Source organism: Bidens hawaiensis, unplaced genomic scaffold (assembly GCF_021521415.1).
Source record: "Bidens hawaiensis isolate Kalapana, Puna unplaced genomic scaffold, B.hawaiensis_p1.1 tig00030361_1, whole genome shotgun sequence".
Taxonomy (NCBI): Eukaryota; Viridiplantae; Streptophyta; class Magnoliopsida; order Asterales; family Asteraceae; genus Bidens; species Bidens hawaiensis.
The window spans coordinates 1-65,177 of NW_027495062.1; the positions used below are offsets into that span (position 1 = coordinate 1).

The following is a 65,177-nucleotide window of genomic DNA, read 5'->3' on the forward strand; positions in this document are numbered from 1 at the left end:
CTTTTCCGCCGCGCGAAGGGAGGAGGTAGTAGCACCATACCTCGTGTGGACAGGAGGTCTGCCCACTTTTTGAGGCAGGGAAGACAAGGAAAACTTGGGGGGAAATTCCTGGGTTTTCTCAAATCCCCCCGCCTGAGTAGGAGGATCCTGAGCAACAGGGGCAACATCTTTCTTCTGTTTCTTACTGGCCCTTGCGCCAGTTTTCCCCTTAGCTTTACGCTTCAGTTGGGGCGCCTCCTCCTCCTCCTCCTCCTCTTCCGCGAGCTCCAGCTCGTAGTTTTCAAGCGCATCTACAATACGTGCAACAGAAATGTTAGCCAAATTTGGTATTATAAAGAAAAATGCATAAGTACAAAGGCTTACCAGGCGCATCGCTGTCAAAGACAAATCCCAGATCAACAGGGATGAACATGTCATCAAAGCGATCGGGGAAGCCAACCTCCCCAGCGCCCAGCGCGACGGAGCCACCCTCCATATGCTCATCATAGGCGGCGTGGACATACTCCTTGCTGACTGCACAAAACAAATCAAATGATATCAGCAAAAAGATAAGTATTCGCGCAGAAGTAATGCAATGAGATCAACTTACACAAGCCGTCAACTTGGATCACGGGCTCAGTCGCGCTGTCAGCCCACCTCCTGCTCATACCAACCCCCACCAGCGCCTCCTCGCAAAATTTCTTGGCGGGGGATGGTTCGGCGGTCAACTTTTTAACCCAGGCGCCAATTGGGTTCTTGAAGACACCCACATCCGCAGGCGCAGAAGAGATCGCGCGCATGGTCATGCGGATGGGGATCACACCAGCCCTGATGTAAAAAAACCTCTCAGACCAGTCATGAAGGCTCTTGAATGAAACAGTGGAGCACTTCACCTTCTGACTGCGAGGAATAAAAGAGAACCAAGAGTCTTGGATCTTGGGCTTGTAAAAAAACTGAAAGCGCCGAGGGGTGGGCTCCTCGCGCTGAGATTTGCACATGAACTCAAAGTGAGTCATGCGCACAAGTCCAAACGGATGGACTTGGGATATATGAATCCCATAGAACCTAAGCAGCGCACCCACAAACCTTGTCATCGGGAGACGAAGGTTGCAGTGGGTGAAAAAATGGCAATACAAGGATATATAGCCGGTAGGCGGGTCCGCCGCCGTTTGCCCGGCCCCAGGCAACATGCAGCCAAACAAAGGGAGAAAACCCTGAGAGGCGATAAGGCTGTCAAGATCGGCCTGCCTCAGTTTGCAGGGGATTTCATTCCACCTCTTCACGGCCTTGGTCCTCCCTACCTCCACCGATGAGGCCTCAGCAGCCCTCTTCCCCTTGCCGGTCTTCTTCAATGTAGACATCACTAACGATTTCACACGGCGATGGATAGGGGAGGTTGTGTTGTCTGAGCTATCAGACATACAACTGTAAAACAGACAAAGGATGATCTGAAGAACAGAGACCTGGAAGCAGAAGACAGCTAATCGGAATAGAATGAAAGAAAGAAAAGAGCTCTGAATATTAAACAAGAAGATGAAGGATAAAAAAACTCTAAGGGCTGGCTTTTATAGGCCCAGGAGAGAGAAATATTGGTGCTGATCGGACTTCACGCGCCACCACTCGCAGGTTTAAGCCAACGCGAGCGCGACACGTGTCCCTGACACTGTGTGAGGGGACACGAAAAGAAACTTTACAGCTGCTGCCAGAGTTCACGCGCCACCACTCGCAGGAACGGACCAACGCGAGCGCGACACGTGTCCCTGACAGCATGTGAGGGGACACGAAAGGCAACTGTAGCACCTCGAGCACACGAAAGGTCTGACACGTCTCCATCACTGACGCATGTCAGCAACAACCAACCACGTGCAGGGACGATTCGTTTGCAACAAAAAGGATAGAATTTCGCGCAACGATGAGTAATAAGAAGAAAAAGACAAACCACTACTAAAAGAGCAAACTGTTAAGTCTAATATCTATCCTGCCTCGCTCGCGCGAGACAAGACACACATTAGACTGGGGGGGCTTGAAGAGGTATGTACCCGCCTCAACACCGAGCGAGGCGGGTCAACCCACAAGATATAGACAAGACGCTTGAAATCAAGACTTTATGAAGGCACAAAGCCAAAACCTACGCGCATGGCGCATATCACATATGCTCACGCATATCACATATGCTCATGCATCACATGCTCAGGCATCACATGCTCAGGCACCACAGATGCTCACGCATCACATATGCTCACGCATATCACATATGCTCATGCATCACATGCTCAGGCATCACATGCTCAGGCACCACAGATGCTCAGGCATCACATATGCTCACGCATCACATATGCTCACGCATATCACATATGCGCGTGGCGCATCCGCGCGTGGCGCATATCACATGCTCGTGCATATCACATTTGCGCATGAAACATCTGCGCGTGAGAATAAAGAGAAGACCTCGCGCATCCTCAGGATAGGCGCGTATCACACATGCACATAATCAACCTCGTCCTTATCCAAATCAGGATTAGGGCAACCTTGATTGTGCACGTCAGACAACCTTCCAGAAGGTATCTTTTTAAGGAATAATAATATGCTGATGTTGACAGCTGCCAATGAAAGGTGGACAACTCAGCAAAACCCATGTGCTACCACGTGATTATAACCAATGAAAAAGCACCAGGTGTCCAAAAGGACACGTGGCGCAAAGCAACTGGAAGAGGCCAACGAAGCCCTAATTGGGTCTGAGCCCAATCATGGGAAACCCTAGCACTATAAATATCACATCAACTCCACAAGGAGAGGACATCCAATATCATCTGATAACATACCATAACAGAGTATTCAGCTATTAAGCAATACACTCCAAATTCCTTACTCTCACATATTATTATCTTCTCCCACAAATACTTATTCTCACACCGGAGGGTTACCCCAAAGAGGACCCCTCTGTCCCTTTCTGAGGGGTAAGTTTACGGTGCTGTTCATTTTGTAGGTGGAAGAACCCAGATCCATCAGATCCAAGAGAAACCATCGGTGAAATAGCATAATCACACCCGAGGAAAGTAGATCGTCTACCAGTGAGTCGATCCACGGTTCTTCAACTACCATGACGACTTATCTAACTGCAACTTATCAATCATCATTCCTCCGTGACAATACAATCACAAAAAGTTAACATTTCAAACCACTCATACATTAACTTTAACCGCCATACTGCTTTCAATAAATGCATATTTCGCGCCTTACATAATATAATACTCACCGACTTTTAAAAAAAAAATAAAAATCGTTACCATTTTAAAAAAATAAATAATATAATAACCATATTCACTAATCACTAGACAGTCTAAATAATATCCATGCTATAAACTTGTCATTAGATTTTTTAATAATTTATGGTAACAATAGAAACTTAATACTAGCCATTAATACATACGTAACAGAGACCCATGTGCGATCCCCACATACAACATTTTGGGAAGTGCACATGTGATTTAACAAAGAAAGAATGAGATATTTGTGATCTCTAATTCGATCATGAGGGCGGTGTTTTACCACCGGTGGGTCTTCGGATGTGTGAGTATTTCCATAACTGAAGATAACTTTGAGGTGCTTAAGAACTTCGTACGACTGACAATGACCTTTTGCCATTGGGTCACCCTGTACAGAGGTGAGCAAACAAACCGGGTAACCGAAGCGACCCGAAAATCAAACCGAAACGATTTGAAACCGATTATGTAGAAACCAACTTGTAATTTTATCCACAAAAACCGTTAAACAAGCCGAAACATCCAAAACCAGACAAAAACCCGGACATAAGCTGATCAATAACCGAACCGAAACCGGTCATAAATCGGTTTTAACCTTTAATAACCAAACCAAACCAGTTTCAACCCAAACCAACTTTAGTTTTAAACCGGTTTACAAACCTCTAGCACGGACACCCTACTAGTTACAATAACAATATTAATTCAACACTTGCCATTAATACATACATAACACAATAATAATAATAATAATAATAATAATATTATTATTAATAATGATAATAATAATAATAATAATAATAATAATAATCTATATTATATATAAAGGAAGAGTGATGGGTATTCATGGTAATTTCATAACTAGAGTTCATGGACAAAAATGTCATTTCATAATAGGGCAAGAAAAGTAATTTGTCAATGTATCCATAAACTCTTAAGCTCTTAGTACAACATCATGAAGCTTCAATTTTTTAGACATTACTCTTCAATACTTTAGAAAACAAAAAGTTATGGTTTACATGTGTTATTATTATAGATTATTATTATCATTATTATGGTGACTATACACATATTATCATTATTATGGTGACTATTCACATTCTTAACTCCCATATGTCATTATGTTTCTATTAACTTTGTTAGCCTATATATAGTGCATTCTTGTGCTTCTATTACATAAACATACATACATACATACATACCAATGAATAACAACCTCATACCCTCTATACACTATTTCTCAAGGTTAGAAGGATGTAATAAGGAAAAGTTGAGGCGATTTGGGCTAAGGAAAAAGATGATAGTGTAAAGTTCGGACTAAACTAAGCACACTTTTGGTAGTGTATGAAATTTGTAAAAAGACTTTTGGTAGTGTTGGAAATTTGTAGATTTCGTTGGTGCTCCTTTTACTCTAGCATCATATTGCGTCGAAGGCGTATCATCAAAGCACTTTTCCAAAATTAAGAGGCTTGGTTTCTCACAGCCTAAGGTGATTAATTTATTACATTATATTATTATAATTCAAAATTTCATATTTCATAAGTTAAATGTTAGTGACTCAGTCGGTTCACTATTGCAGGTCCTACACGCACTGCTTGAAAAATTCACAACCTCAATGGCTACATACATTCAATACCAAGCCGACAATGGTGCACAAGCAGTTCAAATCTTTGACTCATGGGCCATCGAGCTGAGCGGACTGACTTTGAAGAATTCAGTTTGCCTTACTTGAAACGAATCGTGGACACGGTTAAACAAACTCACCCGGATCTTCCTTTAATTCTTTATGCAAGTGGGTCAGGTGGGTTGTTGGAATGGCTACCTTTGACCGGGGTGGATGTGGTTAGTTTGGACTGGACCGTGGATATGGCTGAAAGCAGGAAGCGGTTAGGTTCTGATATAGCGGTTCAAGGGAACATAGACCCGGGTGTGTTGTTCGGGTCAAAAGATTTCATCGCCAATAGGATACATGATACTGTGAAGAAAGCAGGGAAGGTAAACATATATTGAATCTTAGTCATGGGATTGTTGTAGGCACACCAGAAGAAAATGTTGCTCATTTTTTTTAGGTTGCTAAAAGTCTTAGGTACTAAAAAGAGTGCTTTTTGTAGAGACTTTAAATTATTTGTTACATGTTAGTATTGTTGCATTGCACTTTAGTTTAATATGTCACATGTTGTTCATTCTTTCCATCTTATATTAACTATTTATGACTTGGGCCAATATATTTAAGTAACTTTGGGAATTGGCTTAATGGTTTTTCATTATAAAGTTGAAAATAAAAGCTAATCGTATCCATAACTCAATAATGAGACAACTTTCACCTTGCTCTACAAGTAACTCAACAACCAAAGAAGAGTTGCCTATAATGGTGTTTCCTGATGAAACGAGCTATAGTAGGGCTGGGTCGTACACAAGTTGAAAATCTATATCTATATTCTATATTATATATAAAGGAAGAGTGGTGGACAGTTGAGTAATTTCATAATTACATGACAAGGACAAAAATGGCAATTCAGGTAGGAAAAGTAATTTGACAATCACTCGATTCGTATTCAAAGCGTTTGGTACAAGTTGATTAAGCTTCACATTTTGTAAAATTACTCTTGCATCCTTAGAAGATACAAAAGGTTTATGGTCTTTTAACTAATGATAATTATAATTTAATAACTACATTAAGTGCATATAATAATTATTAATTACATTATCATATTAAGTTCATATAAGATAAAAATACTCAAATATATCTATATAGTCTATATTATCTATATCTATAGTTACTATATATATACTACATTATAAAACATATAGCATGGGCATGTTAAGAAGTTTTTTAAGAGCTTTTACATGTCTTCATTCCTATAGTACAACAAATACACAGGGCGTGAATCAAATAGATGGATATTATATAATTGTCTTGTGAGTTAAATTAACAACTTTAAAAAGGTGGTATTAGCTAGAATAGAAGTTAGGGTTTAGGGTAATATAATTATCTTCATGATTAGAAAATATAATTTGATAGGTTTATTTGATAATTACACAAATACACAGCGTATGTTGTAATAGATTGAATGGACAATTATATTCATGATCTAGAATATACCATGTGCATTGAATTCGATGCATTCCTTGTGAACCATATAATAATAATAATAATAATAATAATAATAATAATAATAATAATAATAATAATAAATGGAAGTCGATTTTTTGGTGCGACTGTCGGGGAATTGAGACAGATTCATTAGCTCCTTAGGTATTATAAGATGAGACCATGAATCGAACCAGATCGAAACATTCAGATGTCGACGGACATACTTTGTCGGAACGTCGACTGCAAACGAAGGATAGCCTACACAAAACAATTAGTATCCCTGCCACGTAACACGACCAGTTTAAGAAAGTCATTTTAAAAGTGTGTCAATTTGAATACCATAAAACGGGTCATTTTATAAGGGTGTCAAGTTAAATTTCGTTTGAAAGGCGTCATTTTAAAAGCATGTCGATTTGGTTGGCTCAAAACAAATCAATATAAAAACGTATCGATTTGGTTCGGGTCTTTACGGGTCTTTTTGAAATCGTAACGATTTGGTTTGGCTCAAAATTGGTTATTTTAAAAAGGTATCGATTTGGTTCAAGTCAAAGCGGGCCATTTTAAAAAGTTGTCAACCGGGTTCGGGTCAAAACGAGTTATTTTATAAGTGTGTTAATTTGTTTCGTTGATTTGAAATTTCCTTAATTTTGCACACATTAATCTTTTAATCCATGAGAAACTGCTGAGATAATAGTAAAATAACATATAAAAATGAATACAAGTCGATAAATAGATTGGTTATTTTAAAAATGTATCGATTTGGTTCAAGTCAAAGCGGGCCATTTTAAAAAGTTGTCAACCTGGTTCGGGTCAAAACGAGTTATTTTATAAGTGTGTTAATTTGTTTCGTTGATTTGAATTTTCCTTAATTTTGCACACATTAATCTTTTAATAGATAATAGTAAAATAACATATAAAAATGAATACAGGTCGACAAATAGATTGAAGTTTAGGGTGTTGATATTTGAAACATAATTGGCGGACCCAATGTGACATGTATTAGCATAAACCCATCAGGTGTACGACGCCTTTCACATGCCGGTTGAAAATAATCTCTACAACAATATGTCACATAAGGCAGGTTGCATTACGTAAAGAATTGTTTTTGAGTTTGATACAATTGTCGCTTTGTTGCTCAATTATTTTTAAGGTTTTGTTAAATTTTATAATAATATGAGTTGAGATAATTTAATAGGTAATATTGGACAACAATGAAAATAGTATAGGGTCTTTCGTTGTTGCATTTAACTCCTTAAATAGCTTCTCAAACTCTAAGGGCGCATCCATTTCACGGAATGGAATGAAATGAAATTGGAATTTGCATAGGATTTGGAATTTAAAGGAATTGAATTTGGAATATGAACATTCCAATAGGATTTGGAATTGGGGGGAATTGAAATCCAAATACATTATAGTGTGTTCGTTTGACAAATGAATAGAAATCAATAAGGTTTTTTTTAACAATGATAACAACGCAAATATTTTAGTTTTTTTAGATTTTTTGTTTTTTATTTATATTTTGCGTTATGATTTTTTTTTAATTTTATTTGAATTTTTTATGGGTTTTATATTAAGATCAAAAATCCCTTAAAAATATTCAAAAATAATAATAAAAAATTCATAACTCAAAATATAAATTAAAAACAAAAAAAGTAAAAAGGCTAAAATGTTTTATTCATTGTCCTCGTTAAAAAAACTCGAGATAAGATTCCAATTAATTTCCTTGAATTCCTCCACATATTGGAAGGATTTGAAATCCATGTATTTAAAGGAATTTGAAGGAATTAAATTCCAATTCCAATTCTTTGAACCGAACACACCAAAATGAAATTAAGATTCCAATTCCAATGAAAGAAACACGCCATGTCATGGGATTTTAATTCCAATTCCTTTGAATTCCCACGAATTCTTTGAAACGAACACAAGCTAAGTGGCATTTTAAACTAAAATGTGTGATGTTAATATACATTTTAATCGTGCAAAGTAATTAATATAATTTGACTATACATTAGACTTAATATATAATTTACGGGTATGGATAGGAAAATAGTTGTTATCAAACCAAATAACATTGAAATTCATAATGGAAATAAACCGTTTTATGTCACGCTTGCTCAAAATAAAGAAGAGAGAATGACAAAAGTCCAGGTATATGTTGGTTTTTAAGTGTATGAAAACCATTTTATTGGGTTTATCATTTGGTTGAAAATATTGAACCAAAATATTAAATGTAGCTCAATCATTCTGTTAAGGTATATTTAATTGATTATTGATTCATGTAACTAAAAATATTTGGATATGACGTTCATGCGTCCAACAATGGTAGATAATGTTATCAAGTTAGTTAATGATCAAGAAAGTCAACGATAATACTTGTTTTACTCTAAACAAAGTTTATGGTATTATTCAATTTAACGGTTCATCAATATTAATTTATATACTAAATTATATAAAAAATATATATACTTATCTGGTTCTTGACTCTGGTTCAACTGATCCAACTGGTCCTACGGATATACCAACAAACACGTCATTGACAACATCTTGATATGATCCCGCCACAACGCGCGGACACTTATGTTGGTAATAATAATAACAATCATATCATATCCATTAATATTTACCCCCAATTATTTCACTCATTGGCGGGAACCACCAATCTTCACACACACACACACACACACTACACACACATCGATTCCAATCCAATCCAATCCATGGAAGACGAACACGAAGCTCCTGATCAACTCATTCGCCGTTCGGTAACTCTCAATTATTATTATTATTATTATTGACCTAGGGTTTCAGTTTTCAATTTACGGCTAAAATGACGTGTAATTGATCTAATTGATGTGTTTATGTTCAATAGAAACGAGCTAGGGTTCCGTCGAAGGCATACGATGGACAGCCGAGTGGTTTCGAGTCCGAAGACGAGTCCGGTGACGAGTTTGATGTACGGAGACGGAAGCCTAGTAAGCATCGGGCGGCTGAAGCTGCGGCTGCTGCTCCGGTGGTGATAGGTTTCGAGAATTTGATTGGTGAGTGGCTTGTAGGTTTAGGTTTAGTTTATGTGATCGTGAAATTGAAGTTAGGTTTGGTATGTTATGCCTTGCTTGCGGTGTGCGCGTATAATGTATGTGTGTGTGGATTAATAAGTAGTTAATGTGGAAACATATCGGTGGGGTATCGGTAATTTTAATGTCATGCAAAATATATATATTGGGGAAAGTTAATGTACAGATGAAATTAACATGCTAACTGTGAGAATCAAGTAGAGTAATTACATATACAAGTAAGGTAATTATGTAATTACATTGTATGTAATTACTCTATGATGTAATTACATAATTACTCTACTTGATTCTCACAATTAGCATGTTAATTTCATTTGTATTTGATCCAAACCCTATATATATATATATATAGCAAATGAACATTTTGAGACTAACAATTGTAGCACTAGGAACTGATTAAGGTGGTGTTTGGAATTGCTTATTTTAAGCGACTTCTGACTTATTAACTTTTGAAAAAAGTTAAAAAGGTGTTTGGTATTGCGCGTGGGGATAAGTTACAAAGTTGTAACTTATTAACTTATGGAAAAAGTTATAAGGAGGTAAAATAAGAATCCCAAACACCCCGTTAGACTCAAAACACTAACATTAAACACTAAAAGTTGAAAATTAAGACTTAAAAGTTAAAACACTATTATCGGGAATATCGGTGAAATATCGATCAATATAGATGTTATTATCGGTACTGATATTTTGACCGATATTTCACATGAGAACCGATATCCCCACGATATTGACTGCATAGGTGGGCCAAATATTGTGGTTATTTTACTAATTTCGTGAAAATAACGCTAAAATTGACGGAAGGTTAATCATGCGTCATGTGGTGGCGTTGATGGTCGAAAGACAAGGGTACATGCACCAATCGGGCGTGTCCAGATGGTTGAGTGCTATGTGCCTTATGTCTAAGGCTTGATGTAAATCTACGGGGTAGAGGTAAGGCTATCTACATCTTAGTATCTTACCCCCCTCTGACCCTACTATAACTTTGTTATTGGTGGGATTTACTGAGTACGATGACGATGGTGTTATTTGTTGTGATTCTTTAAAATGTTATTCAGTTTAGATGAAGGTGATGAGTTGATGATACTTTAGCTTTATACTTTGGAGCCTTTAATTGAAATTAGGGTTAATATATTTATTGCCTTATATAATTTTCAATTTTTCAATACATCATGAACTAGGTTGATTAATTGATGATACTTTAGTTTCATACCTTTGAGCCTTTAGTTGAAGTTAGGTTTTATAATATTATCTATTGTAGTTTTCAATACATCATTCAGTTTAGATGAAGAACATAAGAGGTGAACTAGGTTGATGAATTGATGATGCTTTAGTTTCATACTTTTGAGCCTTCAGTTGAAATTAGGTTTAATATAATATACTATATGTTTATATATTTTAATTTGTATTTATCAGTACATCATCAAATTTGGATGAATTATATGAAAGGTGAACTTGGTTGATAACTCGATGATACTCTAGTTTTCTACATTGAGTCTTTAAATTACAGTGATCACATTAATTTGGTGCTGAGTTTATAAGCTTTGTTAGTGACTTTTTGGGAGATGCAGTCCAGTGATGCATCAGTCTATACTGCATGAACTATCTCTTTTTGTTGTATAAGAGGTGAACAAGGTTGATGAATTGATGATACTTTAGGTTCTTACCTTTCAGCCTGCAAATTACAGTCATCACATAGAATCGTGCTGAGTTTATATGATTTGTTATTGAATTATTGATGGCTGTAGTCCAGTGATGCATCAGTCTATACTGCACAAACTATTTTCGTCTGCTGTTTAGTGTTACACAATTTCATGTTAAGATTGTTTCTTTTTGTACACTTAGGCTGCAGAGTTTATTATCTTATTTGGTAGCATAAATGTCAAGTTTTGTATTGCCAAGAGTGTTTTATACTGATTTGATCAATTGATCTACAAGGGCAATTAACCAGCATCAAAAGGTTATATTCTGTTTTCGTATGTAATGACTGATATTGAATCTTTGTATCTTTCATTTTTCTTAGAGGTGGTTAAAAGTAACGGGAAGCATATTCCACAAGTGGTGAAAGCGTGGGTTGAGCAATACGAGAAGGATCCAAAACCGGCAATGGTTGAACTTTTAGCAATGCTGTTTGAGGTAACTATACTTTTTACCCCTTTCCAATCTCATACGGACAGTCTTATATAGCTTTCATACATTTGTAGTCAGAAGACACATTTATTAACTTGAGCATGCAACTTATTAGCTTTGATATTATACAGATATGTGGAGCTAAATACCGCATCCAAGGAGAATTTTTGGATGAAACTAATGTTGATGATGTCGTAGTTGCTCTTGTAAATTTAGCTGCACAAGTATCCTTTGTTGCTGTTTTTAATTTTGTGTTTATTTCATGTAAATGCCTTGAAATGGTTTATGCAACATCCATTCCTGCGTTTTTCGCTTAACGTGACGTGAATTAGGGTAACGTTGAAGACCATCAAAGTTCAAAAAAGAAAGAATTCAGAAGTTTTAAGGAGAATCTTGTGTCTTTTTGGGATAATTTGGTGTCAGAGTGTCAGAATGTACCTTTGTTTGACCAAGTCCTGTTTGACAAGTGCATGGACTATGTTATTGCTTTGTCATGGTTGGTACTTTTATCTGTTCTCTCACATGGTTTTTATAATACACATAGTTCTCCGGATAGAATAATTTGGCTAATTAACCGAGCACATATACGTTTTTTCTCTTTCGATTTTGCAGTACACCACCTAGAGTTTTTAGACAGGTAGCTTCTTTGGTGGGCCTCCAGCTGGTCACTTCCTTCATAGGAGTTGCCAAGATTCTCGGTGCCCAAAGGCAGACTACCCAAAGACAGTTAACCGCTGAAAAGAAGAAAAACTCTGAGGGGCCTCATGTTGATCAACTTAATAAGAGGTTATCAGAGACTCATGAAAAGATCACAATGATAGAAGAGATGATGCGGAAAATATTTACAGGGTATTATTTTTATGTTTGAGCATAGTAACACCCTACGGGCTTCCACTTTATGTGTGGATAAATTCCTAAACTTTGTTTTCGCATTACTAAATTTAAACAAAAGTCCCCTGTTAAGAAGTTACAGGATCTAATGATCTAGTCTTGCAAAATTGATCTTAACAAGTTAAAAGATTCAATCATGACAGACTTGTTGTAAAGGAACTTACCTTAAAATTCTTGAAATTCAAGGATATAATTATGCAAAAGAAATGTCTGTTGATTTGTTTTATACAAAAAGTGAAAGTTTATACTTTATTCATACTACCTTTAATGTTTGTCATATGCTTTATAGTTTCTCTGATCTTTTTCAAGGTTGTTTATGCATCGTTACCGAGACATAGATCCTGATATCCGCATGTCGTGCATACAATCACTTGGAGCATGGATTGTTTCATATCCATCCCTGTTCTTGCAGGACCTGTATTTGAAATATCTTGGATGGACATTGAATGACAAAGTAAGTTGGATCCAATCTGTGAGTATTGCTAGTGACAGGCTTTTCTTGTGTAATATATATATATCTTTTATATCTATAGAATGCTGGTGTAAGAAAAGCTTCAGTACTTGCATTGCAAAATCTATATGACGTGGATGACAATGTGCCATCTCTTGGATTATTTACTGAAAGATTTTATAAAAGGATGCTAGACCTTGCTGATGATATTGACATCTCTGTTGCAGTATGTGCCATCAGCCTTGTAAAACAACTACTGAGGTATATGTCAGCATACGTTTTCTGATTACTTTTAATTAGTTAAATGTGAGTAATATGTCCTATTTAATGGCTCCTTGCAGACACCAGTTGGTCCCTGATGATGATTTAGGCTCGTTATATGATCTACTAATTGATGATCCACCTGAAATCAGGCGTGCCATTGGGGCACTTGTGTATGATCATGTGATTGCTCAGAAGTTTAATAGCTCACAACCGCGTTCATCAGGTCTACCTGTTGACGAAAGTTCTTATTTATATTAACAACGTGGACTTGGCTTCACACTTTTGAGATTGATTCTTGCAGGCGATGAGGGTGATACGTCACAGATTCATCTTCTTAGGATGCTGCAAATACTAAGAGAGTTCTCAACAGATCAAGTACTGAGCCTCTATGTCATTGATGACATTTGGGAGTTTATGGATGCCATGAAAGTAAGTTATATTAAATATAACGAATATTTAATTTGCAGAAATAAAAAGTTGTTTTATTTATGTTTTGCAGGACTGGAAGCATATAACATCTATGCTTCTGGATGAGAATCCCTCTACGATTGACCTTACAGATGATGATGCTACAAATTTGGCTCGATTGTTTTGTGCATCTGTGAAAAAAGCTGTTGGAGAGAAAATTGTTCCTGCTGCAGACCATAGGAAGCAAAACCACACTAAAGCTCAGAGGGTAATTCATAATTGAGCTGTTTCTTTGTTCCATTTGATACCGACATATGTTTTCATGTCGCGTCTTTATTTATTAGTTTGATTGTTTGGTGCCAATCATTTTCTTCAATTGTCAGGAGGTAATTCAAAACAGCAGGAAGGAGATAACTGTTTCAATGATGAAGAATTACCCGCAACTTATGCGCAAATATATGGCTGACAAAACAAAAGTACCGTCACTTCTTGAAATTATTACTCACATGGACCTAGAGCTCTACTCCCTAAAGAGTCAAGAACAGGTATTTAGGTTAAGAGTTTCAGCTATAATATTCTCTCCGTCAGTTCGTCCCTAAATTATTCTCCACAAACAAAAACAAATCAAAATTTAAGATGTGTGCAATTAATGCAGTTTTTAGTTAGTAGAATGCCAAGTTTACCCTTGAATATAAGACACTGTCGAATTGTAAAGCTTGCGTATATTGATCAGGCTAAATGGTAAATGTGTGTGCACGCGCGCGCGTGCGTGCGTGTAGGGTTTGGTTCTCTTCAGAACTTTAAAAAAGTTTAAGAACTTCTAACAACCAATAATTTTGTTTATTTATTTTGAATATTGTATATTATTTTAGTGTATTTTCTATCATTTATTATATGTAATTTACATGTATGTGATAACCAATTTACGCATGTGTAATAACCATAACCAATTTATATACGTGTAATCATAAAGTTACATATAATAAATGACAAATTTACCCTCAAATAGTATTTAATATATAAAATGATTGGTTGTTAAAGAGTTCTTAAAAGTTTTTTAATTATTTGGACCCTATGTCTATGTTAAGCCTTAACATCTGAATACACATATTATTCTCTTTTAGAAATTCAAAACACTTCTTCAGCTGATAAAGGACACATTCTTTAAACACGGTGACAAAGACGCTTTAAGATCCTGTGTTAAGGCGATTAGTTATTGTGCGAATAGAAGTCAGGGAGAGCTACAAGATTATGCTCAAAATAAGTTGAAGGAGCTTGAAGATGAGCTTATTAGCAAACTCAAAGCTGCTATAAAAGAAGTGGCGGTATGATTGTATATAACAATTTAAGTAACAGTATCCATGTTTTCGTTACAATAATATCCTAAATGTGAGGGGTTTTTTAGGACGGTGATGACGAGTACTTACTTCTTGTGAATACGAAAAGACTGCACGAGCTTCAATTAGATAGGCCTGTACCAATTGAAAGCTTGTATGATGACATCATTATGGTTCTTAAAAACTTCCGGAATATAGATGACGAGGTGCAGAATCTAAAGGCCTTGCTGTCAACCTATGTGTTTTTTATTCTATATTTCATTCCTTTTCTTGTATTGTAGGTCACTAGTTTTTTGCTTCTCAACATGTATATGCATGTTAATTGGTGCTTATACTCGGTTATGAACGGCACAGACATCTCTGAGGCGTCTTTATCTTCTCTTATATTCAAACGGGACGCGTTGTTTGATCAACTTGAGCACTTTTTACAAATTTCACTTGAAGCTCATGGAAAGGGAGTTTCTAGAACCCTCGCGTGTAGGGTAAGCATATATATGTTTTAGACCTTTTGAAATTAGTTATAGGGTCAATTTCATATATATATCCTTCTTAAGTTCATATTTTGCTATATATCTCTCTAACTTTCATAATATCATATTAGTAAATAAGTTGTTACAAGTAATTGGTTTTATTTTATTAAGTTTGGTGTGGCTTAAATACAAATATATATTTAGTGATTTGAACGGGTAAAAATATGATATAAGTTTCAGAATATGTAAAAAAATTTGAACTTTTACAAGGATATATATAAAATTGTCTTTTAACAATATTGCTTGTTTGAACCGTTTAATGCAACTTCGGCTTACTAAAATCTTCTATTTCTCCAAGGTCTGTGCAATACTGGCAGAATTGTGGGTTTTGTTTAGAAAGTCGGCTTACAATTCATCAAAGGCTGAAAGCCTAGGATACAGTCCAGACATTTCCAGAATAAAAAAATTCTGGATGCTTTGCGAGCAACAACTTGATATTTCAGGTAATGTAATCGTACTATGTTAAAACTGCTTATACATGTGTGAGTGTGTGTATATATAGTTGCCGCCTGTATGATGGGATCTTTGAACAAACTTGCAGATGAGACCGATGATGAAGATGCTAACAAAGAGTATGTGGAAGAGTCAAATCGAGATACTATAATGATTGCTGCTACTAAATTAGTTGCAACTGGAGCTGTTGCTAATGTTAGTTTTTGTACTTATTCATAACTGTCGTTCTAATTACCGCTATCAATAATATCCGTAGTTATTATTAGTTGTTTACATGTATACTATCAGTTATATTATCTCAACAAGAATATATTATTTGAATAAAATGTAGGAGGTATTGTTTATTAAAATAAACTTTTGGAAGTTTTGACCTGTTTTTATTTAGATATTTTTGCTTATTTTTTCACATTCCCTTTGTTTTTTTAATGCAGGATGACCTTGCCCCGGATATTATTTCTCATTATACCATGCATGGGGCAAGTGCGGCTGAAGTGGTTAAATTTATGATTGTCAATATTAGTAAAAAGGACAAAGATGTCTCTGCTTTATTTTTGAAGGCACTGATACTGGTAACACACATATACTTTTATATATTTTTTGCAGCTAATTATTAGTAAATGTTCTATAGAGTCCACTTACACAAGGATATTATATAGTGCTCGATTCAAATTCTTATTGAGCATTGTGAAGAAAAAAAGGAAAGAAAATAGTCCAATCTTTTTAAGTATATTTAATGTACCTTTTTTAACCTTTCGACTTTAGTATATATAAAAAGCTTAGTTCATGTTTTTCATTCATTATGTATTCTAATTCCATTTGTGGGTGAAAGCTTACTTTAAGATGAATAGAATGCACAATAATAGAAAAATTCATTGCGTATATGAAACATGTTTTTTTCTGGATTTCCACTTTTACTACGGGTCACAATAAATTCTGGTCAAAACGTGTGTCATTTTAGTCTGGCCGGGTTTGCTTGACTCGAAACCACCTTGTTGTTAAAGTTCATTAATCTATTACGACAGACTACATAAGCATTATGATAATTAAGTGATTTATTTGACTTGTTTGAGATTGAAAAATTGTTAAGGGATGAAGTTGTCACAAATAGTTTTCACTAAAATATTTTAATTATTTATTTTCTTTCTGATTATTGATACTAATTAGTTACCGATTTTTGAGCAGGCACATACGCGCTACTTAACTGCACTTGATACACCCAATAATGAATCCTTATCTGCCACACGACTCAAAGAATGTAAAGATATAGCAAGTCGGCTTTCTGCTTTCCTTGTCGGTCCTGCTGCGCATGAATATTCAAAATATATAGTGGGAAATGGAGTTAAGTATGCCTTCACGGACTGCCCAAGACATCTGTCCTTTTTGACATGTGCCGTCACAAATTTTGTATCCAAACTTTCCAAGAATGATATATCTGATGTGTGAGTATTAATATTATACCTGGAGATCTATTATGCTCAAGCACTAATATTATTTTTTTTATAACAGATTAAAAGCTCTTCAAGAGCAAACAAAGCATGTAAATAAAGATGAAGATCCAAGTGGCTGGCGCCCCTACTTGACGTTTGTCGAGACCTTACGTGAAAAGTCTTTCAAAAATGAAGGTTGGTTTGTTTATGTATATGCCTTTTGACTTTTTTTAAACTGGTCAAATGGAAGCGGATCAAATGCATCCCAAATTTTATTAATAATAAAAGGTGCTGGTTTTGTGAGAGTGAATAGTCTCCAACCGTAGCATGCCACGTGGCATGTAATTTTTTTCTTCAAAATTTCAGTTTCACCCTCTTCTACTATTTAATGATATACATCTTTAACCTATTTAATTTTTTAATAATTTTTTCTCTAATAACTTGATGTTGATAACTTATTTAAAAAACTAAATAAACGATTGTGATTATTTTTTTTCTCAACATACTGATATAAATTATATTAAATACGGAGTGGTATTGGAAATAAAACATTTTTAGTGGCGTAGACTATACCGAGTGTCGGTACCGTACCATGCCAAATCGAACTCGTACCTTTTTGTTGAGTTTTTTTTTTCTTAATTTTGTTTTTTGGTAACTAATTTTTAAACTTACTTTTTATCTTTATTTTTATTTTTTGCTTTTTAATGTTCATTTCTGTATTTCTTACCGTACGTTTTTACAATGATGTCACTTTTCGTGCTTTCCAAATATATCAATGCGAAGTGTTTTCTATTCTATATTTCGATTTTCAAAAACAACCCGCCGTAACACACGGGATATATTTTGCTAGTTGTTTATATAAAATGTGTGTAAACCTATTAATGCGCTTTACTCATGCTTAAAAAACAATATGATTTATATAATAATATTTGGTTTTCAGATGAGAGGGAAGTGAAGGAAGGGACGGCAGCTAAACGGGGTCGTGGTCGGCCTCGTAAGAATCCAAAGATTGAAGGGAAAAAACTGTTCGATGAGAAAAGTTCAAGTGAAGAAGAGGATGAGATACACGGATCCGATAATGACGAGGATGAAGAAAATCAAATGGATGAAGATGAACAGGTGCCTTTAATACAATCAATTAGGGCTTCTGCTAAACTCAGGGCCCTGAGAATTTCGAGAGATGAAAACAGAAATCAAGGACATCAGGTGTGCTTGTGTGTTTTTATATATTTATACGACATACATATATGCGTACATGTATATATATATATATAGGATTAGGATCATGTGAGAACTATTTTGAAATTGAGAACTTTGATAACCAGTTTGAAATTGAGAACTTTGAGAACCATTTTGAACAAAAAAAAAACTCTTAAAAAATTACAAAACAAAAAAAAACAAAAATAATAAAGTAAAAAAACCAATTTTTTTTGTTTTTTATCCCGGTTTAGCAAAATTATACATATATGTATAATACGTTTTTTTTTTAATTTTATACAAGTTATTCTTAATACACATACGTACAATTAAGATAAATGATAATGTACATATGTGTGCATTATGTAAATCGAGATTATATAAAAATATACATATGTGTATAGTTAATTATTTTTATTTTATTTTATGAAACAGGGATGAAAAATAAATTTTTTTGGTTTTTTTACATTTTAAAAATTTTCATTTTTTTGTGGCTCAAAATGGTTCTCAAAGTTCTCAATTTCCGAAGGGTTCTCATAATATATATATATATATATATATATATATATATAGTTTGAGAACTCGTCGAGTTGTGAGAACTCGAAAGTTTTCCACTAAACAATATTTTTCAAAGTATTTTTTCTATATGTATTATAATAACTGAGTTACATCTACAAAATTGAAAATAAAAAAAATACGTGGATCGGCTTCAGACATAGGTCTAATGAATATGTTTTTAAACTGTTAAACCTATTCTAAAAGTCAATTCACGTAATTTTTTTTCGTTTGTTGATATAACTTATAAGAGGTGAATTATTTTTTTGTAAGTTGAGTTCTTTCTAGTTCTCAGATTTTAAGTGACTTCTATACGTATATAGTGGTTCTCATTTGAACATTAATAAGATGATTTTACGTTTTAGTACATGGTTACTGACGTCAAATATGATTTCAGATACATATTATTACAGTAATAATATGATTTTAAGGATGCATTTTGGTTGTGCAGGGGTAGAGAGAGAGAGAGATAAAGACAGTGAATTTAGGGGATTGAATTATAAAGATATTTAGTTTGTTTATTATGTAAAAGTATTGCGGTATTTTATTATTTTTAGGTCTTAAATGTTTTGGACAAACATGTTTTAACATTTGCTCTTTATGTGGTATTGGTGTTAAGAGACAATTTTCGTCATGTAGGAACTGTGTGTTCTATGTTCGGCTATTCTTATAGTCTTTTATTGGACAGATCATCAATTTGGTGGTTTTATTTTTTGTAAGTTCTTTTTGGCACTTACAGTTTCAGATTTTCAAATGGCTCGTAAGTTGTAACTAAAGCTGACCCGGATCAGCTTGAGCTATTCAGGCGTTGGTTAATTGACTCATTTGTAGTTTTTCTTGATGAATTTGAGCCGGTATTAGTAGAGTTGCATGAATCGGCTTTTCTTTTTCTTTTTTAAAGAACGGGTTCCGGTTTTGGTCAACAAAGGCAAGAGGCGGGTAGAAATAGAAGCTCTGTTGGATTCTTACTTTGTTGGATTCCTAGGAATTGATGTCATTTTTTCGAAAAGAAACAAAATGACACGTTAATATCGGCATTGTAACCGATCAAATATGTAAAAGAAAAACCAATGACCAAGACATTAGGTGAAACTCGTGTTACCTAATTAAGACCAAAATAATAATAATAATAATAATATACACTTAAGTGATTTGATAGGAACATTGATAAAACTTGGTAACCATTCTATAATATTAATTTTATATAAAGAGAATCAGTGGCCACGAGTTGTAAACGAATCAAACTCAGGTTTCTACGGGTAATGTGCTTTAGCGAAAGCTAACTGTACTATGAAAAACGCCGTCCAAACATATTCGACTAAAAATTGAATCGATGTTTGGACTAATGTAAGAACAAGTGCACTGTAATGATTTATAAATGTCGACAGCGCTAACATACGCTCTAACGCTATGACAAGCTCAAACGTCCCTAGGTTAACTTCGAGCTCATGTTTAGTACTCAAAACAACAATAATTTAAAACCATTATTGTTGCAACTAATATAAGAAACATGAACATAAAATATAAACCATGACACAACACACCAAAAACCACAATCACAATTAGTTCAAAAGTTGTGCAAAAAGTTTGTATTCCTTATTGTTGGATGATCGATGTAGTATGCCATAATTTACATACACAAAGACATTGTCATTCTGCGCTAAATCAAATTACAATCGCCCCACCGACAATACAAAACGCCCCCGTAATAATTTTTCTCTATAACTTACAAAGAAAGAAATCAATATGTTATAATCCATTTGGTAAACTCCAAATTTAGAAGCAAAAAATGCCGAAAGTGAATCATATATACGCAAGCGAGTTCCTATCATGATCTTGCGGACGGCCCCTTGTGGGAGTAGGTGGTCGTTGAATATTAAGTTCCTACGATACAAATTACATAAATTCAATAATAATCTTTAACTATTACTAATAATAATAATAATAAAACAAGTAAAAAGAATAATAAATAGATGTTGTAATTAATACCTACAAATATAAAAAATATGAACATAAAATAGACATCAAGTGTCATCTTGTTAGGCCTGTAAACGAACCGAACGAACGCAGCCGTGTGCATGTTCGTGTTTGTTCACTTAACAGAACAGAGGCACGAGCATATGATCGAGCATATTTTCTTGTTCACGCTTGTTTATCAAAAGGTTGTGTTCATGCTCGTTCGCTTAAAACATAACCGAACAGTTCGTGAACGCAAATGAACACAAACGAACATAAATGAAAGAAAAAAGCGCATGTTCAAGTTCGTTCGTTTATAAGATAAACAAACATAAACGAATTTCCTCCCAAACAGTTTATGAATGTTCGGTTCGTTGGAGAAGGTTACCTGCATCCAGGTGTCATCTTGTGCACGCTCTGGAGACATTTCTGGCGATTGAAGTGGAGGCGGTAACGGATGAATTAGTTTTGGAACAATCATTAATCCTCTCCCAATAACTAATATAGCGCCAGCATTGTTCGCGGTCCCTGAATTCCAGTTTTTGTTTACCACAATTAGATCAGAATAAACTACAAGAGAGACATTGTCAAAAAAACCCCTATGCAATTTCGTTTTGTATAACCAGATTCTTTTAACCTTTTCAACTTAACGATACAAGTCACTGAACTTCCTTTTAAACAAAATGTATGATTAAGCTTTGTTTACCTTTTATAGCTTGTGAACCTAAACTAAACCTAAATACAAAAAAAAAGATTATTTAAAAATGAAAACGATTGTGTTCCCGTTATGCGTCATAAATGAGCCGGTTTTGGCCGATGTCTTGCCTTTTGGGCCAGACAATGAGCAAACTAGTTGTTCAGTGTTCAATTTATACAACTAAGTTAATGGCCAAATAGCGTTTTTTAACACAATATAGCATATAATAAATATATAAATAAGTCATTAATCATTATGAGGTGTTTCGGTTAATATGGTCCATTTTCCACATATGACAGGAACAGAATAGAAAATTTCGGTATTAAAAATCTTAAACTGAACCATCAGTTAGCTAAATGGGTTTGAATTTTGTGTCAATTATTCGGCTGTTGGTTCAGTATCTGCTACCCCAAACAAAGTCTCTAACCTTTACATAAAGAATCTTTTTTTGTTAAGTTTTAAAAGTCCAAGGATTTAATCATGCAAAAATAAAGTCAAGGACTCACAATCACATACAAATTCATCAAAAGTCCATGGATTTTTTCAACAATTGCCTAGAAGAAAAAAACTTTGAAGACGACTCACAATCACATGCAAATTCATCAAAAGTCCATAGGATTTTTTAGCAATTGCCTAGAAGAAAAAAACTTAGAAGAGGCTATAAACTTACCGCAATAGTTGGTTGCAGAAAAAAGGGTAATTAATTGTCCTTGAGCAAATCTTTCAAATCCATCCATTACACATTCATGTGCTCTTATAATAAGCTGAAGTTTATTCTTTTTACAAAAATCTGAAACCCTGTCAGGCTGCAAGCAAATAAAAATTCATCAGTAACAAAGTAAAATCGAAGGGTGATATAATTATGCCCTGTTTATGTACAAAATGGTTCAATTTGGATTATATTGTATCTAAATATCTACCAAATAACAAACAATTAAAAAAAACTTGTCATGTGAGATGTATTCAAATGCACAAAACCTTCTATAACATTTACTTTAAAAGTCGAATCATTATTAACGCAATGGTTCTGTAGTCATATGACTCAAATTTTACACTAACCATTTGTGTTCACTTTCTTAAAAAGGTTATTAAATCAATTGGCTTTAGAAATAACTAAGGTAGTAAGGTATCAATTATGATTAATAAAAATGCACTATTAAATCAATTGCCTTTAGAAAACTTGCAAGATTTAATGATTAAGAGTACACAATGACAACATGGGAAAGCTAGTAGATTATATCTATTTTGAAAACGGACAACTATTTCAAGACACAAATAAAAAAATAAGACTAATTTTGGGAGACAGGGCGTATTAAATTATTAATTCTGCATATAAAAAAACTGCAATCATACCCCAAAAGTAACAAGACCAGGTCCTCTGGCGTTTGGTCTCAAACCTTCCACGCTGTCATTTTCTGTGGGGTCAGACCTACCAAAAACAAACAAATAAATAAAACTTCTATCAAAAGGCATATTGGTACATAAAATATTAAAAAAACAAAAGAAAGTTACCATAGCAAATCCATTAACACGAGAGACCCCGCATCCATAGTTATGGGTCTTTCTATTTTCTCTATTTGCTCAACTAAATGTATCGATCGTCCTATGCCACCATGCATACAAATAATCTTTTTTTCAATAAGTGCTGCAAGTGGAAGGTGGTTAAACAGTTGATTGAACCGAGTCCAAGCCCAGATCCCATCATTTTCTCCCTGCATTTCATACATCATATAATGTAAGAAGACTAGACAATATATGTAGAAAAATGTGCAGGTTGGATAACAAGCCAAATATAATATTAGTTCAATAACTAGTGTGTCAGGTATAATAATTCTTTTTTAACAAAAAGAAGAAAGACATGAAGTGGTAACAACTACCATTCTTTCAACGCATTCTAGACGGAAGCCGAAGAGTGCGTTTATATCAGCAGCCTCATGATTGCCACGTATCAAGTGAATATTCTCGGGATATTGAATCTGAAAAATATAAAGAAGAAAAATATATGAAGGTTTTTTTCTCGAAGAAATAAAATAGCAAATAAAGAATGTTACCTTTAGAGCAAGAAGCAGAGTGATGGTCTCCAAACTATGCTGACCTCGGTCAACATAATCTCCAAGGAATAAATAATCAATATACCTAGAAGCCAGTAAAAAAGAGCAAAGTGGTCAAAGTGGTGGAAAGTTGACCAAAGATATAGATGATTATCTGTATCATACTATGAATAGTTGGTTATAAAACTTCAATAAATAAATTGTGAGAGATTTTCGGCATACGTTATGTCTCCAGCAGCAGAAGGATATCCATATTCATCAAACAAACGCATCAAATCACCAAATTGACCATGTAGATCACCAAACACTTTAATGGGAGCTTTTAACTGAAGTACAGTTGGCTCATGCAAAAATAACTGTTCAGCAGCATAGCAAAGCTCTCCAACTTCATACGAATCAAGAAAAAACCTCCTGTTAGCAGGAGGTTTCCAGTTTCTAGGCCTAAGTAAAGTAGATATAACCTGATAATAGATGAAACAATATTATTGACAATAAATACTACAAAATAAGTCAGATATTATTAAAAAACCAAACACCGACTTAATAAATTTGCAAATCTAACCTTCTTATGCAAGCCTTGTGGTGACTTTTGCCTCGTAAACCTTTTAGCAGAAGATGACATGTCATTTTGCAATGGAATCATTCGTCTACTCTCGTTTTCAAATTGATCCAACGACAGTTGCCTAACCAATCCGCCAAGGTTACCTACTGTCTCTTTAGCTACCACAACCTGCATTATATGTTTAGATTAACATCAGTTTAGAGAAGACAATATGCACCTATTTACTTATGAATGGATTGATTAGGGTTTGTTTTATCGCATATTAGTCAAATTAACAACTAAAGCTACGAGAAAACAGGTTAGAATCGCCCAAAGTTTATTAAATATGCGCACCACACTTACATCGCTTTATTCACAATTTTATATTACTATTTGTGTACTTCGTTCCAAAATAGGTGTCAATAAAAAAAATTAGAGTTTTAAGAATTTAGAATCGACAATTAATGCATTACTCCTATCCCGAAAGTATTGTCAACAAACATAAAAACACAATTTGAGCATTATGATGTAGAATTAATGCATCTTTTAGTTTTAAGGATGTCAATATATAATGAGAACGCTCCTATATCAAGAACATATCCAAGTGTAATATTATAACGAGAATGTATCCAAGTGTGATATTAAACTATTTATATAATTACCATATCTAGAATGTATCTAAGTGTAATATTATACTTATCATTCTCCATAAAGAGAGCCCCTACGTAACCCTAATATATACACAATCAATACACAACTATTCCTTCTGTTTTAACTCTATAGAGAAATAAACTTAATTAAATACAAAAAATCTATATGTAAAAACATACCGCTCTTGGATGAAGTCGAACATCTCCCTCTCCATCACTACCATCTGAATGGCTCTCTGCAGGTTGTGAGTTATCATCTGCTACAGACGTCTCATCATTAGCAGCCTGTGCCTGTGCAGCTTGCCACACAGCACTTGCAGCTTCAGCTTCAGCAGCAGAAGCTTCAACCAACTTCTCCATAGATTCTTTGTCCATACTAGCATTAAAAAGGGTCATATAATGGGTCAAAACAGGTTCATATTGACTTTCACTAAAATTTTACTATGATTGACTTTCAGCCTATAAAACACATTTCAAAATGACCCATTCAAGAAACAGACCCAAAAGTAAAAACTGGATAACCTTAATCCTGTAGATGAGAGACTCTGAGAACCGTTATCCGAAGATAAAGGATCAAACGGGTTCAAGTTATTCATCCTGGGACTGCTCACATTGGATCCCCTCTCCGTTATTAGTACAGGAGTATCGACATCAGACTGATATGGTGAATTTTCTGCTACAAGAAAATCACCTAACAATATCTCTGCATTACATAAATATATAATATATTATGCTTAACTCAAGTCAGAGTGAATAAATTCTTGAAATTGCATGGCACTAGATGTGATATTAGTTAATCAAAATTAGATAATCAGTTGCAACAAATACTTTATGTGTCTGCTATTTGAAATTTTTTATTAGTTAACGAATTACTTCATTCCGAAATTATTGTCCCACCTTTACTAGATTTCCCATTTTACCCTTACAAGTTTTCCATGTCAAAATTCACATTGTATCTTAAACGGGTTAACGTTAAGATTGTCGTTTTTCTAATTATCGTAATAACACATTTTTGCTTATGGGCAATTATTTTGGAATGACTAAATTATGATTTACAAAAATATCTTACCACCCCTAAGACCGCCATAGACATATAACCGTACACCAACAGATGCAGCAGCATGTCGACAACGACGCATAAGCTCTAATGAAGGATCTTCTGGCTGACCCTTGTTACCACGTGGTGCGGTTACTAACCCATTTCTATCTAGCCAAACACCAGCAGCAGTGTCCAAAACTGTAATTTCACATTGTAAAACGTAATATTATATTATCATCTGTTATATACAATTAATAGTAAAAAATTACCAACTGAGCTATAATTAACCTGCAACAGCTGCTTCACCGTCTACTGCCCGGCCTCCCCTCACAACACCTCCTGTAACATGCAATCGAGCCCCAACAAATACCTGAAATGGTTAATGTGTTCATTACTATTTTAGAAAGCAATAATATTGTATAATGATGACATAAATCATATTTACTTACCGACGCGTGTTGATACCTTGATGAAGGGGCAACTCCAGGTGCAAGAGTCCATTCCCATGTACCATTCCTATGCATTAGCAGCCCATAAGCATCTGCTAATGGCTGCAATTGACGCATACATGTCATTATTGGTAATCATTAGCATAAAATTACAGGATGTCATAATCTTTATCTCAAACCACTTATGTTACCGAATCTTTTATTTCCATCTGATTTCAGAAATATAAACACACTTGCATATAAATATATCTAGTATGAAATGCATCACGTGCAACAAGTTACGTGTATGTCATCAACAAAAGCACGATGTAAATCAGCACATTAAAGTGACAACCATATCCTACCCCTATACTTCTAAGTGCTAACTGAGATAAAACAAAGTAATGTGCAAGAATGAAATGCATATAAATATATATAGTACGAAATGTATAAAGAGCAGCATGTTACATGTATCAGTCTATGTCATTAATAATAAGAGAAAAGCACAATGAAAATCAGCAGATATTAATTGAAGCACATTAAAGTGGCAACCATATCTTTATACTGCTAACTGAGATAAAACAAAGTACTGGGCAAGTCTGCAAGAATGGCATTGTAGTAATAAGAGCTTAGACTTTAAAATTTAATCAAATTATCAAAAAGTAACTAATAATACTATTATGCGATGCGTATATTTTAATGATAAACCTTACCGTGCCAGAAGTGTCTCTTCCGCCGCAAAGCAAAAACATACCATCAGTACGGGCACTAGCTGTTGCATACCTGGAAACAAAAATTCAATTTAAAAAATGGAGATAGTACACACAAGGTATTTAATATACATTAAAAATTACATGTTTATAGAAGTTTATCACAAATTCATAACTGACTTACATTCTAGCAGAAGGTTTATCACCATCTGGATTCAGCTTCTGCCATGCATATGGTTTTTTAGCTGTATCCAAAGCCCAAGCATCTGACAGTACCTTCTTTCCTGTATATACATTATCAAACAAGCAATTAAAATATCGTCAAGCACAGCCCATTGATCCCCAAAATCAGCTATTCATATAATTCGTTCAAGATTAAAAAATAAAAATAAAAACTTTTTACAAATGTTTTCATTCTAATACTATACTAGTTAAATCAATTCTTTTTACCACATTAAAAGCAATTCTAGTCATTGCTGAAACATAAGAAAAATAGATTGATGCCCTAATATACGACATATAGACAAATAAGGTCGGAAACTTAAAATTGATGGATTTTCATAATAGAACCATTACTGCTAATAAAGGAAATACAATTGAAACCCTAGATCATTAATAAAATTAAGCATACTACTTGAATTATCCTAGTCCTATTTTACAGGGTTCCTTTAATATGGAGCTAACAAAAGTATTTCTTATATTCATGAACATATCATCAATGTTTAATTTGACGATAGAAATACCATTGTAGTCGGATTTACTAATAAATTCTAAATACAGCAACACTTAAATAGAAATAGCTATTACATTTAAATTATATTACAAACTCACCGTCATTGCCACTAACAGTAACAAGGTATCGCTGGGCAACCAAGTCCATCACATGGCCATATCGTGGCCCGGGTCCCTGTCCCTGGACAACAAGCCTGCACCCCAGACACAATCGGCCAAACAAGTCAGCAATTCGAGTAAAAAGTAAGCATCAAAACAAAGGTGCAAAAGTGAAACTTGAACAAAAGCTACCTGTGCCATTTATATTTATCATTACTCATGTCAAGCACGTATAGATCATCTGTTGAATGCCCAGCTGGACCTATTCCGCCCTAGTGATGCAGTATCAAGTCATCAAAAATCAAAATCAGATATAGGCAGATAAAAGATACACACACACACATATATACATATGCATATATATAGTGTGAGGTTCATTACAAAACACTAAATTACTGTGAGAAAAAAAGGGAACAAATCTAAATCGTTTAAATTGTAAGCCAATGGTTCATATTACTAAAATATTTTACTTCTTACATACAAATGTTTATGTTATGTACATAAAAAACCATTAAACTAACTTGTTCCTATATTTTTTTTAGCTTTTAAACATTTACCGACACATGTGTGGATAATATAACCTACACATGACTTGCACATGTGTTATTCTATAAATAAACACAATTTGTTCATAACTTTTTTAACTTTAAGAACCAATAATAATGTCGAGAACCAATAAATGTCGTCTAAAAATAGAATCACCTGAAAAACAACCATGGTTCCAACAGCAGCAGCTGCGTGAGCAGCCCTAGGTGACGGCGGCTCTCCAGCCGGTCGAATCCTAAACACAAATCACATTTATCATATAACTAATAATTAATTACTAATCAAATCAACAAACATCAATAAACAACAAATCATAAATCAAATTCACCTAGTCCACTTCCTGGTTATAACATCATACGAATGCACCGAATTCGTCACACCAGCTAACCCTAATTCACAAAATCCACAACAAAATTCAATCAAATTACATCTAATAACAATCAAGTTAAGTCAATGTCAAGTTTATGAAATTTACTGATCCCAGGGTTCGGCGCAGACATGCCACCTTCGATTGCGGTGGCGCCACCGAACAATATCAGCCGCGGACCTTGCGTCTTCGTCGGCGCAACAGCGGTTAACGTGTGAGCACACCGTAGACCCGGAGAGTCATCCTCCGTGTCCCAATACGTCTCTAACGGATGATACGTTGGTGCCGGTTGTAGCCACGGCTTTGTCGCCATCAAACCCTAACCTAAACCCTAGCGATCACAATTACACCTCTAATTCGTAACAATAAGTAACAATTAGTAAGTAATTAGTAACCAATTGGAAGCTACTAATAACGAATTGATGTTATATTGTTATTAATTAGTGGTTAAACAACGGAGGTGGCTGACGTGGCGGCGGCGAGGTGGTGGAGGTTAGGGGTTTTGATCGGAGTGAGTGATGGATGACGTGGTTGGATTATTGGAGTAATTGGTGATGTGATTTGGGAGAATTTGAAGGTTTGAAGAATGGAATCTAGGATTTGGTTTGGTTTGATTTAATTATTATTATTAAATATATGAAGAAGAAGCAGATGAATGCATGGGCTTGAAGGGTTTTGAAGTCTGAAAGGTTGTATCTGGAAAGTGGTTTAGTCAACTAAAAAAAAGAAAGATTTGACATTATTATTATTATTATTATTATTATTCTTATTATTATATGTTTTTCTAACGGTTAACGAATTCTTTAAATGAGCTACTGGCTAGATTTATCTAGGGTTCATAAGGCGAGCCTGAGTTAAGTTAGGGTGGTTTTGTGCTCGAAAATAAACGAGGCGGCTCAACTAGGCCCGAGCTCGATTTTAAAGTTAAACAAACCTAAGATCAAGCCAACGAGTCGAGCCATGACCCGAACAAAGCTTTGGACAAGTTTGGCTCGGTTACAAAAATCAGCTAGCTCAGTTCAGGTTGTTTCAAATCAAGTTTTTAGCTTATTTTATTCGAGCTTTTATCAAGCGAGCCGCGCGCTTTTTGACAACTCCAAAATTTATTTACCACATCGGGATACACTTGTCTTCCTATTCGGGGAAAACCCTCACCTAAATTCAATGTCCGTGAACACTCGTCCGAAGGCACGGAGGTGCGGTGAGGTAAAATATGTTCAGTTCGATGATCAAACTAGTGAATGTCACATACTCGCCTAAACTCTTATTATTACATGGTACCGCTGAAACTAAATGATGAAAGCGGAAATCGAACTTGGTCACATGAAACACAAGTCTCTTCCTTATCACTTCAGACTCCACCAAGCTCGTTGTCTATTATTATTGCTAATTTTTTTTAACGACCAACTGATATACATGTATTTATACATCTCGAATCCCGTGTAAAGTTGTGTTTCTCCTTAATGTTTTAAGTTCGTTTAAGTTTGAGTTTTGTTTATCTTTTATTAATTTAGGTTTTGAGTCAAGTTTTATATATTTATCGTGTTTTAACTCTTTTGGTGTCTTGCATGTTTTACTTAATTCTTTCTATCTTTTCATGCGAAGTTTAAGTACGTTTTGCTCGTTAATGATTACATGATTGTTCCACTTAGCGTTTCGATTTGTTTTCATGTTGATGTGATGTAAACACACATGTTTTCCTAATAGTTTTTATGTTATTTTGTGCTTAAACGTTAACGATTATTTTGTTATTCTTGCATTAAATTACATGTTTGTGTATGTGATAGGTCCCATGTTGAAGAGAGCGAGAAAACGAGTCAAATGAAAAAAGAATCAGCTAAAACGGAGCTCGGATGAAGTCGGTACGCAAAAACGAAGACAAACGAGCTGAAAGTCGAAAAACGTCAGAAAATGTCATGTTCGAGCTACGCGACCAGGTCATACCATTCAAGAAGCATGTGGTAGATTCTAACATGTCCCAAGGCTGCCAAGAATGTTCAAGAATCAGCTACCATGTCTATTTTGTCTTCTAGTGGGCTTAGTGGGCTTGTTTTAACCTATTTTATATTAGGAATTAGGTGTTTAAACATATATATAAACCCTAAAACCCTATGAACGAAATTATTCAAGTTTCCAGACATCCCACACCTGCTCTAGAGGAGAAACCAAGGAGGATCAAGAGTTCTTTCATCCGGGTGTTAAAGGATCAATCGCAAAGGGTTTTATCGCTCTAACTTTCGTTCCTTATTCATTATTTGTCATGGCTTTCCTCTTTGTTTTTATTACTTGTTTAGGATTGTTTTTAATAATGTTTCTAGGCTAGACTTCATGTCTACCTAGGTTTGATGAACATGTTTGACGCTTGATTCTTGCTTTGGATAATTGTTTGATTATGGATTTCGTTATTTAATAGTAAATACTTAATTTTGTTTTCATGATGCATATAAGTATTTATTATTTTGATTGATTGTTAACTATTGCTTCACATAGATCTTTTATCTTTTGATTATGTTCTTTAGATTTAGGGTTTATGTTTAAATCATTACTCGGTGTTTTGATTATTGTGATTAAATGGGCCCATTAGATCATAGAAGCTTGTTGATAGTTGGTTAGGGTTTTAAATGTTTTGCTAAATTCCAATAGCCGTAAGGTGAGAAGTTGTTCATGTGTCTTGGTCGATTGCATGCTAGGATAGTTAGTGACAATGTTATTGCTTATTGTGTTGATCCATGTTCATGATGTCATGTTAGCTTATCAAGTTACCTAGGGTTTAGTGTTTCGTAAGATTGCTTGCTGTAGATACTATTAATTAACCCTAATTGATGACTTTGCGGAATCAATAATACTGATTGCTTAATAATCTAATAATTGTTCTTTGGGATTTCATTTGATTCAGTCAAAGGTCCTTAGGGTTTGTTAGATGAATACGTTTAGAAATCAGTTTCCATAATCATGTTATTTGTCCATTGCTTGATGATTGTTGATGCATGGGATTCTTACCTAGGTAGATTCCTTCTCTATTTGATTCCGATCTTGTGTTTGGTTGCTTGTTTCTTGTTTACTTGCTTATTTGTTTTCTTATTTTAATATTAGTTTAATATTAGTTTTAAAATCCCCCTTAAAACATTAAGGGGGTGTTTGGTACAAAAAATGGAATTGTAGAGAAATGGAATAGAGAAATGGAATTGCAGAGAAAGGGAATTGGTATGGAGAATGAGAATTGACTGTTCTGTTTGGTAGTACAGAGATTTCAGTAGAGAAATATAGCTGAGAATCATTTCTCTTGTTTGGTACATAGGAAATAAACAAAGAATTATATCAACTTTATCATTAGCACAAGTATTTTTTTCATAACAAATATTTATTAAAAAATAAAAAACATATAAAAAGATGCATAAATTCCAACCAAAATATGCATTGATCAAACCAATTCACATACAAAACATAGTTTTTAAGCAAAAAACATCAACCATAGTTAAAACCAATTCACATACAAAACATACTTCAACCATACACAACTATCCCATTGAACCATCGGTATACAACTCGACCATCTCAATTTTCTCTTCTATTGTCAACGCAAGAAAAGAACGTCCTAGATCCACGTCTTTACCAATCAAATGAGCTGCTTTGAACCATTTTTTCGTAGTGATACCTGGTAAAGCTTTCAACTCATCACTAACCTTTTCATAGATTTCACGAGCCTCCATACCTTCTTTGCTAAGTTGTTCACCCACCATCTCCCCAAATCGAAGCAAAACTTCCTTGATATCTTTGCAAGACTGTCGATATATCTCATCTGCATCCGTGCTTCTACCTCTTTTGCGCTTGCTTGTTACACTTCCTGTTTGTCCTTCAGATCTATCAACATTTGGAACGGCTTCATCAACAAAATCAAAGTCTTCAATATCAACAGGTGAGCTTTTTTGCGTCTCTTGAACAACATCTTCTTCTCCAAGGTCAACTGCTTTACTACCAGTAGCTCTATCCTTACCGAATATGGTACACAATTTGTCATAGAAAGTAAATGACTTGTCACGAAAATTCACAGCACCTTTGTGAGACTACAAGACAATTACAAATAAATTAGACTAAAATTTTAAAATCTAAAAAATATATTTTTTAGAATATACCTTCACGTATTCATTCCAAACACTATCATCGGCAATAATACAACATTTTTGTCCATCCCAACAAAACCCACTTGTATGCACCATATCATATACAATGCTAAAGTGTGTCTTCCATGTCTTCATCCTAGACTTTATATGTGGTTCTGCTTTGAGGCCAGAGTTAGGAAGACTTACATCTAGCAATTATTGAACACCATTTAAATAACCTGGTTTGAATCCATTGTCAGCACCAGCATACTTTCCGGATGCATGTATCTCCATTAATGCATCAATTAGCTTTGCATCTTCATCATTTGTCCAGGTATGCTTGCTCCGAGTAACTTCTCTCACTATATTTGAATCTGCCATGTCTACGTACAAATGCATAATTATACAATTAAAAATCATAATTCATGTAACTACAAATACAAATATAACAAGAAACATTAATAAGAAACAAATAAAGTGCATATCCTTGGTTCTACAAATAAAAAATACATAATTGTCAAACATAATTAAGAAACATTGTTGGCACGCTGCGCACGCATCGCAGTCCAACTATTAAACATTTCATTAGCAAGAAGGTCTATACGATCGGTCCATTCTTGTGAGGGCTCGATCATAGAAATAACATTGTCCTGGTCATTTGCAGGTTGTGTGTGATTTACTGGGATTTCGTTATCAAGAGGGTCTTCACTCATTGTTGTTCGTATGAAATTGTGCAATAAACAACAAGCAATGATGATACGTGGCATGGACTCTATGGGATGATATGAGTTATCACGCAAAATAGCCCATCTATCTTTAATCATTCCGAAACATCTTTCTATAACATTCCTGGCCGATGAATGTCTCATATTAAAGAACTCCTTAGCATTCGTAGGATGACGAGACCAATCGATAAGATGATAACGTTGACCTCGATATGGAGTTAAAAATCCTTCACTATTTGTATAACTGGCATCACAAAGGTAGTATGTTCCTACAATTAACCATAAACTCTATGTTAATTATCATACTTAAATCTATGTATATTATTTGAAAATTGTCTATCACATACCCGGAGTTATTTTAAGACCATTGGGTCTACTGATTGCATCACGCAAAACTCTACTATCAGCTGCAGAACCCTCCCATCCCGCTAAGACATACGTAAATAAAAGGTCTCTCGTACATACTCCGAGTACGTTAGTACAAATCTGCCCTTTTCTTGTCCTATAAGGTTTTCTATCAATAGCAGGGACTTTAACTTTAATGTATGTTCCATCTAATGCTCCTAAGCAACCCTGAGTTAAAAGAAAACATTACTTACTAATTTATGTTAGCAAAAAATATCTTTAATAAAAAATGTGTTTGACTAACCTTAAACCATTTCCATCTTTCATCAGTTTCATTATCTGGCACTGGCACGGGTGACTTGTAGAGTTCTTTGTGTAATTGACATATAGCATATAAGACTAACTTGAAATACCGACTTACAGTTTCCCCGGACCGATGAAATCTGTTGACTAGTATCCTATTCTTTGCATTATGAGCAAGGGTATGTAAAAACATAGCAACTTGCTCATCGACTAGCATGTTTTTACTATTCTTTAGTCCCCCTCTAGTTTCTAGCATATCACAAAGTGTTGTAAATGCATGTATATTCATTCTTATGTTAACAACACTCGTAACATCACTTTCATAAACCATCCTCACCATGTTTTCACGCCTATTATGGTAACTCATTAAATATTTTGTACGTAAAGTCATTGACTCAATCGACCGACGCAAATGATAAGTACACAACATCCACCAACGAATCGTAACATAAATGACATAAAATGCACCTATGGCAACTATTCTTTATCTGGAAGGTGATCTTGCCATCTACACATAAAAATATAAGAAAATTCAAGAAAAGCAAATAACTCCAAAATATAATCCAAATATTAGCAACAAAGTGATCATGAAAGCAAGAAAAATAATTACAGGCTACTTTATTCACTGACTTGCTGAATGTTGTTTAATTGCCAATGTTTACATCAATATATATGTTATTTTGGATGAAATTGAACATCCAAATTTCCATGTGAGTTACAAGTCAATGTTATACAAGATCCATAAGGTTTCCATGTGAGTTACAAGTCAATTTCTAGATAAAAATGGTGTAAAAAGTGATGATTTGTTGATATGTAGAAATCTGAGTTTTTTGGTCAGATTTGAGTTTGTAAATATAGATTTATTTATCAACAAAACAATTGAAATAAATTATGAAAATATTTTCACAGAAACTTCAACATCTCTATGTGTTTATATATTTTTCTCAAATTTTTAAAGTATGCATAAGGTTTTCAACTAAAATGCTAATTATCAAAGGTATCTAAAACTTACTGTTCAGAGTTTGTAAATGTCAAAATTTCTCAAAAATTAACTACTCAGGATTCGCATACAAGGCCAATTGGGAAATATTCTAGACACTTAAAATGTTCATTAGAAAGAGGAATGAAGTCTAAAACTTCAAAAACAAGAGAGTTATGCTCTTTAGAAGTGGACCTAAAATCTGTCAGTCAAAAACAGATTTGACCTTCGGTTTTATTTTTCACGTTTGGGTAATCAAAACTTCTCTAAAAATTACGAAATCAGTGGGGTTTGAAACTAGACTCTTTGAACTTAATGTTGACTCAAGAAACGATCAATTTGCATCTGTTATGATCAAAATATTGTTTGAACAAAACAGCATTACAGATTTCATCAGCAACAACATTCAAGCAACTCATGTAAACATTCAATTTATCGGTTCCAACATTCAACCTAGCATCTAAATATCATTCTAACATAAAATTCATGATTCAAACTCATCAATTTCATACCATATAATGTTCAATTCCCAACCTAGACATCTAGGGCACCAAAGATTTCATCAAGAGTCGAATTAAACATAAACCATTGAAATCTTAACATATCTAAATCGATTACCAACAACATACAAACATCCCACGATAACAATCGACATCAGCAGCTGAGTTTGGATCGAGGTTTAGGTCTGGTCGAGCATAAGAAAGTCGAAAAAATGAAAGTTTCATACCTAGGATCGTTGGAATCGAAGCAAGGATCGCGAATACGAACTCGATTCTTGGATTGAAGATGATTTGTGGGTGATTAGAGGCTGCAAGTCGATCGAACAGCAGGGAGAGGCGTGAGTTTGCTGCTGTAGATCGAACAGCAGGGAGAGGCGTGAGAGAGTGAGGCTGAGAAATGAAACCCTAGAAATCCAATTCTTCGCTTTTTTTAGAGAAACAAAATCAGAGAAATGGAAATGGTTTATTTCCATTTTTCACCTCTTTCTTTCATAAACAAACAAGAGAATTATTTCCAATTCCATTTCTCACCCCTCAATTCCCTCTACCAAACACCCCCTAATAATAAATAGTCGTGTCGTAAGTCGAGTTTAATTAGTTAATTAATGTAATTTATAGAGTCCTATGGGTTCGATATTCCGGACTTACTTAGCTTAGTACATATGACCGGTTCACTTGCCGGTGTTTTGTTTAGTTGAGTCTTAGGTCTAGTTTTTATTACTTGTTTAATTTAGTTAATATTTATTGACTATTTTGAGCAGATCACCAACTAAGTAAAGCCGGGTACTCCGTACGAGGCCCCCATTGGCTAAAGGTAGTCCGAGCCGGCCACTAGTCCGGACGGACAAGCCCCTAGCGGTCCACCTATTGAGGGATTCACCGGATAAAACCCGACCACCACGCCCGCCAAATGGCACGCCAGCGAGGAGCCGGTAAAACCGGGTGAGATCAGGACTCGAACCATGGCAAGCCATGGTCATCCCTCATATATCCCATATAAATTGGTGGTAGTGAGGTTTGAACCCCCTGCCTATCACGAGTAAAGTGAGTGCTCTACCATTTAGCCACAACCAATTTATATTATTATTATTGCTATTAATTTATTATTTTATGTACATTGTGGTTTTTACTCTTTTTTTGAACGGCCAACTAAGTAACGCCGGGTACCCCGTACGCGGCCTCCATTGGCTAAAGGTAGCCCGAGCCGGCCACTAGTCCGGACGGACGGAGCCCTTAGCGGTTCACCTGTTGAGGGATTCACCGGATAAAACCCGACCCCCACGCCCGCCAAACAGCACGACAGCGAGGAGCTGGTAAAACCGGGTGAGATCAGGACTCGAACCCTGGCAAGCCAGGGTCATCCCTCATATCTCTCATATAAGTTGGTGATAGTGAGGTTTGATCCCCCTACCTCTCACTTGTATAGTAAATGCTATACCATTGACTCACAACCAACTTAAAAAAAGTAATTTAAAGAAAGTAATTATTTAAAGAAAGTAATTAATAGTTTGGAGTGTTTTTTTACATGCAACATAATTATTAGAATAGTTTTTTATACTTGTATCTCTCTTTAATTCATTATGTGCAAGCATGTAACCGGTAATACAATACGGGTATGTTACCTTCAGACGTTATATATTCTAAAAGAGAGAAAACCCAAAGTATAAAGTCATATAGTATGACCTAAACAATACGTACACATGCATGATTTGTTGCGATGGTTCAACTCTGGTAAACAAAAACGTAATATAAATATGTGTAAACGTGACACGAACACATTCATGAATCTTATTTGTTGTTTCAATTATATTATAGGTGTAAAGTTTTTTCCTTTCTTTTTCAATGCATGTAATTTAAAGAAAGTAATAAATAGTTTGCATAATGTTACATACAACATAAAATATAGCTTTTTACACATGTGTCTCTCTTTACTTCAACATATGTGATTAATTTATGTTTATACTTTTCTAATATTTATACACTTGAAATTGATTATGTAAGTAACATATTCCCTTTTTCTTTTTTTTTATTGTGAAACTAAAATTACTATTTCTTACTAAAGACTATGAAGCTAGTGGTTAACTTGTAAAGTGGTTTTTTTTATATTTGTTAGACAAATGGAGGGTGTGACATGAGAAAGAAGAGATTTGGTTCCAACCTTTTAATTTAATTTAAGTTTGTATTTTATCATTAGGTTACCATAAATAACCGGTTTTAGTTATTGATGGTTTTAAAATAAAGTATTTTTATGGCATTACGTCTTAAATTTCATATTACAATTCCAACAAGTTCTACACTAAACAGGTAGAAAATATATAATTCAAATTTTGTCTCGTTGAATTTTAGTAAATATCAATGAACCAACACATTGTGGCATATTCAGTATCTTTATTGATCGAGGTTGTAAACAAGTCTAGTCAAGCCAAACAACTCGTGAGCTAATCAAGATCGGTTTGTTAAAAACTCGAATCAAGCGGGGTTTACAAGAGCTCAAACTCGAGCTTATCGATCATGACAAGGCTCACGAATATACATTGATATTTAATATATTAAATAAATATATATTCACATAATAATATGTATTATATATTATAAGTGTTAATAACAATAACTAGAAAATATGTTGAAACATTTAAAACGAGGCTAGCTTTGTGAAACATGTTAAGCATTTAATTTAACTGATAAATAAAAGGTAAATTGTTGCAGCCCAATATGGCAAAACAATTGGGCCACATAACCAACTGTAAAAACTTGACTATGGGCTGCCAAAAAAATGGATCCTGTCAAATTTTAAGGGTGTGTTAACTCTTTAAGGACATTACTTTCTGTTTAATTCTTTAACATGTGATTATCGCGGTTTCGTATGAACAGTGGCGTAGCTAGGAATTTTTTCCTACGGGTTCGGATAATTTCAATGGATGGACCGCCGATTGTCTAGCACTTAAGTTTGGGTTTTCTACGGGTTCGATATTGAAATTTCTACGGGTTCGATATAAAAATACATGAATATATAACACAAAAAAAGGAATTTGTACGGGTTCAACTGAACCCATTCCCCAAAAACTTCCTGCGCACCTGCGTATTAAGTGAAAAAAATGATTCGAAGAGTACAAAGCGAGTATGTAGCTTCACATGTTTATAATCTCGAATAGTTATGTTTATGCAACATATTCATATAATGATGCACAATTGTAAATAAAATTATGAATGTAACATACTAACTTAACTAACATATAATAACACATGATTATGCCTGGTAATACAAAGTTATACACTTATACGTATCACATTTCAATTTCAAGAAAATAATGTAAACAGAAAAGATATAGCATTAACATACTCAACCATTATATAAAAAGTAATTTAACATAATTAGTTAGACATGTTGTGTTGGTAACAAACGTGTAAGAAGGTTAAACCCGTTTAAAACTTTAAACATCTTTTAATCGTGTCATTCACACACTAACCCGTTTATGACCAAACTCATTCAATTTTGTGTTAAATCACGTCGTGTAATAAATTACCAGCTTTAATTCTTTATATGAAACGATCAACCTAAATGCAAATATACAATAGTATATGTCATTACATTCCTTATTATTATGATGATTATTATTATTGTTGTTATATTTTTTTTTATTTTCATTTGTTTGATCAAAATGTCCAATTAAGTATATCCAAACACTATCTTATACAAATCCAGACTTTTATATCATATAGTCCCAAATTGCAATGCCCAAACAACCCAAAAGTACCTATAATGTACTTGTATGTACTTGAACATATATAGTGTTTGGTTGTAGCTAATATAAATAAAGAATAATATTGTTTGAATTAATCATAATATACATGTTAAATAAAAAAATATAACAAAATTCTAATCAAAGTGAGTCCAAACTATATTCAGTTTTTCGTTTTCTAAGATCAAGATTTTGTTTGTTATTATTGACTCTACATACAAAGATATCAATTCTATATTACAATAATGATGAAAATGCCCTTTAGCAAAGAGAAGCCACAAGTGAATGATGATTCTTAGCACAATCCAAATCAAAAACCATATGATCAACAAGAGACTTCATATTCGCCTTAGCTCCTCGAGCCACTAAAAGCACGGCCACCTGAGTGTGGCCCACTTCCATGGCTCGATGCAGAGCGGTGCACCCAGTGTTATCCACCAGATCAACACGTGCACCATGGTCTAGTAAAAGTTCCACACTCTCCACATGACCCTTAAAAGCCGCTCTATGTAAAGCGGTCCACCCATTTTGGTCCTTACCATTAACCCTTGCACCTTCGGCTAAGCATTTCTCGAGCCCATTAACATCGTTTGTAGTTGCGGATTTATGTAACACGTCTCCTAAATGCAACATATCATATAAATCCATGTGAACATTTTCATATGCTAGTGCTATTGCGGACTTTCCCTCGTTGGTCAATGTGTACTTCACATAACTACATGAGTTTAGCAAAACTCAACAACCGCCACGTGTCCTTCACTAGACGCACAATGAAGTGGGGTCCACCCATTATTGTCTACAACATTAGGGTCACTCCCTAATGTAACTAGAAACTTGAGTGCTTCCACGTGACCGCGATATGCGCATATATGTAGAGGCGTTTGACCTCGTGAGTCGACCGAGTTTATGTCTAGATCTAAATAACTCATACACAACACTTCCATTATGTCCACCCCGTTCACCAAGCCGCTTCGTGTGAAAATCGGTCAATTGTATGGTCAATCACAAAACCGGACTCCGCTATAACCCGAACCACATCCACATTTTTCGACCCGATCGCCAATGACATCACCGAATTCCCATTCGTGTCACGATTATTTACATCCGCGCTATTATTACTAAAAACCGTAACAAAATAATAATTCCCAAACATGGTAGCTGACTTTAGCAAAGAATTAAAATCTAACTCATTACAAAACGGGACCGACTTCGCTAGAATTAACGGAACATCAACACTTTTCGGATGTCGTGTCATCGATACGAGATATTCGACCACGTGCGGGCCAACAAACGAGACGGGAATTATAGCATCTTTAAATACACGAATATCCGGCTTAGAAAACATGACACGCACACTTTCGTGATCGGCTTTTCCATTAAGCACCATCATTTACCGGACAACAACGTTAGCACCAAATACAGATAGTGGTTGAGACCGAAGAACAAAAGACACGGTCCCTAACGGTGGAATAACCGAAAACGGATGCGTGAACATAACAAGAGACGGGTTTGATGACTTGACAAAAACCGCAACCGGAAGGGTGTGCATCAAGTTAGTCAATTCAAAAGTGGTGCAACATTTATGGTTTGGTTTGAATACAAGGTTAAGTTCCTTGACATGTGACTTGACCAACCTATCCATAATATGTTATTAGCCACTTAGCCAATTAGCCACAACAATCTAGCTAGTGACTAGGTTTGATTGAAACATGAATTGCGTGTGGATTTGATATTAATAGGTCTGGTTTTTTGGATCTAAAAAGTACTACGGAACATGACATATACACAAGACTTGGTTTAATGTTTGACTTGACCCTACCAACACGGTAAATATTTTATATTATAAGTTTTTAATAATATTGTAATGTTGGGACCATTTTGAATGGCATCTAAAGTGAGTATCATTGGAATCTTTTTATTTGACCTTGCCTTACATGTAGACAGTTTCTTGATACCTTTTATCTAGAAATAATATCATGAAAATGTTATTAACTTATTATTTATTATTATATGGTAGTGTTCGTGTAGGTTATTATTTTGTGAACGAAATAAAATATATTCGATTTGGGTGACCAATGTTGTAAAAGTAGGATTACAAGGCTGAGTACTATCCGAGTACTCGCAACAATGTATGTCACCGAGACGAGTTTCTGTAAATCCGCCTAGTTACTAAGAATCGGTCAAATGTGGTCAACCTCAGCCAGAATCACATCTTATCGGTGAACTTTGACCGATTTTGACTCAAAAAAATAAAACATAATTGTTATTTCAATAATATTAAAGAAGAAATATCATTTTTTTAATTAATGATTAGTAATTTTTTGAATATTTTAAATTTAAAAATGTATTTCTTTTATTTATATTGATATTCACCTATTTTGTTATAAATATTAGTAAACTTATGATATTTGACATATATATAATAACAAAATATTAATTTTCTTTATATTTACCATGTCCGAGTACTCTCCGAGTACTCCCCGAGTACTCCGAGTACTCCCTCCAAGGGGGTCGGCCGCCTAGGGACCGGCTAGCGACTTTTGCAACATTGTTTGGGTCAGTTTTAAGCCAGAACATAACCAAAAACCAAAAATTGGGTTTTTAATATTTAAAATTAAAAACTATATGTTTTATGTTTTTTTTCGGTTTTTTTTATTTGAGCTTGAAATTACCTGGTAAGAAAAAAAAATGGCACAAAACGATGAAGTTGAGCATAAATAATTTTGTTAATTAATAACTAACTGACTATTAGACAGTTGGGGTTAAAATATTTCAAATCAATTATACAGGCTAGTTTCGATAGCAAAAGATCACGATCATATATAGCCAGCTTTTGTATTTTAAATCAATTATCAGTCTGGTTTTAATAGCAAAGTATTACAATTTATCTAGCCCGATTTTATTAAAATCTCCCCTAACTACTATTGAGTGTCGACGTTGCTAACTATCAAGTCAATGATACAGGCACCATTGCACAATACATCACCCTACTATCAAGTTACGCACACACAAATATAAAAAGAAGAAAAACTTTTGAGGGTTATTATGATATTTAGCCTTTAAGAAAAAAGTCGGGTCTAGTCCTTGAAGTTAACTAGTTCAATACTAACAAATGGGTCATATACTAATTACTAACATACAAGTCTAGGACTTGAAAAACCTGTATAAGACCCGACCCGAGTGTCGAAGCACGAGATGAATCTGACCTGATCCATGACGATGTTTCCACGGATTTCGAGATGAACGAACCACGTCTTGATCCTCTTCTCCGGCTGGTTGGGATCTGCAATGACTTTTTGGGGGTGTGGAGGTGACCGCTAAGAAATCCCCTGGATCTCTTGTTCACAGACACAAAAATATGGTGGTGGCTCTTATTGAGAATAACCAACCCCTAATAAGGAGGTGGAGATCTCCTTATATAGGGAGCCTCATGGCCACCATCATGGTACCCTAATGGGCCTAGCCCAGTTAGGGTTACCTACACAAAACCCCCTCAGCCCAATAACATTGTATTAGTCCATATAATAAAATAAGCCAAACATAATAAATTTAGGGTCGTAAAACCGGGTTTAGTACCATACCCCTACAAGCCCCCCCAAGTCCAGCGTTGCTCCTGGGCGCGCAAGCGTTTAGGTGGAGCGCTGGACTTTAGGAGGTGTGTTAGGGCGTGAGGCGGTTTTTTCCCTTTTCTTCGGCCTTATCTTTATTGTCTTTGAGTTTTGGGAGGTTTTCTTCATGATGGTGACATGTTGTGGTTTTTATGATAATGATGGTGCACTAGCATGAATAAGATATAGCACGCCGAATAATAAAAGCCTGCGTGCGAGGCGACTTACGAGCTATGAGAATAATAAAGCTTGCGCGCGAGGCGACTTATGAGCTATGAGAATAATAAAAGCTTGCGCGCGAGGCGACTTACGAGCTATAAGAATAATAAAGCTTGCGCGCGTGAGGCGACTTACGAGCTGTAAAAATAATGAAGCCTACGCGCGAGGCGACTTATGGATCTATGAGAATAATGAAGCCTGCGCACGTGGCGTCTTACGAGCTATAAGAATAATAAAAGCTTGCGCGCGAGGCGTCTTACGAGCTATAAGAATAATAAAAGCTTGCGCGCGAGGCGTCTTACGAGCTATATGAATAATAAAGCTTGCGCGCGTGAGGCGACTTACGAGCTGTAAAAACAATGAAGCCTGCGCGCGAGGCGACTTACGGATCTATGAGAATAATGAAGCCTGCGCGCGTGGCGTCTTACGAGCTATAAGAATAATAAAAGCTTGCGCGCGAGGCGTCTTACGAGCTATAAGAATAATAAAAGCTTGCGCGCGAGAGCGTCTTACGAGCTATATGAATAATAAAGCTTGCGCGCGTGAGGCGACTTACGAGCTGTAAAAATAATGAAGCCTGATCGCGAGGCGACTTACGGATCTATGAGAATAATGAAGCCTGCGCACGTGGCGTCTTACGAGCTATAAGAATAATAAAAGCTTGCGCGCGTGGCCTATGGGTTTATGAGGATTCCCAACCTTTAAGTTTGGCGCGTGGCCATATGGGATATTATGAGGATTCCCAACCTTTAAGTATGGCGCGTAGCCATATGGGATATTATGAGGATTCCCAACCTTTAAGTATGGCGCGTAGCCATATGGGATATTATGAGGATTCCCAACCTTTAAGTATGGCGCGTAGCCATATGGGATATTATGAGGATTCCCAACCTTTAAGTATGGCGCGTAGCCTTATGGGATGTTATGAGGATTCCCAACCTTTAAGTATGGCGCGTAGCCTTATGGGATGTTATGAGGATTCCCAACCTTTAAGTATGGCGCGTAGCCTTATGGGATGTTATGAGGATTCCCAACCTTTAAGTATGGCGCGTAGCCTTATGGGATGTTATGAGGATTCCCAACCTTTAAGTATGGCGCGTAGCCATATGAGTACAATCATGGTTGTTCTTATCCTGATTTGGATTAGACTGTTCATTTGTTATGTCGCTTACGCGCGGCCTGCGCAACGTCTCCTTTATTCTCACGCGCAGATGTGGTGCGTGAGCGTGCATGATGCGTGAGCATCTAATATGCATGAGCGTACGTGAAGCCCAGTAACATATGTGATGCGTGAGCATATGAGATGCATGAGCATGTGATATGCGCCACGAGCATAGGTTTTGGCTGTCTTCATGAGCATGTGATATGCGTGAGCTGTGGCGTAGAGTAATCGCCGGGAGCGCGCATGCGACCCGCTGTGGCGTAGAGTGATCGCCGGGAGCGCGCATGCGACCCGCTGTGACGTAGAGTGATCGCCGGGAGCGCGCATGCAATTCGCTGTGGCGTAGAGTGATCGCCGGGAGCGCGCATGCGGCCCGCTGTGGCGTAGAGTGATCGCCGGGAGCGCGCATGCGGCCCGCTGTGGCGTGTAGTGATCGCCGGGAGCGCGCATGCGACCCGCTGTGGCGTAGAGTGATCGCCGGGAGCGCGCATGCGGAATCCGAAGTTGATCCACAGGGAGCGATTTTGATCCGCGTTGGCGCGCACGATCTAGAGATTTTGAATATCCACATCAGGTAGGTTTTATGTAAAACCAACAGATCTAATAGGATTTATAGATCTATGAATATGAAGTGTGACTTTTGCTCAAACGAACCCAGATCTGAAAAAATCATAACTAGATTTGGTATATTTCACTTAGAAAAAACACAGATCTAAGGGTTTTCCCCAAAAGGTCGGTGGTATTTCTTCCTGTGTATTTCCAGATCTGGAAGTATTTTTTAGATCTACGGATTTTTGGATTTCCATAAAACATATCTGAAAGAAGAAACCGTAGACCCGAGATATTGATGAACAGATCGGAGGGCCGAGACGAGAAGCGAAGTGTGGTTCATTGCCGTCCCACGGATGGCGCCAATGTCGAAGCACGAAATGAATCTGACCTGATCCATGACGATGTTTCCACGGATTTCGAGATGAACGAACCACGTCTTGATATTCTTCTCCGGCTGGTTGGGATCTGCAATGACTTTTTGGGGGTGTGGAGGTGACCGCTAAGAAATCTCCAAGATCTCTTGTTCACTGACACAAAAATATGGTGGTGGCTCTTATTGAGAATAACTAACCCCTAATAAGGAGGTGGAGACCTCCTTATATAGGGAGTCTCATGGCCACCATCATGGTACCCTAATGGGCCTAGCCCAGTTAGGGTTACCTCCACAAAACCCCCACAGCCCAATAACATTGTATTAGTCCATATAATAAAATAAGCCAAACATAATAAATTTAGGGTCGTAAAACCGGGTTTAGTACCATACCCCTACACCGAGTATTAATAATAGGGTTGGTTCATGAGTCCAGTCTTTATTATTAACCGAATTCAAGCCAAAAATAAGTAGGTTTTAATAGGTAAGACCCATTTAATCACCCCGACTCAAAATTAAAAACTATATGAGTGTGATGGATTAAAATTTAATTTGAAAAGAAAACAAAAACTATAAACAAGTAGAGAAACTGAATTTGAGACTGAGCTAGTAGTCTCTAGAGTCTAGACAAAGTTAGAAAAGTTAATTGAATAAGTCAAATTGTGTCGGTAACTCATTAAAAACGACAGAATATATTGACGTATGAGTACCAAAAATATAATATAAGTTATATTATTGAAATATAAAACCCAAATTTCCAAAACTTATATTACAAAATTAATAAGGTATATTACTTTTTATTAATCCTGAGTATTTGACTTTTGGTCAACGTCAGTCTCAACTAATGAATTGGTTACTGACGGTCCTAACTTTTAACTAATTTGTTTGTAACCGTTTATGACTAACAGAATTATAACTCCGTTAGTTTCTAGTTGCCGGAAAAGCATTTTTAGTCGGAAGAGTCAGTTTTTTTTGCCGAAAACTCAACATTTTCGTTACAAACATCTTGGTAACTTTGTATCGGACCTTTAGATTCCTTTTTCTAGTAAAAGCCTCAATTATTGAGGCCGCCGAAACCCTATAATCATCGTCGGAATAGGTGGTTGGTTGGCGGTGAGTCAATTGGTGGTGGTGGCGGTGTTCAGGTGGTGTTTTCCGGCAAAAAAATTGACTTTTCCGGTCAAAAACGTTTTTCCGGCGACCTGAAACTAACGAATTTAGAATTCTGTTAGTCGCGAACCGTTATGAACAAATATGTTAAAAGTTGGGACAATTAGTACTCAATTCATTAGTTAGAATCGTTAACGACTAAAATAAAATAGTTGGGATTAATAAAATCAATATACAATTTTATTTTTATTTTTTTTTGGAATAATGTGATTATTTCATTATAATTTACTATAAAACAATTACAATAGAGTGGCAGGCAAACGGGCAATAAGCTGCGCCGCAACCCCCTTTTAAATCGGTAAGAAGTATCAACCTAGGAGATGTTTGTGCTCGAGTATCGACCAATCGACGACCATTATATGCAGTGGAACGTTAGACACGTAAGGGTTAAGTTAGCTTAGTGAACTCGTTCTAACGACAATATATTCATCACATTGAGGTTTATTGAATTATGGTTGCATTATTTTATATACTTAAGGGAGTGATCCCGCTTATAATAAACTTACATTTCAATTAAGCCTCAAATTATTACAATAAAGTGGGGCATGCAAACAAACAATAAGCTGTATCGCGCCACGACTCTTTTTGGATAGCAAACTGATCTTACTGAAAGCAATGGTTTGTTTCTTATGCTCCGAAACTTATTATGGACGACCCGTTGAACCCGTTAAGAAAATCCACATCCTCGAGGACTAAGAAACTTAATGCATCAAAAGAAAAAAAAATAAAAGAAGATAAAAGACTATTGTTAAAATAAGTATACATACATAATACATACTATATCATAATCAATAGCATACGCTTTAGTGGTCAAGAACATATTCAACACCCTTATTAGCGGCATTGTATTTTGAAAACTTCGGTTCCCAAATTTGTCATAAAACTCATGTTTGGTCTACAATACACGTAGTGTGTGAAATGTGTATACACGAATTATATTCGAAGATGTGTTCCTAAACTCCTAAATTCGTGTAACTTGGGTAGGGATCTGATATTAACTCCAAGGATCACACCCTCACGTTAGTACGTTGTATGACAAGAACTCTTTCGATTTTGGTGCACTTGTTAAAACAAATAAGAGAGAAACCCCTAAAGTATATTCGTAATATGTTAAAAGCGTGTTCATTTCATTGGTCTTTTAAGAATTTATGTATTTAGACAAATTCTGTCATGTTCAACTAATTTTATTCCTTCCATTTAGAAGTTAAAAGCAATCTGTTTTTCTTTATTGTAGTTTTATATCCACTTAAATCATTTCAAGATATCAAAAAATTGACATCTTACATAAAGTAAATAGTAAATATAGAAAGAAAATAATACATCCAACTAAAACATCTTTTCCTAATTATGAAATGGTAATTATCACTAAACTTTAGATCAAGTGTCATAATCTCAATCATTAGATGCATTAGATTTGAAGTTCAATGTGTAAAATATATTTAAAGAACATAAAGTACATAAATGATCATAATCTTATAATGTATTGGTTTTTAATAATTCAACTATTATTTTTTGATCGTTGTTGGTCCCAACTAACAAATTGGCTGATAACGATCCCACCTTTTGTCATAATTATTCCCAACGGTCCACGACTAACAAAATTATAACGCAATTAGTTTCATGTCTCTGGGAAAACGTTTTTTTCGAGAAAACACACATTTTTCCCGAAAAACTCAATCTAGCTGTAAGGCAATATTAGTCTTCAGCAACATAAGGTACATATTGGATGCATGGAAGTACACTAACAGCTATTCAACAAAACTGGTATAGTCTCGTAATTTCACTTTCTTATATTTCATCTTATTTCATTTTGTTATACTAGTTTAGGTGCATTCAGATTGTTAGTATTTTCAATTAGGTCATTAAACATAGAAAACTAGAAATTTAGGTCATCCTATAACATTGCTAGGAGTTTGAATATACCTGATTTTTTCTGTATTAATCAATCGTAAGTACTCAATACTAATAAACATATAAACGCACTAATACCCTACTAACTAAAGATCAAAATAGTACCGTTTATTATACGCACACATTACCAATATCAAATTATTAATAATATGGATGACTTGATTGTTTTTAATATCAACAACAATGGAATATAAGTTTATTAGAAAAATATTAGTTTAATAACCCACATAAAAGATGCTAATACATATAAAACTACACCAATACCCTGCTAACTGAAGATCAAACTAGTGTCGTTTATCATACACACGCATTACCAATATCAATAATTTGGATGACTTGATTTTTTTTAATATCAACAACAATGGAATATAAGTTTATTAGCAAAATATTAGTTTAATAACCCACATAAAAGATGCTAAAATATATAAAACTACATCAATACCCTGCTAACTAAATATCAAACTAGTACCAGTTATTACACACACATTATCAATATCAAAATATTAATAATATGGACGACTTGATTTTTTTTAATAACAACAACAATGAAATATAAGTTTATTACCTACACAATAGTTTAATGCTAAAACAAAAGTTAGGATGATGCTTGAAAAAAAAGGGTACACATCATTACACTTAAAAAACTTAAGAATAAAAAAAATGAGGGGGGTGTGTATTGTGATTTCCAAAAGTGGCCCCTAGCCTAGGTTACATCCAAAGCTCCCAACCACAAGTGGGAAGAACTTTGATTTCCCTTTAGAATGGACACAAAACCAAATCTTGCTCCCATTGTTAGTTGCAATTATCCCAAATTCCAAAACAATCCTCATGAATAGCAAAATCAATCACAAACAATTCACAAAAGAGAGAAAGAATAGAGAAAAGGAAATGCATGATTTGGACTTGTCCTCATTTGCCCAATCATTTCTATTCTCAAATTCTCTTTTTTCTTTATTCCAATTTGTAATGGTCCACAAACACCACACTTACACTATCAACAATCTACAATAGTTTCATATACAACTTTTCTTTAAACATTTTATACCTAAAAAGTATAGGTGCCAATAGGGTTGTGCAACGGTTCAGAACCGCGAAAACCGAACTGGAACCGGAACCGAACCGGAACCGAAAATGAGTGAAAATAGAACCGGAACCGGAACCTCTTATAGTAAACCGGTTCGGTTCCAGAACCGCTAAAGCCGGTTCTCGCTAAGCGGTTCTGACTAGAACCGATTCGATCATTTATTAATCAAACGAGTTATGCAAACTTTGCAAATTGCAAAACAAATTTATACAATTGTATGTCTTCTTTCATGGTAAAACTAATTTAGATTACAACATGAACATCCTTTATTAAAACCTAAGTGTTGAAGTTAAATAAATCATTAGCAACGATAGATTAACGGAAGATCATATCATTTTATATTAAATTACATTGATAGCTTAAATCAAAATTGATCATGGTTGCTAGTTCTTGAACGTAAAGAAAGAAGATTTAAATTAAAAAATGATTGAATGGATGCCGGTTAATAAGTTACCCTATAAAAAATGGAGACTGGTAAATTTATTTAACACGTTTTGAATATTCCGGTTCTTCGGTTCCAAGTCTAGAACCGCCGGTTTTACCCGGAACCGAACCAGGAACCGTTTAATGCCAAATTCTGAGAACCGAGAACCGAACCGGTACACACATTAGCGGTTCTGAGGCACTGGTTTGGTTCTGGTTCCTCGGTTCTGACGGTTCCGAACCGTTTTTTGCTCACCCCTAGGTGCCAAAATTGGTTTAAAATTTCAAAACCGGTTTGAATTGAAACCGACTCGGTTTCGTCAATAAAAGTCAAACCGGTTTATGATCGGTGTCAGTTCGGGTTTTGACCGTTTGGAACTGGTTTTGGTGAAAAAAATTACAAATTACAAACGGTTTCAATCGGTTCTAAACCGATTTCTACATAATCAGTTTCAAACCGGTTCGATTTTCGGGTCGGTTCGATTAACTAGTTTATTAGCCCATCTCTACTAAAAAGTTGTTATCACGAAGAAGATCCTTAATATATACGCCTTAACTCTTAATGAGGGATATGCGTACTTGCGTAAGTATCAAGGAGTTTCGTAGAATATATTGTTATATATGTTCAGTATAATGTTAAGATTATAAGTTTCAGTGTGAATTTTTAACAATAGTAAATCTATTAACATACAAGAAACTTTAATACAAGGTCATAATGAAAAAGTGCGTGATATTTTAGTTCTATTCATAATAGCTAAAATATCATATAAATAATCGATTAGCAAACAATTAAAGTCGCATATGCTATATCGCTATCTTTTGCGACTTCCTTAAGACAGACTTCTCAAATGTTTCCAAATATAAAGTTTTACGCATAGAAGTTGTAAACAAGTGAAACAACCAAGAATGAGGTTCTATTCATGTTTCCTAGTTTTCTTATCCGGACAAATAAAAAGGCCTGAAAACTAAGTTAATACATTTGTTTTCTTTAAGGAAACAAACTTAAGTGTTTGTTAACACGCTAACATATACATACATTCATATACACAAGACGGGCGTTCATAAACATAAGTACGCTATCAACTAACAGCTAAATCGGCTAAACGAGACTAAACATATATAATTCATGAGATAATATGTGTGGCAAGTTAAAAAACACCATCATTACCAAAAGGCAATACATTCCAAAATCAAGAAAACAAGAGAATATATACCAAAAGAGACTAAAAACAAAGGTAGACACTTTCATTGTTCATAACCAAACAGACCATTATATACTTATACTACTAGATCAAAGTATATTAATAAGAACACAATAGCAACATTACAATGTTTTCAACACCACTAAAACACACACCCATGAATGCTTTCTTCCTTTCAAACATCCATATCCATGTTCCTCTCAAGTTAGCTTCCCTCGCATCCCCGTCTCTAAAATTACCATCTTACCCTCGTCACAACAGACCCTTCAAATCACCCCACGGTTTCCCGGATACCTACACAACCCCTTCGTAAAACCACATGAAATTACCGTTTTACCCTTGCACACAAAAGACCCCCCACCCCCACCCCAAAAAAAAAAAACTTATCTAGTTACCTACCTCCCACATACTATAACAAGTACACAAAAACTCATATATAACTACACAAGAAGAAAGGGACAAATAAAAAAAGGAAACTAATAATAATAATAATACTAGTAGTAAAAATGTCAAAAGCTTGTGTTATGTATGCCTTCCAAGTTAAATTTTTTTTTTCTTCTAATAGTCTATGAGTCTATTTGGCCACACCTCACAAAGCTTTTGATCACATCCATCAAAGTATAGAAATGCTCATTATTTGGCAAGAAATAGAACCCAATAGTAGCCTTTTTCAAGAACAACAATTTAACCTCTTGCCTTGCATCCTCTAAACCTTTAACATATGCCAATTGCCAATCTTGTACAAGATCCAATCCAGCCACCACCACTAAACTTTTAGTAAATTTAACCCCTCTTAGATCCTTGCCACGTGGCCCAAATATATTACACGCCGGATGATCCCTATTTTCACCCTCCGGTAAAAACGCCCTCCAATACCAATCCCTATCCTGAACCCGCACAAAATATTTTCCGTCCAGATCTTTTTCACTGTCTTTTCTCTCTTCTCCACCGAATAACGGGTGTAATAAAATATTCCCTAGAACTTCCACTCCGGACTCTGCGGCCCTAAACGCCACGTGGTGCGCGATATTCCCACCAGAACTGTCTCCCGCCAGATAAACATGAACTTTTTTATTTTTATTTTTATCGTTTCCGCTCACTAGCCACGCTCTCGAATGAACCCATTTTAACGTCTCCCACCCGTCTTCGTAACAACACGGGTACCGGTGCTCGGGCGACCGACGGTAGTTGACCGACACCACGACCCCGTTGACCAGCCCTGTTAGCCGCCGGCAAAACATGTCGTAGATCACGCTATTCGCCGACGAGTGCGTGAAGCTCCCGCCGTGGAAGAAAATTATCACCGGGACGGGTTCCGTCGTGCTTAGCGGGCTCTCGAGGTCCAATATTCCGGTCGCTCCGGTCGCCGGAGTGTTGCCGGAATTTTTTTCGCAACGGTAGATTCGGTTGAGGAGGCCGGTGGAGCGGTCGACGACGTCGAATGAGTAGACGCCGTCGACCGGGATGGTGTTTGCGGCTACTTTTCGGTCGAGAAACTCGGCGAGTTCGCGGTTGAATGTGCCGTCCGGTCGCCGGAGCATATTGTAGGCTAACTTAAAGTTGGATATTAAGATCCATGTGTGAAGTGGTACTACTTTCTGTTTACAAAAAAAAATTAATAAAAAATTAAAAAAAAAATTATACAAATTTAAAAAATAAAATAATGTTTTGGATGATTATATATTAACATCTGTTTAGCAAAAAAATAAAAAAATAATAATAAAAAATAAAATAATGTTTTGGATAAATATATATTAACATCTACTTTGATGGAAATAATATTATCAAGAAACTATTATTAATCTAATAATAATCAGAGTTTCAGGACTGAACACAAAATAAAAAAAAAGATTTTATAAACCCAACAAAAATTAGGTTAATTTATCCAATTTATTGTTAAGAAATTGAAAAAAAAATTTAAAAATAATAATAATTAAAATAATGTTTTGGATAACTACATATTAACATCTGGCATTGCAAGATTGATCAAGTAATATGGATAAAGAAGCACAAACTTTGATGGAAATAATATTATCAAGAGACCATTATTAATCTAATAATAATAATCAGAATTTCAGGGCTGAACAAAAAACAAAAAATAAAGATTTTATAAACCCAACAAAAAATTAAGTTAATTTATCCAATTTATGTTAAGAAACTGAGAAAAAAATTAAAAAGGTTAACTTTTTATTATTTTTATTATGTCATTTTTTCAAATACAACAAAAATTTGGAGTTAGAAATTAACATAAAAAGGTAAAACAAAATGGGAAATTTGATTCTTGAAAAAAAAAAAGTTTAAATGTGTTTTTTTATATATAAAAACAGATTTTTAGTTTTAGCACCAAATTGAAAGGAAAAGTAATCCCAACAAAAAAAATATCAAAAATTATAAAAGAAAAAAAGTTAAAACTTGCTTTGACATGTTGCTTACAAATTTGTTGTCACAAATTAAAAAAATTAACATAAAAAGGTGCAAGAAAATGTGAAATTTGATATTAAAAACCAAAAAAAATGTTTAAAAAAATTAAATCTTTTTTTGTTGTCATGTTCTTCCTAAATCAAAGTGCAAGTTTGATTCTTGTAAAAAAATGTATAAAATGTATAAAAAAGTATAAATCTTTTAGAACAAAAACCCAGAATTTTTATCCCCAAATCAAACAAAAAGGAGCAGAATTTGCCAAAATAATCCAACAAAACCCCCAAAAAAATAAAGAAAAATATTAACTATTTTAGGAACAACATGACAGACAGAGTATATAGATCACATAATAATAATAATAATACCTTGGCTTCATTGACATTGATTTGATTACTCCCAGCCATGAAATCAAGATTCAAACTTTTCAATATTTCAAGATTTAAAGATTTAAAGATTCAAGCTTTAATATTTTCTTGAACAAAAGATGAGTGTTTGACCACACAAAACTGATCTTTCATATTAATTTTTTCTGAAACAAGATGAGACACTTGTCTGATGTCAAAAAAGAAATATGGGTTTTAAAGAGAGAGTGTGTGTATGTATTCTAGAGAGAGAAAGTTGTGGAATTTGGGTGAAATTTTGATAAGTTTGAGAGAGGATAATAGAGAGTGTATGTGAGTGTGTTTTTTGAGTGTGTGAAAGAGGAAGTGGGACCCACTACACCACATAAACAACACCTAACACTAAAATGGTTAAATTTAACCAGATTTGGGGTTTGAAGATTTGGGTCTTGAGTTTTGGTTTTGGGTTTTCTTGAAAGTGGAAAAAAGGAGTTTCAATTGAAATGGTGATTTATAAAAGGCGAAGAATATGAAGGTATAGGTTATTCGGATATCAGGTGTATTTATACGATTTGTATAGAGGCTATACGAGGCTGTTTAGGTTTAGAATCATGTCAGTTTATATTGGAGTGTGTTAGGAATATCTATCTATACGTATCATATAGGTCAAATGGGGTAGGGATGAGCATTTTGTCCCAAATGCTCATACCCGTACCGATTTAGCTTATTCGGTACGGGTATTGGTACTCATTTTTGTTGAATGTTGGTACAGGTACAAGACTACAATCGGGTATGATACGGGTACATTTGGTATTTTGTACATGTTTGGAGTATTTAAATGTTTAATTGAGATTCTTCATATTTAATATATAAAATAAATTCTTCAACCATGTTATTATTGAACAAGTACCAAACGTTTCTTCAAAATCAAATAATATAACATCCAATACTCGAACCAACAAACAAATCACTTATGCCTTGTTCTTGAGTTTTTTAACCAAATAAAGAAAAGGAAAGGAGATGGAAGGATAAGAAAGGGAAGGGAAGGGAATGATATATTTTTTTAATTAGGTGTGTTCTTGAGTTGGAAGGAAATTAAAGGAAAGGATAATTATGTTATCCTTAGTAATCATCTCATTTTTGGGAGGATAACTTATTGGGAAAATACATTAATTTAATCACTCCTAACTCCTCCTAATCCCTTCCTTTCCATCCTAAAAAAAACTCAAGAACACCCATTTTTTAACTATCGTTAGTTTTCCTTTCCTTAACCTCCTTTAAAAAAACTCAAGAACAGGGCGTTAAAGTCGGCGACCGAATTGGGGTTCTACAATAATATCTTATCATTAAATCGACGGCTAATTTGGTACCTGTACTTATTTGGTACTTGTGAAAGTACCGATACCCGGACAAATTCAGGTTGTTTGTTGCTCGTACCGGTACCGGTTTCAAGTTCGTCGAATATTTGGAAATAAAAAAGGAAATTGGTACAAAAACGGGTATTGTGCCGAAATACCCGTACCAATACATGTACATGTACTCGTACCATACCGAAAAATTTGGTACGAGTATTGGTACGTGTTTTTATTGTTTTTTTTGTACGAGTACAATCCGGTGCAGGTACATGTGCGGATACAAGTATTTGTCCCACGCTCATCCCTAAGATGGGGTATGCGAGCTTATATGAGCCAAGGAAGCCTATAAGATGGATATTTACTTTCATTAAAACTATGAGCATGTATAAGGGTTATACGACCCGTATAGACTGAAAAAGTTGTCATCGTGTTCTCTCTGTACATATGTCAGTTATTCGTATAGTGCCTATACGGACCATACAAAGTTAACACACCAAAAGACGAGGAGTGATGTATGATTATAATGACCCTATATGAATTGTGGTATGATTTAACTATTTAAGACTTATGGATATTTGGTAGAGGTGACAAATGGGTTGGGTTGGGTCGAAACGGGTCATGGGTCGGAAAGGGTTAGGGTCGAAACGGGTCACTTAAAAAAGTGTTGTTTTGGTTCGGGTCGGAACGGGTCAAAACGGGTTTGGGTCAAAACTCGTTTAAGCGATTTTCCATTTCGTTTCAGCGCGTAACAGCTCGTTTAAGCGATTTTTCAGCTCGTTTCAGCGCGTAACAGCACGTTTAAGCGATTTTTCAGTTCGTTTCAGCGCGTAGCAGCTCGTTTAAGCGATTTGTCAGTTCGTTTCAGCGCGAAACAGCTCGTTTAAGCGATTTGTCAGTTCGTTTCAGCGCGTAACAGCTCGTTTAGCGATTTTTCAGTTCTTTTCAGCGCGTAACAACTCGTTTAAGCGATTTTTCAGTTCGTTTCATCGCATAACGGCTCGTATAAGCGATTTTTCAATTCGTTTCATCACGTAACAGCTCGTTTAAGCAATTTTTCAGTTCGTTTCATCGCGTAACAGCTCGTTTATGCGATTTTTCAGTTCGTTTCAGCACGTAACAGCTCGTTTAAGCGATTTTTCAGTTCGTTTCAGCACGTAACAGCTCGTTTAAGCGATTTTTCAGTTCGTTTCAGCACGTAACAGCTCGTTTAAGCGATTTTTCAGTTCGTTTCAGCACGTAACAGCTCGTTTAAGCGATTTTTCAGTTCGTTTCAGCACGTAACAGCTCGTTTAAGCGATTTTTCAGTTCGTTTTAGCATCTAATAGCTCGTTTAAGCGATTTTTCAGCTCGTTTCAGCACTTAACAGCTTGCTTTAGCGATTTTTCAGTTCCTTTCATCACTTAACAGCTTGTTTCAGCATGTTTTTGTTTCGTTGTTGTCGACTTTTCAGTTTCGGTTAATTTGTCGATTTTTTTTTGAACGAGGACAACGGACGAAACTTTTTAGTTTTTTTACATTTTTTGTTTTTGTTTTATTTTTTGAGTTATAATTTTTTTATTAATTTTTTTGAATATTTTTTTGATGATTTCTATTAAGATCAAAATCCCTCAAAAAAAATTCAAAAAAAACAAAATAAAAAATCATAACTCAAGATATAAACGAATAACGAAAAAGGTAAAAAAACCAAAATATTTTCGCCGTTAACCTCGTTCATCAAAAAAAAAAAAAACCGACAAATTAACCGAAACCGAAATGTCGACGAAACGAATCAAAAACCTTAATCGACCCGTCTAGTGCGAAAACTCGAAAGAAACCGAAACCCAACCCGTCCAGTGCTAAAACTCGTGTCGGCACGAAAGCTGATCCGAGCCGAAACCTAAACCGATATCGTTCCAATCTAAAACCCGTTTCAACCCAAACATGTCACTTTTCGTTAAGACACTAACCCACATCAACCCATGTAGTTAAATTTGTCAACCCATTTTGGCCCAAAAATACGAATGTGAAATTTCAAGTGACCCATTTAATTGAAACCTATGACCCAAATCAACCCATTTGAATTTTAAAACAACCCAAATTAACCCATTTGAAATGGTTTGGGTCAAGGTTGCCACCTCTAATATTTACTTTCATTAAAACTATGAGCATGTATTACTCATGTTTTTGTTTTTATTGTTTGTAGTAAGTTTGGTTTTATGTGGTGTCTTTAGGGCAAGAATAGAGTGTAACTGTATATGTTAGGATTTCGGTTATGCAAAAACTCACTCACACACGATCAAACTGTGGATATAAATGAATATAAGATGCAATGATTTACGTAGTTTGGTCTAAGCTGACTTGTGTCTATAGACTACATCCAAAAAGTAGCTATTGCTTTATTATCTTTACTCTTTGTGATGAGAACTTACAAGCACACATAACATATAAGAGAGATAACATATAAGAGAGACTAGTCTAGTGTTTGCAGTAGACATATATAAACCAGGTTTTATCCCGGACTGAATCGGGTTCAAAACTTGCCCGGTTTGGTCAACCCATGGCCAAGACGAAACTCCAAACCAATCAATCTGATTCGGGTCAGTTTGCAACCCAGTTTTTTTTACACCTCTATTTTGTAGCTTAGGGAACAAAAAACCCTAAATGGACCCTAATAAAGAGATCTATTGTCGGTCCAAAGACCTCTCATGTCTTCAGTCTTAATTAAACCAAAAACATGTCATCAAGTAAAAACCGAGCCCAAACTAAGCCCAAGCCTCCACAAACCTAACACTTGTTGACAGTTGACACTCTTAAACCGTTTTCATTCGGACTAGATTGTTATGGTGTGGTTGAATCGGCGGACCGAATCGTTGTACCGGTGTTTTTAACCTTTTTTTTTTCTTTCGAAGTCTAATTTATTTATTTGTTTGCTATTTCATGTTTGTAATTGACTAATTTGTTAACTTTTATATTGTTATTCAGTTTTTTATACCTGTCCGACATATGAACGTGAAATCCACTGGTTCACTAACTATGAAAAAACAAAGCTTAATATGTTGGATTTATCGACTCAAATATTAAAATTTATTAATAATAATTGTGCTCTCATTTAAAAAAAAGTCAATAAATTAATGCTCTCGCATACACACCATGACACCACCAGTATCACCACCATCTCTCAATTCATATTCATCCTCATATACTAAGGCCATATGTAGTGGGCTCGTTTAGAACTTCACAACGAACCCAAAACGATATAAACACCATCTTGTCCCCTCGTTTTTAAGGTTCATTGTGTTTACAAACGTCTGTTTTAAACAGTGGAGGGGTCAGGCGCTTGTTTTGCCACGTTTCCCTCCCATCACTACATGTCTAATAATAATACAACCATCACCGCAACTTCATGTTTTGGCCCTAGTGACTTGATAAATACGAGTCACCTAGGATTGCAAGAAAAACCCTCAATTTGAAATCGTTAAAAATAAACACATATCCCGTATGAGCAGGTCGCTAATGAGTTATTTGAGATTGACGTGCTAAAAGCTTGAACCGAGTTAAGCTTAAACAAGTTCAAACCTTAAAATAGGTTTGTAAGATAAAAGAACACGAGCCCAAGCTTGAGTAAACTAGCGAGCTTACGAGGGTTTTACTTGTGTAAATTGTATTTAACTAGTAAGCCTCACCCGTGCGTTGCCACGAAAAAACGCTAATGTGTAGCCATGATAAAACTGTACTTGGGTTGGGGGGGGGGGGATTGTCTTGAGTGGCGAAAACATGTATACTGATTTTAACGCTTATGTATACGTACCCTCAATATTTGATTGAGCCCGAGATGGAATGTCAATCATTTATACTGATTTTAACGCTCATGACTAGACTCACTCAGGAACACCACTTTGAAAAAACCCCAATCAGGTTTCAAACTTTGAACCATAAAATCAGTTTGTTAACTATCATATTATGTTATTAGATAAGAAGAAATACGTATAACAAATCTTTATATATAAATATCTAGACAATATAAAATATTATATTATTACATATTCCCTTAGAATTATAAATTATTAATCGTGTCCTCTTTTTGTTCATCGTGGCTGTTGGCTTCTCTTTCCTTTTTAAGCGGTTTATATTTAAAAGAAAGTGTTTACAAACGATTGACGATTGACGAGTGGCCAAGCTAAAAATAATATAAAATAAAAGCTAATAATATAAATACTTAAATATACAGTAGAACTAATGGGTTATTAGTAGAACTACTTGGTTTATCCAATTGAGTTCCAAGTTCAATTCCCGTCTATATCATTTTTTAATGGATTATGACAATGAAATATTCAAATTATGTCTTGTAAAGCTGTGAGTTTCAATCCCAAGCTCACTTGAGTTCGTCGCACTGTGTGTTACGCTATAAAGTTTGGCTCATGTGGCAACACAACGACTGACAAATGATAGCTGACGGTATGGTTTCTTGATAAAACGCCCAAGTCAAACTAAAGCCAGCGTGGACCCGTTTAAGACAAAATAGTCTGGCAGAGTGGGACAACAAGGCTTTTCAATTTAAATAGTGTGGTGACTTAAACACAAACAAGTCGTCATAAAAAAAAAACCTTTATGGACCTTTTCGTTTCACCGGTTAAAATAAAACCCGTTTAATAACCAAATTTCCCTCTTTTATGCTAAAATTACTTAATTTTTTGTTGTCTTCATAAAGTCTATCAAGTTTTATTTCATGTTTGTACTTTTTTTAAACTGTAAATATTACTCTCATGTATCAATTTTACACCAATACAATCCTATAATGTGTCTATTATCAAGGTTTAACTTGAGACTTTTCTTCTAAAATGCATGTTCCTATCATGCTACAAGATTTACATTATTTCTTTATAATTATTTAAACCGGATTTTCAGTAAGTGGTGTGGATTTTTATATTAAAACAACTAATTAAAATATTTGGATGAGTAGTGCTCTATCAGATCAGTATCCTGGTGACTTTATACAGGGAAAGTTGGTGGTTTGGATATCGTTTTTAACAAGGTGTCATGTATGAGCCACGAGTTTTACCATAATGGGCATTCAAAAAGTGGGTTTTGTGATCGAAGACGTGAATACTATTTTGCCAGTTGTTGTTCCCAAATGGTTAGGCTTTATTGATCGTTCAAAATAATATATTTTTGGATTAACCAACCGTTTGCTACCCAATATTTTTGTTCCTTATATGTCAAAGTGTTCTCAAATTTGTTCTTCGAAAATTCTTAAGTTAAAGTTTGTTCATAATCTCAAATCTATTTATCAATCGTTTATCGATTAACAATCAATTCATTCAAATATTCAACAAATATTAAACTTTTCTCTTAATCTCGTAATGACGATTCAATATCCACCAGTCTATCAACCGGTGCATAAATCCTGAATTAGCAATTTGATTTCATGTTTTTTTGTAACGGTCAATCGGTTCTTGCAAACGGGGTTTAGCCAACCAACTTTGAGGATGGCTTACAACCGATTCTTGTATACATTGTTGTTGATTCTTGCATGACACGATTTCTACGTATCGAGAACATTTGTTGTCATTATAATTTACTTCTAAGGGTTCTTGATATGTCATGTTTATAAAAACGGATAATTACTCTTTAAAGTCATGCAATTATTAACTTTTACGGCCCCGGCATAACATAGAGTCCTCAAAACTATTTTAAATCAAAACTAAAAAAATTAACTAAACCCTATATATCCAAATTAAATGTGTAAATGATAGTTTTGATTTTTGAAATCTATGTTCTACTTCTTTGTATGATTTACAAAGTGATCCTTCAATCATTCAAAAGTTGAGTATATGTTGTATTTATTCTTTCTATATACATTTTCTAAAAATTTAATTACTCTTTTGAAAATCCATTAACTAGTAGTCTATTGTGAAAGCAACTAGAAGGAAATACTATTACCCATTATTTGCCATATTCAATCACGTACAATCGTACATCATCACCATCATTATCTTTATCTCCATACCCATTAACATTAACTATTCTCTTTGAATCTTCTAATATAAAATTTTCATTAACCAAATTTCAATTCTATGGTCCCAACTCCCAACCAATCCATTTCAATGTTTATTGAAAATCTTTAAAAGGAGTGTCGGCTCAACCTCTTTGTTGACGTAAAACAATGTTTAAAACAAGGCTTCGTTGTAAAAAAAATAAGGACTATTGGTTTTTATTGGTCCCAAGTATTTCATTTTTGCCGGCGCTGGTCCCAACTATCACTTTAACTGCCAACGGTCCCAACTTTCACACATGTGTCTGCCACCAGTCCACGACTAACCGAGTACTAACTCCGTTATGTTTTAGATGACGTGTCCATCCTACGTGTTAAAAAACCTTGACGTGGCTGCCTGCATGTATATTAATAACAAAAGACCAATTTCCTTTTCTCTTTTCTGTTTTGTCTCCAGTGCCAGGCCCCCCGTTTCACGGCGTTGCTCTCCGGCTGCTGGAACTAGTAGCTACGTGTCCACCCTATTATCTCCTCCTTCACAAAATGCTTCCAAACTCCAATTTTATTCATCCCCAAACACCCCTCACCATATGGCCGTCGCCGCTGCCGCTGCTGTCACCGTCGCTTCTGCCACCACCACTCTTCAAAAATATCCGGTCACATTTCAATCTCGATACCCACAAATCCATTCCGTCAATTCACCAACTCTCTCATTCTCCGGCGGCCTCAGGCTCTGTGACCTAACCATCAAAACCAAACCCAGATCTCACCGCCTTCCACAGTCAACGCCATCGCCGCCTTCCATAGCCGACTCCACCATCGCCCTCGACAGCCGATGGATTCGAGTTCAATTGAGGCGACGGAGAAGGTGTCTCGGTCGGAGAGTTTGGTGAGGCTGCCAATCAACACATATAAATTGGGTTTTTTGTTATTAATATACACGCAGGCAGCCACGTCAAGGTTTTTTAACACGTAGGATGGACACGTCATCTAAAACATAACGGAGTTAGTACTCGGTTAGTCGTGGACTGGTGGCAGACACATGTGTGAAAGTTGGGACCGTTGGCAGTTAAAGTGATAGTTGGGACCAGCGCCGGCAAAAATGAAATACTTGGGACCAATAAAAACCAATAGTCCAAAAAATAAAAGTTATCCTAGTTTCACTCCAAATAAATTTAGATTTGTCATCAAATGCAATTTCTCACACATTTTTAGACCTAATTTAGTTTAAACGCTGCTTAAATCACACACACTAATCCAAATCCGAAATTATAAATATATAATTATTAGTTTTGTTTAGGAATTGGAGGTCTTAGAAAATGGAGGCGTAAAGCCCTGGTTTTATTTCGTTGTCATTAGAGACGACTCTGATTTAAAGAGTAAACAAGTTTTATAAAAGAAACTTGTATTAATAGTCACTGCGGTTTGATCATATTACAGATTTGCTCACTTGAGCTTTAAAATTGTTAACTCAGTCCTAACATGTGTAGGAGGATTGTGTGTTTAATGTTAGGAATCAAGTGGTGCATTGGAAACACAAACACACAATCGACCACGCATGATTACACACGATACATAAAATATAAATACAACACAAAAACTTATGATGGTTTGGTTCCAATGGGGGGCTTACATACACGGATTATTTCATTAAGCTCAGACACAAATTACTATCACATAAAACGTAACATAAAAATATATATTACTTGTGTTTTGTCATTGTTAAACAATAAAAATAGTTGTGTTCTATCACACATAAACCTTCACTCAAATACAAGACATTAAAATGATCTGAACTACCACTTGTAAAAAAATAGTTATTACATCGAAACTCAGTTTTCTCTTCCGTTTGGTCTAGATATTACTTGTTCCACCCATGACCTAGTGGTTGTTGTTTGCTCACAGATGTTATAATGGGTTCAAATCCCTGTAAGTATAAATTTTCCTTGTGTGGTTTCATTAGATTCAACCGCTATTAATGACATATTTATTATTGTTAAACAATAAAATTAAACATTTGCAAATAGCAAAATATATATTTTTGAACAACTTTTTTTCCCAAGTCTATCCGTGACAAGATTTCACAGTTCTCGGTTATTTGACGCTTTATGTCCGACTCAAAACATTAACAACAAGGTAGTCAGGTGTCGAGACTTGAACCCATTGGCAAAGTTTAATTGGGGCCCGAGGTGGCCCCGACCCCCCTATTTTTTTCACAACAGTGTAAATTTACCCGTTTTCAGTCGAAAAATTTTATACGTTAGGCTTTTTCGGCCGAAAATGTGAGCCCAGCCCCCTACATTGTGAAATTTTGTATGCTTTTTGAGTCCGGTCCCCCCGGTGCCTCAGTCCAAGCTTCGCCACTACTTAAACCGTCGACCTCTTCTAGGATATGCAACCATGCTACCACTAGACTAGAATGCCGGTGATAATAACAAAATAAATAAATATAGAATTATTTTGATGAAAAGATGATATAGTTTTGATATAAATGACATTAAAACAATCACATTTATATCATTGACCGTATATGATATGGAATATGTGGAAGAAAAACAAAAGCTTGAAAAAGACATTGTGATTTGGTTTGAAGCTTATAAATGACATATGGTTATCCGCGTGCGGCCGACGCTAAGTCACGTGGCGACAAGACCCTTTTTTATTTTTCAAAAAAGCCCCAAAATTAAAGAAAACAATCAATCATGCACACTTTATATTTATTTTTATTTTTAAGTATATTAGTTTTTATTAATCTCAATTATTATATTTTTGTTTTTGTCGATCTCAATTAACGAATTGGTTGCAGACGGTTTTAACTTTTTAACGTATTTGTTCACAACGTTACGCGACTAACGTAATCCTAACGTCGTTAATTGCAGGTCATGGGAAAAACGCTTTTAGCCGGAAAAAGTCACACTTTTTGATGGAAAACTCAACCCGAACACCACATGAACACCGCCACCACCAAGCAATCATCATCACTTGAGCACCATCAACTAATTCTGATGATGGTTCCTGGGTTCCGGCGACCTCAATAATTAGGGTTTTTACTATAAAAGGTTTCTTAAATGTTTGATCCATAATTTCAAATATGTTTTGGACGAAAATGTTTTATTTTCTGGGGAAAAAATGATTTTTCTGGCCAAAAACGTTATTCCGCCGACTTGCAACTAACGACGTTAACGTTAAAATTCTGTTAGTTGCGGAACGTTGATAACAAATGCGTTAAAAGATGGGACCGTCAGGCGGCGTCAGCAGCCAGTTCATTAGTTGATAACAACTATCAAAAAGACGATAGTTGAAATTAATAAAATTCAATACAGCTTATTATTTTTTTCATATTTCATTAATTTTCAAAATTGGACCACCAATGTATTAGCATCAAATCCATTATTTCAAGTTTTTGTAGCACGTTTGATTCTTTGTAGTGTGTCCAATCTAATTAGGTTCTTGGTCTAGTATGGCATGGCCTACTAGGTTGGCCTCCTTGAAGATTTTTTTTTTAAGCAAAGCTCGAACCAAACCGAATTTTGGTAGTCTAAAACATAACCAAAACCAGATTATTTAATGTATTTACCATAATTTGTTAATGAATTATGTTAAACTACATTACAGGGCTAAAAATTTGTAATCGAGTAAGGTTAAATTGCAAAAGTAATATAACAATTCTTTGTGGGTTTGGATCAAATACAAATTAATTTAATGTGCTAATTATGAGAATCAAATAGTGTCATTATATTTTAGGTCTCATAGCGGGAGCCAATATGAATCGTATCTCAAGTTGGGATGATATTTTGGGTACATTCAATACTAGGCTCTCTGGTTGGAAA

The 65,177-nt window shown here is 35.1% G+C and overlaps 3 protein-coding genes and 3 pseudogenes across 4 annotated transcripts; 2 read left to right on the forward strand and 4 right to left on the reverse strand.

Moving 5' to 3' along the window:
* The first annotated feature begins 3,609 nt into the window (after positions 1 to 3,609).
* Positions 3,610 to 5,332, forward strand: LOC143580338 (uroporphyrinogen decarboxylase pseudogene; annotated as a pseudogene). Its single transcript, XR_013143627.1, has 3 exons — positions 3,610 to 3,643; positions 4,628 to 4,728; positions 4,819 to 5,332. The product of XR_013143627.1 is annotated as a uroporphyrinogen decarboxylase pseudogene (transcript).
* A 3,608-nt stretch (positions 5,333 to 8,940) lies between these two features.
* Positions 8,941 to 19,628, forward strand: LOC143580339 (sister-chromatid cohesion protein 3-like). Its single transcript, XM_077063396.1, has 22 exons — positions 8,941 to 9,095; positions 9,203 to 9,371; positions 11,431 to 11,543; positions 11,669 to 11,761; positions 11,870 to 12,033; positions 12,150 to 12,386; positions 12,738 to 12,882; positions 12,962 to 13,140; positions 13,221 to 13,366; positions 13,445 to 13,572; positions 13,643 to 13,819; positions 13,935 to 14,096; positions 14,676 to 14,876; positions 14,957 to 15,094; positions 15,170 to 15,370; positions 15,717 to 15,861; positions 15,960 to 16,066; positions 16,303 to 16,440; positions 17,054 to 17,310; positions 17,378 to 17,493; positions 18,239 to 18,504; positions 19,502 to 19,628. Exons 1-22 carry the CDS (start codon positions 9,051 to 9,053, stop codon positions 19,505 to 19,507), a joined length of 3,333 nt encoding a protein of 1,110 aa, XP_076919511.1. The 5' UTR covers positions 8,941 to 9,050; the 3' UTR covers positions 19,508 to 19,628.
* A 1,047-nt stretch (positions 19,629 to 20,675) lies between these two features.
* On the reverse strand, positions 20,676 to 29,210 carry LOC143580341 (serine/threonine-protein phosphatase BSL1-like). The gene is made up of 21 exons (XM_077063397.1): positions 28,975 to 29,210; positions 28,828 to 28,888; positions 28,656 to 28,734; positions 28,146 to 28,225; positions 27,954 to 28,048; positions 27,307 to 27,406; positions 27,126 to 27,195; positions 26,434 to 26,535; positions 26,273 to 26,354; positions 26,015 to 26,182; positions 25,468 to 25,648; positions 25,126 to 25,321; positions 24,317 to 24,484; positions 23,977 to 24,215; positions 23,755 to 23,839; positions 23,581 to 23,679; positions 23,216 to 23,415; positions 23,057 to 23,132; positions 22,374 to 22,509; positions 21,395 to 21,534; positions 20,676 to 20,934 (listed from the first exon to the last, which is right to left on the reverse strand). Exons 1-21 carry the CDS (start codon positions 29,177 to 29,179, stop codon positions 20,854 to 20,856), a joined length of 2,643 nt encoding a protein of 880 aa, XP_076919512.1. The 5' UTR covers positions 29,180 to 29,210; the 3' UTR covers positions 20,676 to 20,853.
* Positions 29,211 to 32,183: 2,973 nt separating this feature from the next.
* LOC143580351 (uncharacterized) lies at positions 32,184 to 33,347 on the reverse strand (annotated as a pseudogene).
* A 6,337-nt stretch (positions 33,348 to 39,684) lies between these two features.
* On the reverse strand, positions 39,685 to 41,533 carry LOC143580352 (protein VAPYRIN-LIKE-like; annotated as a pseudogene).
* A 10,117-nt stretch (positions 41,534 to 51,650) lies between these two features.
* LOC143580342 (gibberellin receptor GID1B-like) lies at positions 51,651 to 54,495 on the reverse strand. Its single transcript, XM_077063398.1, has 2 exons — positions 54,046 to 54,495; positions 51,651 to 52,857 (listed from the first exon to the last, which is right to left on the reverse strand). Exons 1-2 carry the CDS (start codon positions 54,082 to 54,084, stop codon positions 51,826 to 51,828), a joined length of 1,071 nt encoding a protein of 356 aa, XP_076919513.1. The 5' UTR covers positions 54,085 to 54,495; the 3' UTR covers positions 51,651 to 51,825.
* Between the last annotated feature and the right edge of the window lie 10,682 nt (positions 54,496 to 65,177).

What these genes read in the sequence shown, in the direction of transcription:
- LOC143580339 (XM_077063396.1), top strand. Translation starts at nt 9,051, where the DNA reads ATGGAAGACGAACACGAAGCTCCTGATCAACTCATTCGCCGTTCG. An exon ending in AGGTTTCGAGAATTTGATTG is followed by an intron (nt 9,372 to 11,430) that starts GTGAGTGGCTTG and finishes CATTTTTCTTAG; the next exon opens with AGGTGGTTAAAAGTAACGGG. An exon ending in TCCGGAATATAGATGACGAG is followed by an intron (nt 15,095 to 15,169) that starts GTGCAGAATCTA and finishes CTTGTATTGTAG; the next exon opens with GTCACTAGTTTTTTGCTTCT.
- LOC143580341 (XM_077063397.1), bottom strand. Translation starts at nt 29,179, where the DNA reads ATGGCGACAAAGCCGTGGCTACAACCGGCACCAACGTATCATCCGTTA. An exon ending in GATAAATATAAATGGCACAG is followed by an intron (nt 28,049 to 28,145) that starts GTAGCTTTTGTT and finishes TCTGGGGTGCAG; the next exon opens with GCTTGTTGTCCAGGGACAGG. An exon ending in TTCTGCAACCAACTATTGCG is followed by an intron (nt 21,535 to 22,373) that starts GTAAGTTTATAG and finishes ACTGGAATTCAG; the next exon opens with GGACCGCGAACAATGCTGGC.
- LOC143580342 (XM_077063398.1), bottom strand. Translation starts at nt 54,084, where the DNA reads ATGGCTGGGAGTAATCAAATCAATGTCAATGAAGCCAAG. An exon ending in TCAATGTCAATGAAGCCAAG is followed by an intron (nt 52,858 to 54,045) that starts GTATTATTATTA and finishes TTTTGTAAACAG; the next exon opens with AAAGTAGTACCACTTCACAC.